Genomic DNA, 71,631 nt, shown 5'->3' on the forward strand with positions numbered 1-71,631 from the left:
GCCCCATACATCAAACAACTCAATTTCCAAGATTCCTTGTTGAGGCATAGCATAACTGTGGGGCAGGTTGCCTGATCTCTGGCAACTATCACAGTTAAGCACAAATGCTCGGGAATCTTTATAGAGAGTAGGCCAGTAGAAGCCACTCTGGAGGACTCTTGTGGCTGTTCGTTCACTTCCAAAATGTCCTCCATACTGTGATCCATGGCAATGCCAGAGGATCTTCTGCGCTTCTTCTTTAGGCACACATCTACGGATTACTCCGTCTGCACATCTCTTAAAGAGATATGGTTCATCCCAAAGATAGTATTTTGCATCTGTGATTAATTTCTTTGATTGCACCTTACTGTACTCTTTGGGTATGAATCTCACTGCCTTGTAGTTTGCAATGTCTGCAAACCATGGCACTTCCTGGACGGCTAGTAATTGCTCATCCGGAAAGGTTTCAGAAATTTCAGTGAGAGGGAGGGACGCCCCTCCCACTGGTTCTATTCGGGATAGGTGATCTGCTACTTGATTTTCTGTCCCTTTTCTGTCTCTTATTTCTATATCAAACTCTTGCAGAAGCAGCACCCATCTGATGAGTCTGGGTTTTGAATCCTGCTTTGTGAGTAAATATTTAAGAGCAGCATGATCAGTGTACACAATCACTTTTGATCCTACTAAGTAGGATCTGAATTTGTCAATGGCGTAAACCACTGCAAGTAGCTCTTTTTCTGTGGTTGTGTAATTCTTCTGTGCATCATTTAGCACACGGCTGGCATAGTAAATGACATGCAGAAGCTTGTCATGCCTTTGCCCCAACACTGCACCAATGGCATGGTCACTGGCATCACACATTAGTTCAAATGGTAATGTCCAGTCTGGTGCAGAGATGATTGGTGCTGTAACCAATTTAGCTTTCAGAGTTTCAAATACTTGCAGACACTCCTCATCAAAGATAAATGGCATGTCTGCAGCTAGCAGGTTGCTCAGAGGTTTGGCGATTTTTGAAAAATCCTTTATAAACCTCCTGTAGAACCCTGCATGTCCCAGAAAGCTTCTGATTGCCTTAACATTAGCAGGTGGTGGTAATTTTTCAATTACTTCTACCTTAGCTTGGTCCACCTCTATCCCCTTGTTCGAAATTTTGTGCCCAAGGACAATTCCTTCAGTCACCATAAAGTGACATTTTTCCCAGTTTAAAACCAGGTTAGTCTCTTGGCATCTTTTCAGAACAAGTGCTAAATGGTTAAGGCAGGAGCTGAATGAGTCTCCAAATACTGAAAAGTCATCCATGAAGACTTCCAGAAATTTTTCCACCATGTCAGAGAAAATTGAGAGCATGCACCTCTGAAAAGTTGCAGGTGCATTGCACAGGCCAAATGGCATCCTTCTGTATGCAAATACTCCAGATGGACATGTAAAGGCCGTTTTCTCCTGATCCTGGGGATCTACTGCAATTTGATTATAACCTGAATATCCATCCAGGAAGCAGTAGTATTCATGACCTGCTAATCTTTCTAACATCTGGTCTATGAATGGTAAAGGAAAATGATCCTTTCTGGTGGCTGTATTGAGTCTTCTGTAATCAATGCACATACGCCACCCTGTAACTGTCCTTGTAGGAACCAGTTCATTTTTTTCATTATGAACCACTGTCATGCCACCCTTCTTAGGGACAACTTGAACAGGGCTCACCCAGGGGCTGTCAGAAATAGGATAAATAATCCCAGCCTCTAGTAATTTAGTGACCTCTTTTTGCACCACTTCTTTCATAGCTGGGTTCAGCCGCCTTTGTGGTTGAACCACTGGCTTGGCGTCATCCTCCAACAAGATCTTGTGCATGCATCTGGCTGGGCTAATGCCCTTAAGATCACTAATGGACCATCCAAGAGCTGTCTTGTGCGTCCTTAGCACTTGAATTAGTGCTTCCTCTTCCTGTGGCTCTAAGGTAGAGCTTATAATTACAGGAAAGGTTTCACCTTCTCCCAGAAATGCATATTTCAAGGATGGTGGCAATGGTTTGAGCTCGGGTTTTGGAGGTTTCTCCTCTTCTTGAGGGATTTTCAGAGGTTCTATTATCTTCTCTGATTCCTCCAAATCAGGCTGAACATCTTTAAAGATGTCCTCTAGCTCTGATTCGAGACTCTCAGCCATATTGACCTCTCTTACTAGAGAATCAATAAGATCAACACTCATGCAGTCATTTGGGGTGTCTGGATGTTGCATGGCTTTAACAACATTCAACTTGAACTCCTCCTCATTGACTCTCAAGGTTACTTCCCCTTTTTGGACATCAATGAGGGTTCGGCCAGTTGCTAGGAAAGGTCTTCCTAGAATGAGAGTTGCACTCTTGTGCTCCTCCATTTCCAGCACCACAAAGTCAGTAGGAAAGGCAAATGGCCCAACCTTGACAATCATGTCTTCAATCACGCCTGATGGGTATTTAATGGAGCCATCAGCAAGTTGAAGACATATCCTGGTTGGTTTAATTTCTTCAGCTAAACCAAGCTTTCTGATAGTAGATGCAGGTATTAGGTTGATACTTGCCCCAAGATCACATAAAGCTTGCTTGGTACAAACACCTTCTAATGTGCATGGTATCATAAAGCTCCCAGGATCTTTAAGCTTCTCAGGTAAGCTTTTCAGAATGACTGCACTGCATTCTTCAGTGAGGTAAACTTTTTCAGTTTCCCTCCAATCCTTCTTATGACTTAAGATCTCTTTCATGAACTTAGCATAAGAGGGTATTTGCTCAAGTGCTTCTGCAAACGGAATCTTTATTTCAAGAGTCCTGAGATAGTCTGCAAAGCGGGCAAATTGCTTATCCTGTTCCGCTTGGCGGAGTTTTTGAGGATAAGGCATTTTGGCTTTGTATTCCTCAACCTTAGTTGCTGCAGGTTTATTACCTATAGAAGTGGGTTGGGAAGCCTTGTTATCAGCACTTGTATGTGACTGATTCCCTACTGGCATTTGAATGCCAGAGGTAGGAGCTGGAGTGGCGTTAGACGCCACTTCCTTGTTTGTTACTGGCGTTTGAACGCCAGAACCATGCTCCTTTTGGGCGTTCAACGCCAGATTCAAGCTTGTTTCTGGCGTTGAACGCCAGGAATCAGCATGGTCTGGGCGTTCAGCGCCAGCTTTATCCCTTTCTGGGCTCTGCTTGTCCTCAGAGGGATTTTGATTAGCTATTCGTTCATTTCCTTGCTTCTTGCTGCTTTGAAGTGAGGTATTTAATGTTTTCCCACTTCTTAACTGAACTGCTTGGCATTCTTCTGCTATTTGTTTTGACAGTTGTTTTTCTGTTTGCTTTAATTGCACTTCCATGTTCCTGTTTGCCATTCTTGTTTCCTGTAATATTTCCTTGAATTCGGCTAGCTGCTGAGTTAGAAAGTCTAATTGCTGATTAAATTCATTAGCCTGATCCACCGGACTGAGTTCTGCAGTTACTGTTTTAGCTTCTCCTTTCATGGAAGATTCACTGCTTAGATACAGATGCTGATTTCTGGCAACTGTATCAATAAGCTCTTGAGCTTCTTCAATTGTTTTTCTCATGTGTATAGATCCACCAGCTGAGTGGTCTAGAGAAATCTGAGCTTTTTCTGTAAGCCCATAGTAGAAGATGTCTAATTGCACCCATTCTGAAAACATTTCAGAGGGGCATTTTCTTAGCATCTCTCTGTATCTCTCCCAAGCATCATAAAGGGATTCATTATCTCCTTGTTTGAAGCCTTGGATGTTTAGCCTTAGCTGTGTCATCCGTTTGGGAGGGAAATAGTGATTCAGGAATTTTTCTGCCAGCTGTTTCCATGTTTTTATGCTGTTCTTAGGCTGGTTATTTAACCACCTTTTAGCTTGATCTTTTACAGCAAATGGAAACAGTAGTAATCTGTAGACATCCTGATCCACTTCCTTATCATGTACTGTATCAGCAATTTGCAGAAATTGTGCCAGAAATTCTGTAGGTTCTTCATGTGGAAGACCCGAATACTGGCAGTTTTGCTGCACCATGATAATGAGCTGAGGATTCAGCTCAAAGCTACTAACTCCAATGGAGGGTATACAAATACTACTCCCATATGAAGCAGTAGTGGGGTTAGCATATGACCCCAGAGTCCTCTTGGACTGTTCATTCCCACTTGCTTCCATACTAGATCACAAGGGATAATTTATATGTTGATAATTATTTATTTTATAGTTGTGGAATAAATAAAATAAATAAAAAAGAAGGAGTATATAAAAATATTTTGAAAATATTTTATGAAAAAAAAAATTTTTTTTTTTAAAATAAAATAAAAATGAAATAAATAAAAGAAAGCGAAAATATTTTGAAATTGAAAATTGAATTTTTATATAAAATTTTCGAAAACGTAGTTCAAAATTAGTTAGAAAATAATTTTTTTTTTGAATTTTGAATTTTATGATGAAAGAGAAAAAAACACACAAAGGACACAAGACTTAAAATTTTTAGAAAATCAAAGTAAATTTTCGAAAATTATATTAAAATTAACAAGAAAACACCAAACTTAAAGTTTGGCACAGATTAAACCAAGAAAAATTATTTTTGAAAAAGATTTTCAAAAGAACTGGTGCCCAATTGCCAAGAACATAAGCCAACACTATAACCAACTGAATTAAAAATGTAATGTATTTTAAAGATGTATTATTTTTATGGATAAACTAAATTTTTGAAAACTAATGTTTTGAAAAAGCACAAGAAAAACAAGAAAAGACACAGAACAAGAAAAACTCAAGATCAAACAAGAAAAATAAGCAAGAACAACTTGAAGATCAATGAAGAACAAAGAACACAAGTCGAAAATTTTAAAAGAAAATATGAGATATGCAATTGACACCAAACTTAGAACAAGACACTAAACTCACGAAAATTTAACAATTAATTAAGAAAAATAATATTTTTGAAAAGAAATTTTTTTGAAAATAAACTATCCTATCAAGATTTAATGACTCTATAACAATAAAAAAAATAAAAATAAAAATAAATTATTCCTAATCTAAGAAATAAAATAAGCCTTCAATTGTCCAAACTCAATAATCCCCGGCAACGGCGCCAAAAACTTGGTGGACGAAATTGTATCTCTTTATAGAATATGATAATAGAATATGGTCCAAGATCAACTTCGTTCAACTGACCAGCAAGTGTACTGGGTCGTCCAAGTAATACCTTACGTGAGTAAGGGTCGAATCCACAGAGATTATTGGTTTGAAGCAATCAATGTTATTTTATTAATCTTAGTCAGGATGTGAAAGAAAATTGTTTGGATTACTTGAACAATAGAGTTACTTGTTTATAAAGGATTATGGAATATATTGGAATAATAAAGAATACTAGCGTTACTTGTTATGCAGTAATGGAGAATATGTTGGAGTTTTGGAGATGCTTTGTCCTCTGACTTCAACTCTTCCTTGAAATCCTCTTCTCACACGCAGGTTCCTTCCATGGCAAGCTCTTTGTAGGGTGTCACCGTTGTCAGTGGCTACTTCCCATCCTCGCAGTGAAACTATGCTCACGCACTCTGTCACAGTACGGCTAATCACCGGTTGGTTCCCGCTCCTACTGGAATAGAATCCCTCTTTTGCGTCTGTCACTAACGCCCAGCAGGTTAAAGTTTGAAGCACGTCACAGTCATTCAATCCCGGAATCCTACTCAGAATACCACAGACAAGGTTTAGACTTTCCGGATTCTCATGAATGCTGCCATCAATCTGGCTTATACCACGAAGATTCTGTTGGGGAATCTAAGAGATATTCATTCAATCTGATGTAGAACGGAGGTGGTTGTCAGGCACACGTTCATGGGTTGAGGAAGGTGATGAGTGTCACGGATCATCACCTTCTCCACAGTTAGGCGCGAATAAACATCTTAGATAAGAACAAGCGTGTTTGAATGGAAAACAAAGGAATTGTATTAAATCATCGAGACGCTGCAGAGCTCCTCACCCCCAACAATGGAGTTTAGAGACTCATGCCGTCACAAAGTATGTAATTCAGATCTGAAAATGTCATGAGTTACATGATAAGTCTGTAAAAGTTGTTTAAATAGTAAACTAGTGACCTAGGTTTACAGAAAAATGAGTAAACTAAGATAATTGGTGCAGAAATCCACTTCTGGGGCCCACTTGGTGTGTGCTGGGGCTGAGACTAAAGCTTTCCACGTGTAAAGGCCTTTCTTGGCGTCAAACTCCAGGTTTTGACGTGTTTTGGGCGTTCAACTCCGGATCATGACGTTTTTCTGGCGTTTAACTCCAGACAGCAGCATGTACTTGGCGTTCAACGCCAAGTTACGTCGTCTATCCTTGCGCAAAGTATGGACTATTATATATTGCTGGAAAGCCCTGGATGTCTACTTTCCAACGCCGTTGAGAGCGCGTCAATTGGACTCCTGTAGCTCCAGAAAATCCATTTCGAGTGCAGGGAGGTCAGGATCCAACAGCATCAGCAGTCCTTTTTCAGCCTAAGTCAGATTTTTGCTCAACTCCCTCAATTTCAGCCAGAAAATACCTGAAATCACAGAAAAATACACACACTCATAGTAAAGTCCAGAAATATGATTTTTGCCTAAAAACTAATATTATTTAACTAAAAACTAATTAAAACATGCTAAAATCTACATGAAATTACCCCCAAAAAGCGTACAAAATATCCGCTCATCAAGCACCACATGTTTTCTCGGTTCTCATCCTGAGTCGATTCCTACTACTCAGTCACCTTTGTTTACTAACCCCAATGTTGATCTTTTTCCTAGTGATGATTCTACAGGTTCTATTTCAAGTGACCCTCCACAGCCTCCTGTTCCTCTGCCTTCTCCATCTCCCGATGATTCCAGACCGGACGATGATCCTGCTCCTACCGTCATGCCTCATCCTCCCGCTCGTTCTTCTAGGGTAAGGAATCCACCTCCTCATCTTCTTGATTACCATTGCTTTTCTACTATTCTTCATCAACATGAACCTAAGACATTCAGATAAGCCTCCTCAAACCCAAATTGGCAACAAGCAATGCAAGAAGAATTACAGGCACTTGAAAAAGCACACACTTGGGATCTGGTTGATCCTCCTTCTGATTAGGAAGTTGTGGACAGTAGATGGGTATACAAGATCAAGACTCGCTCTGATGGCTCTATTGACCGTTATAAGGCCCGCTTGGTTGCTCAAGGTTGTACGCAAGAGTATGGTATTGATTATGAAGAGAATTTTGCCCCTGTCGCTCGCCTTACGTCTGTTCGAGCTCTTCTTGCCATTGCCACGGTTAAAAAATGGTCTCTCAGTTAGATGGATGTGAAGAATGCATTTTTTAATGGGGATTTGAAAAAGACAGTCTATATGAAACCACCTCCGGGATATCCTTGTCCTTCTGATAAGGTTTGTCTCCTTCGCAAGGCACTTTATGGACTTAAGCAAGCTCCTCGTGAATGGTTTGACAAGTTCAGCACTACAATATGCAGTCTTGGTTTTACTTCTAGCCCTCATGAGAATGCGCTCTTCATTCGTAAAAGCAAACGTGGAGTTGTTCTTCTACTTTTGTATGTTGATGACATGATAATCACTGGGGATGATGTTGATGGTATCTCTGCTCTCAAGGCCTCACTTCACCGTATCTTTGAGATGAAAGATCTTGGTTCTCTCAGCTATTTTCTTGGTCTCGAGGTCATCTCCACCGATGATGGCATCTATCTCTCTCAGGCTAAGTATGCTTCAGATCTTCTTGCTCGTGCTGGGATTACCGATAGTCGCACTGAGTCTATTCCTCTTGAGCCTAATGTTCGATTTACCCCTATGGATGGCACTCTTTTGGATAATCCGACTCTCTATCGACAATTAGTTGGCGGTCTGGTCTACTTGACTGTCACCCGACCAGACATCGCCTATCCGGTTCATGTACTTAGCCAGTTCTTGTCCGCTCCTCGTACTACTCACTATGCGGCAGTTCTACGCATTCCTCACTACATCAAAGGCACTCTCTTTCATGGTCTTTATTTTTCTGCCCATTCCTCTTTGTCTCTTCAAGCTTACTCCGATGCTGATTGGGCTGGTGATCCCACTGATCGTCGTTCTACTACTGGTTACTGTTTGTTTCTTGGTGACGCTCTCATTTCTTAGCGTGCTAAGAAGCAAACGTTCACTGCTCGCTCAAGCACAGAAGCTGAGTACCGTGCCCTCGCTGACACCACTGCTGAAGTTGTCTCGGTTCGTTGGCTTCTCGAAGATTTGGGTGCTCCTCAGTCATCCCCTACTGATGTTTTTTGTGATAACCGCAGTGCTATTCAGATCGCCCATAATGATGTCTTTCATGAACGCACCAAACACATTGAGCTTGATTGTCACTTTGTTCGGCAACGTATCCTTATTGATGCTATTCGTCTCATTGCTGTTGGAACACTAGATCAGACTGCTGATATTTTCACGAAAGCTCATCACCCGACTCGTTTCCGGACTTTGTTATCCAAACTCAAGTTGGTATCCTTAGCTCCCACTTGAGTTTGAGGTGGGATGTTAGAGGATCATTAGCATCAATTAGGATCAATTAGTATCGTCTGTATTTATGTAGTATATCTGTATATTAATTATAGGATTCTATGCCTTTATTACTCTGATTCATTTAGCACCTATAAATACCTCTTGTATACTATACCTTGGGTCATAAGCTGAATAATACACAACACACTTTTCTCAGATATCTCTCTTGTTTCTAACAAAAACCATAATTGTCATTTTTTCTTCGCGTTTCTCCTCCTCCCGCTCGTCTTCCTTCTTCTTCTCTTTTTTCTTTGTGTTTCTCCTCCTTTTTCATCATCGTGTTTCTCCTTCTTCTTCTTTTGATTTTGCAGCATTATGCATTTTTTTATTCTTTATTTGTTTTTCCTAAAAAAAAAATATGAGAATATGAAATAAGAAGATAAAGAACAGCAAAAAATGAGGAGGAGGAGAAAGATGAATAATTCTAAATTATGCAAAACTTATCGGAATAAAAATACATCCAAATATTTTTGTTTTACACCTAAATATATTCGTTTTACACCCAAATTTGCTGCAAATACAGAAATGAGTTATGTTACGTTTACACTAAAATCAACCACCAAAGTCAGTCACCAGTATAAAATACATACTAAAATACAAATAATCTATTGAAAATAAATTAAAGCACACATATATTTATACACAAATACATTGGTGGCTAATTTTAGTGGCTGATTTTAGTGTACAGAAAATATTTTTCTGTAATGCTATATTTTTTTTCTTCTTTTTCTTTTCCTTATTTTTTCTTTATTTTGGTTAAATGAATGTAAGTTTATCCTCTTTTAAGTAATTTTGCAGCATTACGTGTTTCTTCTTCTTCTTCTTCTTTTTTATTTTTTTTTGTTTTTATTCTTGTTAAGAGAGTAAAACAAGAAAAAATTTGAGAAGGTAAAACAAAAGATAAAAGATGAATAAGAAAAAGAGAAGAAGAAGATGGTGATGATGATGAAAAAAAAAAGAAGCAGCGGAAGATGATGAGGAGGAAGAGGAAGAGTTCTTAATGATGTAGAATTTATCAGAATAAAAACACACCCAAATATCTTCATTTTACACCCAAATTTTCTGCAAATACAGAAATGAGTTATGCTCCGTGTACACTAAAATCAGCCACCAAAATTAACTACCAGTATAAAATATATACTGAAATATAAATATACATTAAAAATAAATTAAAGCACACATGTATTTATATACAAATACATTGGTGGCTGATTTTAGTGTACAAATAACATTTTTGTACATAAAAATATTTTCTCTAATGCTGCGTTTTTTCTTCTTCTTCTTTTTCTTATTTCTTTCTTTCTTTTAGTTAAATGAATGTAAGTTCATCCTCTTTCAAGTAATTTTGCAGCATTATATGTTTCTTCTTCTTCTTTGTTTGATTTTTTTGTTTTTATTCTTATTAAGAGAGTAAAATAAGAAGAAATTTGAGAAGGTAAAACAAAAATGAAAAGATAAATAAAGAAAAAAGAAAAAGAAGATAGTGATGATGATAAAAAAAAGAAGCAGAAGATGAGGAGGAAGCAGGAAGAGGAAGAAGTTTAAATTATGCAGAACTTATCAGAATAAAATTACACCTAAAATTCTTATAAATAAACCTAAATATCTTTATCTTACACCCAAATATCTTCGCGTTACACCCAAATTTGCTACAAATACAGAAAAATATTTCCTCTAATGTTACATTTTTTCTTCTGAATTGAACCACATCTCAACCACTTGATTGGATTCAAAACAATAAAAAAAATTTTGATTTCCCTACTTCAAATCTAGCTGAGGGATTTGTCTTCTCGGTCGGAGATATTTTCAATTTCCATTTTCCCTCTCTGCTACATGTAATCAATTGATTCTTAATTTCGTTTTTCTTTTTATTTGTACTCCGAACTCTTGTAGAAAAACCTACAGCCTTCGCATAATCCTTGTAGAATTTTGCAGTATCTTCAAGGGTGTTAAAAGTCATCTCAACCTTGGATACAAACTGCTCATCAACACCACAGATATGTTGCAAAATACATCCAAAATACACAATATTAAAACAAGCATATATAAACTATAGAATACAAATACAACTATAAAACCATCATAAAAAATATCAAAAATTAGAGTCATGAATCATCAATAAACAGAAACTAAAACAATAAGACAATTCACCCTCAGTGAGATGAAAAGTTATAAACTATAAATACACCCAAAATTTCCTGAAATACACCCAAATATTCTTGATTTATATCCCTGATATAAAATGCAAAAAATTCATCAGAACTAGTACATTAGATTCAATTTAAACAAGGAATAATAAACAGCAAATTTTACAGATAATGTTCCCACATTATTTAGCTACACAATCATAAACTACTAATTGGATTCAAATTCAGATTCAATTATTAACTGGAATTAAACCACACCTCAGAAATTTCATTTGATTTAAACTCAACATCTATTTCGCTCTGGTTCAGCTGATAATCTGAAGTTGAATCATCCATTATTTTCAAAACAATTTCAAAGCTTAATTTTAGAAACAATAGAAAACGAGAAAAACGAAGAAAGAGAACAGAGAGAAAAACTTACGTAAACGGAGAAGGAGAAGGGAGAGAGAAACGTATGAAAGAGATCGAAGAAAGAAGACAAGAAAACGTAGAAGGAATTTAAAAAAGGAAACAAAATCTTTTCGAAAAAGAAAGTTATATATTCGCGCGTTAATTGATTGAAAAATCTGTTAAGGAGGCGCGTGAAACATACGTGCCATAAGAGACGCGTCTTAGATATTAAGAATTTTTAAGACTTGTATGACTTATATATTGAAAAGGTTTGTATGTGGATTAATTCTAAAAAAATAATATGTTAATTTAAATTTGAAAAAAGATTAAATACAATATTTGTTGTGTTATTCAGAGTACAATCTTAAAGATTTTAATTTTTTTACTTTGAATACAAAATATAACAATATAAGCTAATATTTTTCATTTTTGTTTAATTTTTTATATTTCTTTCATCGATTTAAGAATTATTACCTATGGTACTTTTTTGTTATCCTTTTTTAGCAACAATATTGATATTCTTTTTAATTTATCTTTTTTATACTCATCTTTAATCGAATTCATTCTTTTCTTCTTAATAAAAACTGCATAAAAATTACAATTAAAATTGAATCAATAAATTTTAATACAAAATGCTAAAACAGAATAATTCATTATAGAAAGCAATTCAATTTAAAAATGTCAAATAAAAGATATATTAATAATACTAAAGAGATAAAAAAATTATTTAATATTTATTAATTATAATTATTATAATATTAATAAATATTAAATAAAAAATTATGATTATTTTTAACTATTTTTTTGTTATCAAATATTTTTGTAATTGAAATGGGAATATAGTATGAACAAATATAATTTACATGTCAGTGTAGTTTAATAATCATTAGAATTTTTATATATTGCTTGGTTAGATGTTCATAAACCATAATCTATGGGATTTATGGGGCAATTTACGTTTTTAAATTGTTTCAACCCCAAATTTACGCAAATGCATTGTTTCAAAAATGGTTACGCAATTACGTTGTTTCACTATATTATATAAACCGCTACTGGCAGTAGCGGTTTATAGATGCACAGAAACCGCTAGAGCCAGCAGCGGATTCTGCTCAAAAAATGCATCATAGAAACCGCGGCAGCCCATCGCGGTTTATGGTTTATAAAAATTGGTCATAAACCGCTGCTGCCAGCAGCGGTTTATGTGCGTGGGGATGTGTGCGTAAACCGCTAGAGACTATAGTGGTTTACGTTAAGTATGCATCACTATATAAACCGCTGAGCCATACACGTGTGTGGTCCATTGTACCTCCTAACTTCCCATGTGCTCTTCCTTTTTCGCATGACTATCCGGATCAACCACGTGCATCCGTTACCGAACTCCTTGCATCTCCCTTGGTATTTTAGACTGTCTGACTCCATAACCCTGTACTCAACTCCACGCCGAATGCTGTAATCTTTCACGCTCAGCACAGCTTCCTCCTTACTCTGGAACGATTGGCCAATCTGAAATTCAGTCAAACCTGTCCCATCATGCATACCTTGTCCATCGAATGTTGCCTCAACATTCTGGTGTCGACCGATGGCTTCCAAGTTCAAAGACGACAGGTGCGGAGGGTACTCTTGTGTTGCAGAACCAGAACCTCCATGGGCTGCACCTATTGGTATATCATCTTCACTGTCCCCACCAATATCGAGCGGCTCCTCATCGGAATCATCATCACAAAGCGTATTCTCAACTCGATCCGGTCCAACCTCAAACTCAACCTCAGCACGTTCTGCCTCGGGAGGTAGAACTACCGCTGCTACCACAGGCAGTGATGTCGATGCACCGCCCCGTGTGGTCGACTAAGGACCCGGTGCTGATGCCCCAGAGCTATCCACACGATCTTCCAACTTCGCAAACATCTCAGGTATCCTCACCTCCGGAAAACTACGCCTGCAGTGAAACAAGACCTGCAGGTCTACATCCGACCCAATCACAAAGGTCTCAAACCGCACGCCGGTTGACACAACAGTAATGAAAATCTTGTAAAACAACTTTTTAACCTGCTTCGTACCACAGGTACCGAGCTTCTGTAGTATGTTGAGCTTAATCTCTGCCAATGTACTTGAAGATCGAATAAAAATACTAACTGGTTCTCTATCTGTGAATTTCACACCGTGGCGTTTGCTCTTTTGAATTTTTCCAGAGCAATGGACCAGAGCCACAAAATTATCCTCCCCATCCATTTGTGAATAACACTCTACTATAACAATGCATTTGGCCCCTCCATGGTTTATATAGGGAACCAAATGACACAGAATACACGTAAACCGCTATGGCCACCAGCGGTTTACGCACGCATTTCAACAAACATAAACCGCTGCTGGCAGCAGCGGTTTATGAAGAACCAAAAATCAACAGAATCCGCTGCTGGCTCTAGCGGTTTCTGTGCATCTATAAACCGCTACTGCCAGTAGCGGTTTATATAATATAGTGAAACAACGTAATTGCGTAACCATTTTTGAAACAATGCATTTGCGTAAATTTGAGGTTGAAACAATTTAAAAACGTAAATTGCCCGGATTTATGTGATGATTAAAATTTCAATTTCAAAACACACACTATAGTCTTATTATCAATTAGTCTAAGTAATTTACCATTATTGGTTGAAGATACTAAGTTGTTTCTTGGAATTCTAAATATGAAGGAAGAATATAATTACATGAGTAATATAATTTTCTAAATCAATCTCCAAAAAGTTTAGTTAGACAAATTAATTGTTAATAACTTTTAATTATTAAATCAGCTTTTAATATTTTATTTTGTTAGATATATTAATTTCTACGTTAAATTTATGTAAAAAATTAGACAAATGAATTATTATTATTTAATAAAAAACATAATAGTTTTTAAGAATATTTTAATTTTCATATCAATTTTTTTATATAGACAAATAATTTAATGCGAGAATTTATCTATCTAACGAAATAAAAATTTTAAAAATTGATTTGATGATTAAAATTTATTGATGACTAAATTCAATTATAAATTATTTATGAACTGATATGGGATATTTACTCGTAGAAAATTAAAAAAAAAAGCATTATAGTTTATGGGGCAATTTACATAAATAAAATGAATGAAAGAAACTGTGACGTAAGTACAACATTCTGAAAAATCATACGCAAATGGAACAAACCTAATTATATGTAATTTGCGACAAATTAATACGGAATCTGGATACACGTAACTTTGTCGAGGATTACGTTGAGAAGCTAAAAACTCATAAACCGCTACACCCTGTAGCGGTTTATGAACAGATAGGCCCGAAACCTATTCTGCTACACCCTCTAGCGGATTATGAAGAGAGTGGAAGCTTTGAAGATGCCTATATATACCCAGCAAGTTGTGTAGAGTGTCATTTTCATTCATTCATAACTTGAGGAATGGAAAGTGAGGAGAGCTTTTTTATGTTAGTGCACTCTTCTAGAAAAATAAAAAAGAGTAAGAGGCACGGTATGCAGTTTACCGATAGAGAACCAATGAGTGTTTTCATCAGGTCATCAGATACACTGTTGGATCTGAAGACCGGTATATTGCAGAAGTTGGGCGTGTGTGGCACAAAGTGGGTGAAGAAGCTGTTCTACAAGATTCCTATTGCGATTGTGTCAACCGACGTGCAATATGAAACATTTGTGTTACGATCAGATGAAAATATGCAGGTGTTGTTTCATTGTCACCGAAGTTTTCCGGAAGTGAGGATACATGAATTGTTTGCGAAGTTGGAATGTGACATCGATAGTTATGGGGCATCTGTGCCAAATCCTTAGTCCACTACGATGGGGGTGCCTCTACCTCGATGCCCGTCGTTGCAGCTGATGTTTGTTGGAGTATATAACTGGTCCATTTGGGGTATTCACCTCAGCCCATCCATCTCCAGATGTTGGACGTAAGGGTGAACCGGATCGGGTTGAAAATGCGATGCTAGAGGATGATTTGGATGAAGAGCTTGCTGACATTGGAGGGGACAACGATGATGAAATTCCGACAAACCCAGCAACATGTCAACCACCGTCAAGTGCCAGCACACATGAGCAACCTGCACATTTTTATACCCTGAACCTGGAAGTCGTCGGCCAACCGTCGGAGTCAGTTCCAACCTTTTGGGGTCAAGGTTTGCGCGAGGAAAATTCTGTAGTTGAGTTTCAAGTTGGCTAATCTTTCCACAGTAAGGAGGAAGTTGTTCTTAGTGTAAAGGATTACAGCATTCGCCGCGGTGTTGAGTACAGAGTGATGGAGTCGGATCATCTTAAGTACCATGGGAGATGCAAGGAGTTCGGTAAGGGTTGCACGTGGATGATTCACATCAGCCTACGAGCGTGAAAAGGAATATGGGATGTTTGACGGTACAACAGACCACACACATGCTTGGCTACATCGATATCAAGCGACCACCGACATCTTGATTATCACGTGATCTGTGCGAAAACAATGTACGTGTTTAGGCCAACTTACAGGAAGACGTGGTTGGCAAAATAGAAGGCAATAGCACAGATATACAAGGACTGGGAAGAGTCCCATGCTGAGCTACCTCGTTGGATCCTTGGTGTGCAGTCTACTATGGAGGGAGACCGTTGCCTTGTTGAAGATGTCTCCAATTCGAGTCGGTGATGATGTTGACTCCTCAAGCGTGTACTTTCACCGTCTTTTCTAGACGTTTCCTCCTTGTGTTGAAGCTTCCCGACATTGCAAGCCATTGGTCAGCATAGACAGTACTCATCTGTATGGCAAGTATGGTGGGATTTTGCTCCTAGCCATTGGCCAAGATGGAAACTCCAACATCTTTCTTATTGCTTTCACTCTCGTGGAGGGGGAAAATGCCGAGTCGTGGTCTTTCTTCCTGACCAACCTGCGCCAACATGTGACTCCGCAACAGGGGATACTGGTCATCTCGGATAGGCACAACGGCATCAAGCCTGCACTAGAGAACCTTAATGGTGGGTGGTTACCCCCTCATGCGTATCGAGCATTTTGTATTCGGCATGTTGCAGCTAACTTCGCACTCAGTTTCAAGGGCATGGATGCAAAGCGTTTGCTTGTGAACGCTGCTTATGCAAAGATTGAGGCAGAGTTTCACTATTGGTTTGATATAATGTGGACTAAGAATTTGGTAATGTGTGATTAGGCGAACAGAATAGAATACGATAAGTGGACTCAGCACCAGGATGGTGGCAGACGATTCGGTCACATGACGACCAATATATCTGAGTGTGTTAATTCTGTTCTGAAGGGTACACGAAATCTTCCGGTTACTTCCCTGGTAAAGTCCACATATGGTCGGCTAACGGAGTTGTTTGTGATTCGTGGTCAGACGACAGAGGCTCAGTTGGCCAGCGGTGCCAAGTTTTGCCAGTCTTTTATGAGGGTGATGGAGCGCAACTTGAGAGACTCCAAGTGCTTCACTGTCACCCTATTCGATAGACACCAGTCTGAGTACACCGTTGCCGAGACGACACCAACCGGGACCTTTTCACTTGGGACGTGCCGAGTTTCTCTTCAGGATCATACATGTGACTGTGGATACTTTCAGGCTCTCCATTATCCATGTTGTTATGCGATTGCATGTTATGCCCAGTCATGGCTTGACTGGTCTATCTATGTCGACGAAGTCTAACCATGCAGAAGGTGTTCAGGGTGTACCAGATGGGTTTTGTGCCGCCAATACCAGAGGGACTTTAGCCACTTTATGATGGTCCGACCGTTATTCCGGATCCTAGCTTGAGATGTTGTCGTGATGGGCGATCGAGGTTCCAGCAAAATCCGGAACAACATGGATAAGGCCGACCCTAATCGACCGAAGCGATGCGGGCTCTGCAGACAGGCTGGGCACACGCGTAGATCTTGCCCCCAGAGAGGCTCCATCATTGTTGGTAGTTTGTAGGACTTGTAGTGTTTATGCTTTTAGTTTTTGAATTTTATTTTCTCATGTAGCGATTTACGTTTTTTGGGTGTTAGTGTTAGTGCCTTGGGTGTGTTAGTGTTAGTTCCGACCTATTTGTATGACTTATGTGATTTTTATTTCCTGTTAGTGTTAATGACTTGTGACTATTACATTTGTATGACTTATGTAGTAATTACTCTGTGTTAGTGTTAATGCCTGGTGGCTATTATATTTGTACGACTTATTGCTTATGACAAGTATATTTTTATAACTTCGTACATTTTGCATCACGGGTTGTTACTATTATACTGGTATTCATGAATATATTCCAAAGCTTCCACTCTCTTCATAAACCGCTAGAGGGTGTAGTGGAATAGGCTTCGGGCCCATCTGTTCATAAATCGCTACAGAGTGTAACGGTTTATTAGTTTTTAGCTTCTCAACGTAATCCGCGACAGGGTGTAGCAGATTACGTGTATCTAGATTCCGCGTTAGGGTTTTGTGAATTACATATAATTGGATTTGTTGCATTTCCGTCTGGTTTTTCAGAATGTTGTATTTGCGTAATAGTTTCTTTCATTCATTTTATTTATGTAAATTGCTCTAGTTTATGGAGCACATGATATTGTGATAATAATTAAAATTGGTAGGATGATCGCATTTAGAAATTACAGATAAGTTATAATTTTAAATAATAATCAAAATTTCATAGAATAATTAACATAAAAAAAGAGAAAATAATACTAATCCTAGTATTAATATTAATATTGGGCTACAGAGAAGGTTTTTTTGGAGTAAAGAAGATGGAAACAACGGTATACCACTAGTGAGATGGGATATGGTGCAAGCTCCGAAAAAGTTAGGTGGTTTAGGTGTGGGAGATGCTTTAATTAGAAACGCATCGCTTCTATTCAAGTGGTGATGGCACTTTTCGAAGGAAGATTGCCCGCTGTGAAAGAAGATTGTATGTTCTTGTAACCATTTGGACCAACTTTGATGTTGTCAAAACAGCCATTACCGTCAAGAGGTGGCCCTTGGAAAGACATTTGCCAGCTTAATGTTAAAGAGCAACAGGTAAGAGATATGATGATCAGTGGTCTATCTATAGAAGTGGAAAATGGCAGACGTATTCAATTTTGGGAGGACGATTGGTTACAAAGTGGCTCTTTGAAAGATAGTTTTTTGAGACTTTTCTCTGTGTCAAATCAACAAGGATCTGTCATAGGGGATTGTGGGTTCTGGGATGGGCTAGAGTGGGTATGGAACTTTCAATGGAGGAGAGATTTATTCCAATGGGAGCTAGAGCTGCTCAATCAACTTCATGAGCGGCTACGGCTGGCTAGACTATCATTCGATAGAGAGGATACATTTATATGAAAATTTGACAGAATAGGTATTTTTTCTACTAACTTTTTTGTGCAGGTGGTACAGAAAGAGACTATCTCGGAGGACATCACAAGCTACAGTTTCACCAGTACCATATGAAGAGGATTGGTTCCTCCAAGAGTTAAATTGTTTGCTTGGTTTGTCTTAGTAGGCAAAGTCAGCACGAAAGAGAGACTCAATAGACTAGGAATTATAAATTATGGTGATAATATGTGTGTTATGTGCAAACAAGAAATAGAATTTGTGCATCATCTGTTTCTTGGCTGTAAGTTTACATGACAGGTGTGGTGTGCTTCGCTGACGAGGGCTGATAGAGCTTGGGTTGTTTCAAGAACGGTCAAAGAGCTATTTTAGAGCTGGATTGAAGCGCTTGGTCGTAACTCGCTGAAAAATAAGTGGCTGATATGATTTTTTGCAGTAATCTGGAATATCTGGCTGGAACGGAATAGCAGAGTTTTCTGGAGCTGCGAGACAGGTGTTGATGAAATCAAGAATAACTCGTTTTTGAGCTACAAAGAATGGTGTGGTGTGGATCCGTTCGGTTGTTGATGGCAACGCCGGAGATGACAACGGATTGTATCCTGCATCTCACTAGATTTGTCAACGCTAATTGAGATACTTGTGCCGATACTCGTCGCTCCGTTTACAGTTATTGCTTCATGCTTGGAACTCTCTCATTAGCTGGAAGAGTAAGAAGTAAACCACAGTTTCCAAGTCCTCTGCAGAAGCTGAATATAGGTCTCTTGCTGTTGCCACTTGTGAAGCTAGTTGGTTATCTTTCTTAATGGATTTTATTGGTTTGTTGCTTCAAAAATCTATCACTCTATTTTGTGACAACCAGTCAGCCATTCACGTTGCCAATAATTCAATCTTTCATGAAAGAACCAAACACATTAAAGTGAACTGCCACATTGTTCATGAAAAGCATTTGTCTGGTCTCATTCATCTTATGTCAGTTCGTTCCACCAAAGCTCTACCACCGGATCCTTTTCTTGCTAATATTTCCAAGCTAGGATTGTTAGATTTACAATTTTAACTTGCAGGAGGGTATTACCTAAATTATTTCTTTATCAATAGGATAATTCTCCACATATAAGCGTTTTTTTATACAAGTCTTTACAAGTCATTTATATTAATGTGCTTCGAACCGTTACTGTACGTTTTTCACTACACGTTCTTCTTCTTCTTGCTGCACGTTCTTCTTCCTCTTCCTCTTTTTCTTCTTCTTTTCTTTCGTTTCTTGCCTTCTCTTTCTCCTTCTTCATTTACGTGCTTTTCTCTATTTTCTTTCTTCGTTATTCTCGATTTTCATTATTTTTTGACATCAAGCTTTGAAATCATTTTTGAAGAAGAAGAAGCAGTAGAAGATGAGGAGGAGAAAGAGAAAGAGTTCTGAATTATGCATAAGGTGTACTTCAACGAATTTTGGGTGTATTTCTTAAATCCTTTGGGTGTATTTTTGTAATCCTTTGGGTGAATTTCTGTAACCGTTTGGGTGTTTTTCTATAATTGTTTGGGTGTACTTCTGTAATAGTTTTTCTGAAGTTCCATTATCTTCAAAACAATTTCAAAGCTTGATTTCAAAAACCATGAAAATCGAAAAAAAAAACGAAGCAAGAATACTGGTGATAAACGCAGGTAAAACAACGAATGAAAAGGCAAAGAGAGAACGCACGAAGAAGATCGAACAAATTTGGCAAGAAACTTGTTTTCATGGAGGAAGAAGAAGAAGAGTCATTCATAATGCATGGTGAGTAGCGCGTTTTGAAAACAGGAAGTGGTTGAATAACTTGCGTATTGTTGGGCTTATGTCAACTTGTAAGACTTGTAAGTCAAAAAGGCTTGTATGTGTAGCAAGCCTCTTATCAATAATAGGTTTACTATTGTAATTATTTTTTTAGTGAGAGTACATAAAGAGTACATAGTATATAAAAGGTAATAACTCAACAAATATTTTTTAAGAAAATTTTTCATTCTCATCAACAATGAGAAGAACTTATTTTTCTCTCTCTCTTAGTCCCTTCTGATTCATCAAACCATCAACATCACAGCTTAAACAACTTAGGGTATGAAAATTTTTTTTCAGTATTTGTGACTTGAGAAAGAACTACACTCCATTTAAGGAATGCAAAAAGAAAACATTCAACATTTTAGAAAATAATTTCTAGACAAAATAAGAAGAAAAGTAAAAGTAATTGACGAATTTTGCTCGATAAAAGCTACAAAAACATAGAATTTAGTTGAAGAATTCTATTTAAGTAACCTTTAAATATATTGTCCTCATTGCTCCCCTAATTTGGGCATAAACCTCTTTGCTCTAAATTTGCTAATACATCTTACTACAAACCCACTTAATCGCAAGTTAAACAACACTAATTCAGAAACAGAATATTATTGTAGTCAAAAGCTTTTAAAACCATTATATTGTATCAAAAGGTATGGTTTCCTAAAGAACGGTAGATAATAAATTGCATAATTTCTCATGATTTGTTTCATACACCAAGTCTTAAATTTAAAATAACGTGACAAAGGCGGAGGCAGTAAATAACTTTTTCAACATGATGGTATGGTAGATTTTAATGGCCATAATTAAAGTTTTTCCTTTATTAAATGATCCTCGTTTGAGTGTCACCAACTACTATGTATACGCAGCCTACTAACTCTCAATAATATTTTCTATAGCTGCAGTTCAAACGGAGAAATGGTTGATTTTACTCTCTCCCACTGAAAAAGCCAAGGCACAAATCAAGTTAGATCCACCCCTCCCATACTCAACGGCTAAAAGACTTAAGAGTTGTACAAAAGAAACTATAAATCATATCACAAACTTAAACTCTATGTTTTATTAGAATTGATATATTATTCTTAGTCATTGTCTTTAATTATTTATTAATGAATCTAAACAAAATAGAAGCCTGAATGTTTGAACTCGTGTATTCAATTCTTGTAGATGAAAGGAATGATAGAGAAATTGAAATCAGTATTATTACTTTTAGATAAATTTCATTAACAAATAAAAAATTAGTAAAATACAGAAACCAGTATTATTACATACTAAATACACATGCGCTAAATGCTTATTGCAGTAACTTTCACATCATGAAGTAATTCTCATTGCAAAAGTACCAAGACACTTTTATACTCATTTATTGAATAGATCAACCAAAACATGAATAAATAAAGGGATCACAATTCAGAGACTTTAGCTAAGGATTTAATAGGAGTTTAAAAGACATATCACATATGAAATAGCCAACTACATAGCAAGGCTCCGAACTTTGTAACAAACAACATAGTACCAAATAAATTTTACAAAAAAATCCCTTGTAATTAATAATCCTAAACCCGCTTCATTGTTTTAAATAAATCCCTAGCAATCGATTTATTGAAGATCAAATTTAGGGACAGAAATACCTTAATGAAGTCAATTACCTTAGCGTTGCTATGAAAGCACTGCCTACAATTCAAAAACAAGGACAATTGGTAAGGCAAAGCAACATCTCTCACTTTTTCATCAACACAGTTCTTGTAAAATGCAAAAGTGTTTATAACTTAATCCAATTATGTAAAACATAGAAAAGATAGAGAGAATGGTTACTAGTGACCATAAACTCTTAATTGTATATTTACATGTAAAAGTATATATAAATTATGTTTGAATCGATAAAAAATAGAAAAATAAAATAGAATATAACAGGATGAATTACACGAAACAGGATGCAATGATACAATTATTTGTATGAAAAAATAATATTTATAATTACATTTTATTATATTTCCTTCCATAATTAGAGGTAAGAAAAGTGAAGGATAAGAAATAGCTGTGTTGGATAAGAAATGGTTAAGGGCCCAGAGGATACACCTGGATATTGGGTTGTCACAGGCGCAAAGTTGTGTGTGGATAATGGCAGAATCTCAATCAAAGCCAAGTATTCTTTGTTGACAGTTATACCAGAAGAAGCTATAGAGTAAGTAGCATTCGGGATTATAATATAGGATTACAATGTATGATTTAATATTATAGTCTGCTGTAAATACGTAACTTATATTGTATGATTCATTCAAAAATGAGTGTCATCTGATGCAAAGTGAGCTAGATTTGTTTTGGCATAACTGCCATCAATAATAAAAAAAGTATCTGAATTTCGAAACACACAAAATCGTGTCGTTTTTTCCTTTTCGCTGATCCTGATATCTAACTCTACAAGTGGGCAACAGAGACTTATGTTTGCATCTTGGTATATCAGCAAATGCAACATGACACATTTGGCGAGTTCTGTAGAAGCATATAATGATTGATATGGGGTGCGGATATGGTACTCAACAAAAATAAGTTGAATGAGCGTCACATGTTAAAGGAGGACTCTTGTATTTAGTCAAGGTTGAAAATCTGTTAAAGTAAGTTTGGATTTGTGTAAAATTTTACTGCTGCTTTGACAGAAAAATGGGTCCAAATAACACACGTAACCGTTTTAACGGTAAAAACCGAACCAAGAGAAACTGAGAAAATCTCTCCATGAGAAAGGTAATTGCTTTTAATTACAACTCAGGTAAATATAAAATAATAAAAGAAACTGGGAAATTTTTCTACATGCAATCTGCTAGCACGCAGGCCTTTTTTTTTAAACAAATTAAGAAAGTAAAATATGTTTTAGAGGGAAATGCGGGAATCGATGGAGTAATTAAGAAGAAAAAGCAAGAGAAGAATTTCAAATCCCTCAACTGATAAAAGAAAGAAATTATTATTATTCACATGCACTACATACTTGATTACATCTCATATCACAATAATCTTGCTTTCTTACTTACCGCTACTACATGATTTATATTTCTCAGGGACATGAACGTGACATAGGCATTACGCAATTACAATTCACAACAAAACGCAAACACAGGTTTGAAAACGAGAGGAGCAAAAACAAGGAAAAAAGTATCTTGTTTAACCAGTGATCTGAATGGGCTTAACATCAGGTTTCTTAACTTCTGCCTTGGGAACAGTGACAGTGAGAACACCATTCTCCATGGATGCCTTCACCTGATCCATCTTGGCGTTCTCAGGGAGCCTAAACCTCCGCATGAACTTGCCGCTGCTGCGCTCCACACGGTGCCAGGTGTCGTTCTTGTCCTCCTTCTCAACGTTCCTCTCTCCGCTGATCTGAAGGACACTGTTATCTTCGATCTCAACCTTCACTTCCTCCTTCTTGAGACCAGGAAGATCAGCCTTGAAGACATGAGCTTCGGGAGTCTCCTTCCAGTCCACACGAGTGTTGACGAACGCAGAATTGTCGGAAGAAGTAAGAGAGCTCGGGAATTGGAAGTCTTTGAAGGGGTCCCAAACGTCGAGGGAGAAAGGATCGAAGACGTTGCTCCTTCGCCCACCGAAGAAACTTGGAATCAGCGACATTCTCTTCTTTTCTTTTTGTGTGATCGAGTAGAAAATGATGTGTGTGTGATTGATTAGGAAATACTTTGTTGTCTTGCTAGCGTGATGCAGAGGAATGAAGATACATGAGGTATTTAAACGCTGTGGAGGAGGAGTCAGGTATTTTCCAGAAAAGTCTATCCAGTATCTACTAATTATTCCTTCACAAGATGTTGAAACCTCCAAAACCTTCCAGATTCTTCAGGTTCCACGTAGAACCCTCTGGCTTACCTCTATTTTCTTTTTTGGGTCTTGCTGGCTTACCTCTATTTCCCTCTTGGTCATGGCTGGCTTACCTCTTAATCTCTTATGACTAATAGAGTATGTTTTGAAGCCCAAATTGTTTTTTGGGCCTACGATAGGAAGACGAATCTTTAAATGTTACATTTAGGGCCTGACCAAAGGCTGAAAGGAAAAAAGAAATAAGTGTTCAAGACAAACAAAGAAACAAAAAGCTTGATAAATACCGACTCTGAAAAAACAAAAAGAAAATCAAAGAAATTTTATTTATGACTCAATTTTGTGAACAAACATGAGCTTTCTCCTACTTCCACATAGTTAGTTTTTAAATTAAATAGTTGCACAATTGTGCAAATTATTAGTCATCACACGTATTGAATAATCAATAATCATATACTTTACAAATACTTTTAGATAATTTTAGTTATATTTTTATTATCTTTCATATCAAAAATCATATAACTATCAATCAATCAAGTACATCATGGTGAATTATATTAATATTAATACTAGAATTAGTATTATTTTCTCTTTTTGTATGTTAATTATTCTACGAAATTGTAATTTATTATCTAAAATTATAGCTTATTCTGTAATTTCTAAAGGGGCTAATTTTTATCGATATGGAACCTACAGGGGAGCTTTTCACAGATATGGAAGTATGGGGGAATACACGCATATGTGGGATAGCTTTCTGACACTGTGAGGGTGGAGAAATCGCACCGTGCGATTTGTATGAGAAGGAGAAATGAAAATTTATGCTACATGAAATCGCACCGTGCGATTTGTATGATTAGGAGAAATGAGATTTTCTGCTACTGAAATCGCACCCTCCGTTTAAAGTTGGGTGTGTTACAACGGTGCAACAAATCGCATGGTGCGAGTTGTAGGGGTTGGATATTGGTACGAACTCGCACCCTCCGTTTTGAGTGGGGATGAAGTTTATTCCAGGAAATTGAATAGGAAATCGCATGGTGCGATTTGAGTTGTAAATATTTAGCTGTGTCATGTTAACCTAGTCGATGGGTGCGAGTTCCTTAAAATGGTCCATATAAAAGCACGCAGTAAGGAAGTAGGTCACTCGCGTCTTCTTCTTCCCCAACTTGAACGGCTGCATACTCTTCTGTTTCTTCTTTCTCGTTTCCTTATTATTATTTGGTGATTCAAAGTTGAACTCTACTTGCCAAATCTATCTTCTTTTCTTTTTATATGTTTGAGAGAGATGAGTGACCGAGTATTATTAAAGGTGTATTATTTTGGTCAGATTTTACTACAAACTTCGGAAGGAGTAAAATTTATATGTGAAAAACCCTTAGATGTTGTTATTCCCTTTATCATCTCATTTGAAGAGCTGAAAGGGGTGATTTCTGAAGCCATTGATTCTGAGAGAGCAAGAAAGATATCATGTATTCTATACAGATATCCCATACAGGTATTTGGTGGATTCGTCCAGTTTCAAAGCAGATATGTGACGGACGAAGCGAGCATGCAAGAGATGTTTTCAATGTATATTGAAAACCGGGCTCAGATCTCCTTCATCGAGTTGTATATTGAGTTTGAACAATCTGAGGCCGACCGAAATATTCTACGAGAAGATTATAATACTGACAGTGAAGAAGAGTTCGAAAGTAACTACCAGTTTGTTGGTCCAGATGGAGATGGAGGTGAAGATCAAGGTGAAGGAGCTACGGCGCCAGATGTAACAGAGGTGGCAAATGCACTCGCAAACGATGAGCCGTTTGAGGAGCCATCATTCATGCGGGTTTTGGATTTGGAAGCCATGCATGTTCCGGAGTTTCCGGGATATATGACTGCAGGTAGGTAAAATTTACATGAGTTTGTAAATATCATTCGCAGTTAACGGTTAAAATCCAGTGAACCGGACCGGTTAGGTTCCGGTTCATGTCGTGCGACGGTCGAACCGGCCTTTATGGTCTAATTTTTACATGACTTGCTGGTGTTTTTGTTTTAATTAGAGTGACATAATAAGGTGTTGTCAGATTTGTAATATATGTCTCTTTATTTGATTTTTCCTATGCTGGTTGTCAAATGCAGAGATTCCTATTGTCGCAGATGGTGAGTTTGCCGTTGGTATGGAGTTCGGTTCGAGGGAAGCTGTTATTAAGGCGATAAAAGAGTATACCATACGACGAAGTGTAGACTACCGGGTGTATGAGTCTGAGCCGTTGACATTTTATGCCAAGTGTACGCAGTACGGATCAGGGTGTGATTGGCTTATCAGGGTTAGCATGATCAGCAGGAAGTACTGTTGGGTTATAAGGAGGTATAATGGTAGTCACACATGTACCCGAGCCACGATTTCACAGGACCATTCGAAGCTGGATTCTCTCACAATTGCAGAAGCGATAAAGCCATTGGTTGAGGCGGACCCGTCCTTAAAGATAAAGTCGGTTATAGCAGAAGTGCAATCGAAGTTTAACTACACCATTAGTTATCGGAAAGCATGGCTGGCTAAGCAAAGGGCAGTAGAAAAAATATTTGGAGGTTGGGAAGCATCGTATGAAGCGTTGCCTATATGGTTTGAGGCCATGTGTCATAGGGAGCCGTCAGCTGTTGTCCATTTTGAGACTATGCCTGCTTATCAAGGGGATGAATTGGTGGGTGATATTCGAGTACTGCATCGAGTATTCTGGAGTTATTACCCCTGTATTAGGGCATTCAGACATTGTAAACCAGTTGTCCAGGTGGATGGGACTCACTTGTATGGAAAGTATAAGGGTTGTCTGCTAGTGGCAGTTTCACAAGATGGGAACAACAATATTGTCCCAATTGCGTTTGCTGTTGTGGAGGGAGAGACTTCTGATGCATGGCACTTTTTCCTAAGTAACCTTCGTCAACATGTTGTCACTCGGGATGGTATTGGTCTAATATCCGACCGACACGAATCCATCAATGCAGTTGTGGAGCGCAGTAATGGAGCTTGGTCACCTCCTAGAGCTTTTCATATGTTTTGCATTGATGATTGGATTTTTTGACGGTTTAGAATTTCACAAATGAATTCTCGTTGCAAGTATAGTCTCTAAACCAATCGCTAATCCTTTCATACAAAAATTTGTTTGTCACAAGTACAAACCCCTAAAATCTATAAACCGAAGTATTTAAACCTCGGGTCGTTCTCCCTAGGAATTACAATAAAGTGTCTTGTTATTGGTTGTGAGTTGTTTTGGGGTTTTGATATGAAGCATGAAAGTAAATGGCAATGAAAATAAACTAACAACTATAAAAGGCTCTTGGCAAGGTATGAAAATTAGAAGTCCTATCCTAGTTATCCTTCTCAATTATGATGAGAATTGTTCATTGCTACCACTTAGTTAACCCTTACTAAATAAAGGAAAGTCAAGTGGATGAATTGACTTGAGCCACAAGTCCTAGCCAACTCCCAAGGAAAGACTAGCTTTAGTGCACTCCAAACCAATTAGCAATCTCTCCAATTACCAATCAACAAAGGAATTAGATAACTCAAGTGTCACTAATTACTCTACCTAGGCCAAGAGGAACAAAATCTATACTATATCTAGAAGAGGCATTTCAACAAACACATAATAGGCAATAAAAGTAAACAACATAAATTGCAAGAATTAAAGAGAGATCTAACTACAAAGGCAAGAGATCAACAATAGAAAAGCAAAGAAGAACAATTATTATGAATTACCTCTTATTGAATTGAAAGAAAATGGAAGGAACAATAGTAGATCTACAACAAAGTATAAGAACAACATAAAGGAAATTACAACAAAGGAGTAGAAGAATGATGAATGTAACAACAAAGAATTGAGAAGTAGAAGTAGAAGAGGAGATGAATTAAAACCTAGATCTAAGAACTAAACCTAATCCTAATCCTAATTCTAGAGAGAAGTGAGAGCTTCTCTCTCTAGAAACTACTTCTAACTACTAAACTATGCTAATGGTAACTAACATGTAAAGTATGAAAAGTATCTTGATTCCCCTTCAATCCCTGGCTTAAATAGCATCAGAAATGAGTTGGATTGGGCCCACAAAGCTTCTAAAATCGCTGGCCACATGTTGCATTAAGTGAACCAGATGGCAGCAACGGCGCGTGCGCGTACTTTGCGCGTGCGCGCCACCATACGTGTAGCAACTATGGCAAATCTTATATCATTTCGAAGCCCCGGATGTTAGCTTTCTAACCCAACTGGAACCGCATCATTTGGACCTCTGTAGCTCAAGTTATGATCGTTTAAGTGCGAAGAGGTCGGCTTGACAGTTTTCCGGTTCTTTCATTTCTTCATGAGTTCTCCAACTTTTCATGCTTCTTTCTTCATTCCCTTGATCCAATCTTTGCCTTCTAAATCTGAAATCACTTAGCAAACATATCAAGGCATCTAATGGAATCAAGGAGAATTAGATTTAGCTATTTTAAGTCCCAAAAAGCATGTTTTCACTCTTAAGCACAATTAAAGGAGAATATACAAAACCATGCTATTTCATTGAATAAATGTGGGTAAAAGGTGATAAAATCCCCTAAATTCAATACAAGATAAACCGTCAAATTGGGGTTTGTCAACCTCCCCACACTTAAACCAAGCATGTCCTCATGCTTAAACCAAGAGAAAGCAAAGGGATCAACATTTATTCAATGAAAACTAACTAAATGCAATCTACCTATATGCAACTATCTACATGAATGCAATTGCTTGGTCAAAATAAATTAATTCCCAAGAAGCATATATAAGCACAAGGGCAAAAGGTATTAACAACCATGCCAAACCACAATTGAATTGAGCTATTAAATACTTTTACAAACTTGCATGAAAGGAGATGATCATTGGTGGAAACATGTAATTGAGCATCAAACCCTCACCGGATGTATTTGCACTCTATTCGCTCAAGTGTTTAGGGTTGATTCACTCAATTCTCTCCTAATCATGCTTTCTAAGATTTGTTTTTCTTCTAACAATCGACATATATTTCATGCATGCATACAAGTATCATGAGGTCTTTTCTTTAGGTTGTAATGGGGCTAGGGTCAAGGTAGGATGCATATTTGGTCAAGTGGACTTTGAAATTTGAATCTTTGATAAGCTTAAACTTCCCACATAACCTATGACATCCTATACACTTGAGTTCTAACCTAACTACCCACTTTTCACTTTTTCACATACTCATGTATTCCTTTTTAATTTCACAACACCTATGCATTGATTTTATTGGACTATACTTTGATTTGGGGCATTTTGTCCCCTTTATTACTTTTCTTTTCTCTCTTTTTTTTCCTTTTTTTTCTTTCTTTTTTTTTCTATTTTTTTTCTTTTCCTTTTCCATATTATTTTTCTTTTCTTTTTCTTTTGTTTTTCTCATTTTTTTCTTTCTATATACAAGAGCATCAATGCATAAGGTTTTACATTTGATCAATACATGAGCATATACCCGATTCCCAATATTTCCAATAATAATACAAAACTACCCTTTTATTCACCCAATGTCCCAAGATTTCCACACTTGAATGGTGCTCACACACACTAGCCTAAGCTAATCAAAGATCCAAATAAGGACTTTTATTGTTTTTTTTCGCTTTAAGGCTTGTAATGTGCTAAATTAAGAACAAAGTGGGTTAATCGTAGGCTCAAATTGGCTAACAAAGGAATATAAAAGGTAAGGCTATTTGGGTAAGTGAGTTAAATGAAATGATGGCCTCAATCATATAAATGCATGAATACACAAAATAATGGACATAAAGAATCAAACAATTCAAAGATTACAATCATAGAAAGAGGATAATGCACACAAGAAGGAAAATAAGTGGTTATAAGATGTAACCACACCATTAGGCTCAAATCTCACTTGCTTGTGTTCTTAGCTCAAAAATATGATCCACAATATATATATATTTCAAGCAAGTTCTATGAAAAGTTTTGACTCAAATCAATTAAGGTGCCCTATAGGTAGAAATCTTGAAAATTTTCATTATTTTGACTAAGCTTATTGTGTATACATATACAAAAATTAAGAGAATGCAAGTAAAAATCCTAAAATCCTAGAATGAAATGCAAAAGTGTTGGGATTAGAAACTTGTCACCCGAAATCGTCGAACGGTCGGACGACCTCCCCACACTTAAAAGTTTGCACCGTCCTCGGTGCACTCAAAGATGAGCAAGGGGGTACGACGACTCTCCGGATTGCTACGTGTTCTTAGTCTTGCTTCCGTTATTGCTTGTGGTGTATTCATCATGAAAAACAAAAATATAACACCATAAGGTAGGGTAATACAAAAGCAAGGAAGCATAATTGTTGGAATGAGGTAAATCACTAGAATTGAGTGAGTGAATTAGTGTGACATTAATGACAAATAAGTGTGTGAATTCTAAATTGCGCGGTTTAGAACACACATTAGCATAAAAGTTATGTCACAAAAGAAGCATGCACTTTACTCATTCTACTATGCTTGAGATGCTTTAAGTGAACTTGTAAGGTAAAACAAGCATTAAAGAAGCATGAAAGCATTCAAGTCAAACATATGGACGCATATAATCATGAAATACAATGCATTGAGGTACATGCACAACATCATCCATCAAGAGGTTGCCTAATCACAAAATAAGGCTCAAATCACATGGTGGCCAAATCATGTAATTCAAGAAAAGTTACAAGCTCGAAGGCAATTCTCATCACTTGGTATTTTTCAAAAGATAAGCATGAAAAACTCAAGACCAAGTAGCAAAATATAACCTCAATTATAGGATCCAACAAAGATTATCTAAAAACATTAATGCTAAATTAGCATTTAGGCAATAAGGGGGAAGCAATGCATAGTAAACAAAGTCAATAATCCAACACTTATGATGAAAAGAGAGAAAATAAAATGAAAACTAAACTAAAACTAACTAACAAACTAACCGACTAACTAATCAACTAACTAAAATAAATGGTTATCCATGGTGTTTGGAAGTGTTGGATGAGGGGTAGGAGGAGGGAAAAAGAAAGGAGGAGGAAAGAAATAGAAAGAGGAGAAGAAAAGAAATGTGGTGAAGGAAGGAAATCCACGCGCACGCGCGCATGCCGCGCGCGCGCGGCTGGTTTATTTCGAGAGTGGCGCGTACGCGTCATGTGCGCATACGCGTGAATTGGTTTGTGCCTCAGGCCCAATTTCCGCATGGTGCAGGCCTAACTCTCGGGTCAAGGTATGGACGGTGGAACTTCTCAATCCACGCGTACGCGTGTATGGCGCGCACGCGTGGATGGTCCAAAATGCTTGATGCACGCGTACGCACGCAGTGCGCGTACGCGTGGATGGTGCTCTGTTTTTCAAAAATTTTGCTATGTTTTTGCACCAATCTAAGCATTCTAAACCTCCAAACAGCTACCAAGATACCATAAAACCTTATTTAACATACTAAAATACCAATTTAAACTCATCAAATCAATCAAAACAAGAATTTAAACTAATTCTACCAATATGTACAAAAGAGAAAATGAAAAGAAGTTACCATGGTGGGGTGTCTCCCACCTAGCACTTTTGTTTATTGTCCTTAAGTTGGACTTATGGGGAGCTCCTCTCAAGGTGGTTTGTGCTTGTACTCATCTTGGAACTTCCACCAATGCTTGGACTTCCAATAAGCTCCATCATTCAAGATTAATATCTCCAAGCTTTGATGGAGTTCTTCACAAACCATGGGCTCCCAATGTTGATCCTCATGTGTTCCCGGATCCCATATTTTGTCTTCACACCCATCTCCAAGTTGATTATCATTAATCCATGTGGGTGGTGAGCAAGGTGAATTCTCAACAAAGTGACCAAACATCCTTCTAGGCCCATGTATTCTAGTTATACACCAACCTTTACAATTAAGCTTTGAGCATGCAACCATAATGAACCTAGAATGATATTTCAAACCACTAACCATTTCCTTTTTACTCTTAAAGCCACAAATATGTCTTAGTTGACCATCCGTCTCAAGCAAACCATATTCAAGGGGAATAATAAAGCTTGAGCATAAGGAATTTACCCACTTGAATGAGAGAGTGGATGGTGGTGGCTTGGGGAGAGGTATTTCCAATGTGCTAGTAAACTCCACTCCCTTGTTTGCTTCTTTGTCAATCTCCACCTCTTCATAAACTTCTTCATTTTCAATCCTTTGTTCATCATATTCATCTAGCTCTTCTCCATCACTCAAGTCATAAATGGGAGGTTGAGAGAAATCTACCTCCATATCACTTTCAAATTCATTGGGAGAAGGTTCTTCAAATTCAAAGGATTCTTCACCAAGAAGATTGGATGCATGATCTTCATCACCAAGGAAACTCAATTTTTGCTTCATTCCTTCCAAGTCTTCATTCAAAAATTGTTTTGGAGATTGTGCACTTTCCTCCTCAACATCAAATTCAATCTTCTTGGAGGGGTTTTCTTCAATTCTAAGTTCCCAAGGGGGTTCCGCATCTCCTAAGTCTTCAACCACTTCTTCCTCTTCATCAATGACCATAGGTTCCTCCAATTGTTCTAACACAAAGTAGCATTCCTCATTCTCCACCGGAGTTTCCAATCTCTCCTTCATGCTATGCTTTTCAATTGATTCTCCACATGTAGCCATGGGAGTTCCTTGAGTACTCAAATATTGGGAGACTAAATTACTTACTACCTTGGTCAAAGTAGCCATAAATTCTAGTGTCTCCCTTTGCATTTCTCCTTGCCCTTGAAGTATAAGGCTAAGGATTTCATCCATTGAAGATTGGAGAGGATAAGAGGGTTCATTGTCTTGGAGAAAGGGTTCATTATAGGAAGGTGGTTCTTCTTGGTAAGGTGGTGGTGTATATTGAGGTGGTTCTTGGGAGTAGTAATCTTGGAATTGTGGTTCCATGTATGGCTCATATGGTTCAAAAGGTGGTTGGGATGGTGGATATGAATCATGGTCATATGGAGGTGTTTGGTGAAAATAGGCTTGAGAGTGTGGTTGAGGTTCATGTTGAGGATATGACTCATAGGCATGTGGTGGTGGTTCTTGAAAGTCACAAGGAGATTCACCATAGCCATTGGATTGGTATGCATCATAGAATGGCTCTTCTTCGTAGTGCATTGGTGGGGGTTGTTGCCATGAGGATTGATCATAAGCATATGGTTCCTCCCACCTTTGGTTATCCCATTCTTGATACACATTCTCATTATAGTTCTCATCACCTACAACATAGTTGCAATTACACTCATAGCCAAAGTGAGAATTCATAGTAGCAAGAGAAAATAAAAAACAAAGACTAATAAGAAATAATGAAACAAAATACTAAGACTAGCAAAAACTAACAAGCAATCCAAAAATCAAGCTATTCACAATATTTACATATATACAATAACCAATAACACAACACCATTGCAATTCCCCGGCAACGGCGCCATTTTGATGATTGGATTTTTTGACGGTTTAGAATTTCACAAATGAATTCTCGTTGCAAGTATAGTCTCTAAACCAATCGCTAATCCTTTCATACAAAAATTTGTTTGTCACAAGTACAAACCCCTAAAATCTATAAACCGAAGTATTTAAACCTCGGGTCGTTCTCCCTAGGAATTACAATAAAGTGTCTTGTTATTGGTTGTGAGTTGTTTTGGGGTTTTGATATGAAGCATGAAAGTAAATGGCAATGAAAATAAACTAACAACTATAAAAGGCTCTTGGCAAGGTATGAAAATTAGAAGTCCTATCCTAGTTATCCTTCTCAATTATGATGAGAATTGTTCATTGCTACCACTTAGTTAACCCTTACTAAATAAAGGAAAGTCAAGTGGATGAATTGACTTGAGCCACAAGTCCTAGCCAACTCCCAAGGAAAGACTAGCTTTAGTGCACTCCAAACCAATTAGCAATCTCTCCAATTACCAATCAACAAAGGAATTAGATAACTCAAGTGTCACTAATTACTCTACCTAGGCCAAGAGGAACAAAATCTATACTATATCTAGAAGAGGCATTTCAACAAACACATAATAGGCAATAAAAGTAAACAACATAAATTGCAAGAATTAAAGAGAGATCTAACTACAAAGGCAAGAGATCAACAATAGAAAAGCAAAGAAGAACAATTATTATGAATTACCTCTTATTGAATTGAAAGAAAATGGAAGGAACAATAGTAGATCTACAACAAAGTATAAGAACAACATAAAGGAAATTACAACAAAGGAGTAGAAGAATGATGAATGTAACAACAAAGAATTGAGAAGTAGAAGTAGAAGAGGAGATGAATTAAAACCTAGATCTAAGAACTAAACCTAATCCTAATCCTAATTCTAGAGAGAAGTGAGAGCTTCTCTCTCTAGAAACTACTTCTAACTACTAAACTATGCTAATGGTAACTAACATGTAAAGTATGAAAAGTATCTTGATTCCCCTTCAATCCCTGGCTTAAATAGCATCAGAAATGAGTTGGATTGGGCCCACAAAGCTTCTAAAATCGCTGGCCACATGTTGCATTAAGTGAACCAGATGGCAGCAACGGCGCGTGCGCGTACTTTGCGCGTGCGCGCCACCATACGTGTAGCAACTATGGCAAATCTTATATCATTTCGAAGCCCCGGATGTTAGCTTTCTAACCCAACTGGAACCGCATCATTTGGACCTCTGTAGCTCAAGTTATGATCGTTTAAGTGCGAAGAGGTCGGCTTGACAGTTTTCCGGTTCTTTCATTTCTTCATGAGTTCTCCAACTTTTCATGCTTCTTTCTTCATTCCCTTGATCCAATCTTTGCCTTCTAAATCTGAAATCACTTAGCAAACATATCAAGGCATCTAATGGAATCAAGGAGAATTAGATTTAGCTATTTTAAGTCCCAAAAAGCATGTTTTCACTCTTAAGCACAATTAAAGGAGAATATACAAAACCATGCTATTTCATTGAATAAATGTGGGTAAAAGGTGATAAAATCCCCTAAATTCAATACAAGATAAACCGTCAAATTGGGGTTTGTCATGCATCAGGCATATTGAGTCAAACTTTCTGCGGAAATTCAAGGCACCGTACCTCCAAAAATTGGTCGTCAACATTGGTAACCATTTACTAAATTTAGTTATGTTATTAATAGATTCCACCATCACGCGATTTCTTTCGACAGCTAATTTTTTTTTTTTTGCTTTCCTCCAGGATATTCAAGGACGGTGCGGGAGTACGAACTGCGATACCAGCGATTGCGGGAACGGGGCGAAGCGTATACAGACTGGTTAAACCGAATTCCTCGCGAGCAGTATGCATTGGCATTTGACGGTGGATACCGATGGGGGCACATGACGACGAATCTTGTGGAATGCATCAATTCAGTGTTGAAGGGTGCACGCAATCTGCCTATAACTGCTCTTGTGAAGGCAACATTCTACAGGCTAAACGAGTTGTTCACCCGAAAAAGAGCAGAGGCAGAAGCGCGGATTAGTGCGGGGCATGTGTTCTCAGATGTCGTGAATTCGAAGTTGCATGCAAACCAGCTTGCATCGGGGAACATTCAGGTCAGTTGCTTTGACCGCCTGAATGAGGTCTTTGAGGTGCGTGAGATGCCAAGTGGAATGGAATTTGCAGTCGATCTACGAGGACTTCGATGTGACTGCGGTGAGTTCCAGGTGGATCGGATCCCTTGCAGACATGTGTTCGCTTGTTGTGCTAACCAACGACTGGATTGGAAACTATATGTCCATGATGTGTATAAGATGGACCAAATTCGGCGGGTGTACCGAGCAAGGTTTAGGCCACTAGGTAATCCTACAACATGGCCAGCTTACAATGGACCTCGGTTCGTACCGAATCCGTACCTTAGGCGCGTCACGAAAGGTCGCCCCAAGATGACTCGCTTCTTAAATGAGATGGACACGCGAATGTTACGTCGTCCTAGGCGATGTAGGCTATGTGGAGCTGAGGGACATACTCGTAGCAGATGCCGTCAGTCATCTGGTGCAAATGCCGGCGAAAATGCTCAGTAGATTCACAGTCTCAGATGATATGATATGCGTAGCATTATATAGCATGGCATAAGTTGACAATGTGATTTAAATTGACCTGATAAATCTAACATTGTATAATATCACTCGGAAACTCGTATTTATGTAACATTGCATGACGTTTTTATTTTGCTTTTATGTTAAATTAGTAACTATTTTTAACTTATAATAATTTGGTAAGTAATTACTATGTATTATATTAATATCTACTACAAGTATTTATTAATATGTATTATTTATTAATATCTACTACTTAACAACACCAAATATTATATATGCTCGAAAAATAAAGTTGCTATTTTTATTCATCTCTTCAATGGAGAACCATCAACCATGTGTTAAAGTATTAATGGAATCTAATTGAATAAGTAGAAAACCTAGTTGGAATCTCAGTAGCAGTTTGGATCAGAAAATGTGTATGTTCTATTTCACTTAAAGCTTTTAAAGATTGTTATGTTTATTTCTTATATGTATTTTTTAATTACTATATCCACGTATGTGTTGTGCATTCCATGAACTGACTTTAAACAAAAATTCCACTTAACTAATAAAAAATAAAAAATCTGATAAAAAAATTATTGAAGAAGGTAAGCTCGTCAACAAAACAAAATTATTATTAGCAAGATTAATTATGGTAGCATTATTATTATTTAATTTACTTACTGAATTCAATAACTATATATACATATTCTTTCTAGATAGAGCCTATATAATAAATTATATTTTCCATATAAAAAACAATTGACTCCAGTAGTTCTATTTAACACCTGTAGCATGTAAATACATGAAATATATTTCATAATAAATTCATGGATACTCTAAAGGTACAATAGATATCTTAGCATCCTCCAAGTCAGTAGTACCTAATGTCCAAAACATACAAATCTGGCTAAACAAAATCGAAATGCTTAAAACTTAAATAAATAAATTAGTACCTAATGTCCAAAACATATAAATTATTCTAAACATAGTCGACATGCTTAAAACTTAAATAAATACATTAGTACCTAATGTCCAAAACATACAAATTATTCTAAACAAAGTCGACAGGCTTAAAACTTAAATAAATACATTAGTACCTAATGTCCAAAACATACAATACACCACAACTACTTTCTAATTGATCACTTTACATCGTTCACCAATTTCTTGCATTTCTTGGCCGCCTTTTTGAAAGCAGATGGAGTGTATCGATTAGCGCTACGACGTGGGGGATCAATCCTAAGGTTGTAACCTTTGGCTTGGTCATCCGGAGTGCGGGCCTGACCTGTTCACAATAATATATAAACAATTAAATATAGTACAGTAGGTTCTCAAGTCAACAAACATACCACATATTATCCAAGAATACACAAACAGATATACCATTTATGACCACACAATAAATAACTACTCTATCATGTAAAGCAAAATACAAAATATGAATACCATCATTACGGGACTCTTCGTCCTCATCGAACTCCTCTATTTCATCGTCCGAATCATCATCTTCGGCATCCGGGTTGTCCACTATATACGCATCGGTCTCCTGCTGGAGTGTGTTATCATTTTCCTCAATGAGTCCCATGGAAACAACGTACGGATTTTGGCTATTAAAAACTCCGCGTCCACCGTCACTCCTACTAGAGTCAACAGATACAAATCCTCCAGATGCAACCGATGAAGTATGGCCTGGATACCTCGCATCCAACGAATGCCTCCCTGGCATTAACTCATTTTGATGGCCAAATTGAGACTGTCCTCCTTCTCCAGCCATAAGCCCAAGCAACTGGCTAAAAGAACCGCCTTCGCCTGGATCAAACTGTGACATACCCCAATGTTGTTGATGATGCGTAAATGATGGGTTGAAGTGTGACTGCGGTACATACTGGCCTGAGAACTGAGGTTGTTCTTGTGGAAGCGGATTCGTAGGTGGTACCTCAGGCGAATGTGGCTCCTGTTCATCATTGTCATCATCCATATCCTGACTACCCTCATCCATATCATGATTACCACCATCCAAATCCTGATTACCTTCATCATCCTCTTCACCCACAAGATTTGACAAACACAAGCGGTTCCCATATTCTCCTCGGTACCAATGCATATAAGTTTCCAACTGAGGCTGTGAAGGAATGGGAAGCTCGGAAAGAACGTGATGATACCTGTTGGTCCAATGCATCACCCACCTGTAATGAGTAGGTGCCGTGGCCCAGTTAAAATTCTTAGGACCAGTGAGGACTTCTCCATGCGCCTTATCTAGATTCCGCACCTCCTCAGGCACTCCCTGAACGAGTCCGAATTGTCGCCTATACCTATCGGTAGCATGCCACTCAATACATTCAAATGATACCAAAGGCACTGTAGCGCTCCACACAACCGAGTGCATATAGATTTCAGCAGGAATTATGTTAGGATCCACGCGATCCACAGCATACGCAACCCAGACAAACTGAAAAAAAATAAAGGAAATTCATGACTACGCCTGACATAACAGTCACATTAACAATGGTTCATAAGATTTACACAGGCCCTAAATAGGAAAGTAATACTACTTTAATAAATACTCACCTCGCCTTCCTGAAGTTCATCAAAGGCCTTCCTAAAGTCAGCTAGCTTCATATATCTATATCGTCGGTCACCCCGCTCCCAGTTCCGCCACCTTATACGATACATTTAATGTTGATAATTGAGTTATAAATATAAAGAAAGTGGTACATTTAAAAATTATATTACCTGTTTGCTAGCGGGAAACTGCGGAGCTCCCTAGGAACCGGCGATAGATATGGGAGCCGCATCCAAGCCCAACCGAGAAGAAGTGTTAGTGGGCCATCTATGCCTTTACAGTCAACTCGAGATGCCCGGCATAATGCCCTATAGAGGTGTGCTAGGCATGCAGATCCCCAACTGTATTGTATAATACTACCAAATTCACGTAGCAATGGAAGAAACTTCCAGTGCACACCTGCTGCGCCTGATTTATCCCCAAACAAGATCGTCCCGATAAGCAACATAATGTGGCATTTGACATACCTCTGTATACCAACTTCATCAGTCAAGGGTAAATTTTCTTTAAGGTCCCGAAGCCAACTCAATTTAATGCAACTGCCTCTACACTCCGACTTACGCGGTGCAACTCCGAATTGATGCAAACACTCAGCCTCCAACGCTTCGAAACTACTCAATGTCATCCCTGTAACTGGAAGTCCGTCCGTTGGAAGACCAAGTATTAGAGCAACGTCTTCAAGAGTGACGGCACATTCACCAATGGGAAGGTGAAACGTATGTGTGTCGGGGTGCCACCTCTCGATTAAAGCATTCACCAATGCCTTTTGACATTGGACTACCCCAATCTGTGATGCATGGTAAAAGCCAGTAAGTCGTAGCTGCTCCTCTACCCTATCATTGTACCGATCCGGAGGAACAGGATGCTCACATGTCAACATTCTTAACTTCTGCAAAGTTCATAACAAAGTATTACTCAACTTCTTAACACTTACTAGCTTACTACTAAAATAAAAATATTTTATACCACAACAACTATTGATAATAATGATAACTAATACATAAATACCTAATCAAATCTCTCCACAGTAACACATTTATCTTGAATAATATGTAATAATACCCACTAACCACCTACTACTGCATATACCATTAGTTAACTAAAGATATTTCACTGAATTATAAAAAACATTTATAACAATCACTCTATGCCTAAATTCTTTTTGGAACATCATTCATACTAACTAATTAATAGTTTCCCAAACTAAGACTAACTCACAACAACAAGAACATTTACCTTCATTCATTACAATATACCTACTTAATAATTTAAATAGAATTATAAAAATTAAATTAAACCTATTTTCAATATTACAATTATAACCGTTGGGGCTCCAATTTTTTTTTAATTTCCTTATATTTATATTTAAACATAAACATAACTATAAAAATTAAATTAAACCTATTCTCAATATTAGTTACAATTATAACCGTTGGGGGTCCAATTTTTTTAATTTCCTTATATTTATATTTAAACATAAACATAACTATAATAATACAAAACATTCAAAATTCACATTCTAAAATTTCCGTGCTCTCTATAAAAAACGTCCCAAACTTACTAAATAATAACAATAATTTCACTAACAATAATACTTATATTCTAAAAATTAATTCCAAAAATTCTAAAAATCTTAAAAAATACATATAAATCCTAAAAAATAGTAATAATCATTCTATCCTATGGATATTTCTAATTTGCACTTCTAATAACAACAATCATAACAAATAAATATTTTACATTAATACTTTTAAATAAAAAAATTTAAAAACCTTAAAAAAAACTTACATAATCAGAGTGACTGAGATAATGCATGATATGAAGCTCAGGTCGATCAACATCTCTAGTTTTATTTTTTTTGGGCATTCTTTCATGTATTGAAACATGCAGAAATGAGAGGAGGAAGATGAACAGCAATGGGGGCTTCAGGTTTGAAAACGAAAGCTGGGAGAGTGATGTCTCGGAGGGTGAGAGAAGTTAATGCATGTGTGAGGGAGCTGTTATAAGGGCACCGAATTGGGGTGGCTCCTGCTACGCAACACGTGTCTTCGGTGGTGGCAATCGCACGGTGAGATTTGCTGGACGGAACTCGCACGGTGAGATTTGCTTAGTGGAACTCGCACGGTGCGAGTTGGGTGATCACTGACACCACACTCTCGTCATTCCCCTCCCTCCCCCATAACGGCGTCTGTTAGAAGTTCCGGTACCATATTGAAATTAAAAAGCGTTTCTAAACGCGGTCATCATACCAATTTTAATTATTATCTCAATATCATGTGCTCCATAAACTATAGTGCCTTTTTTTAAATTTTCTACGAGTAAATATCCCATATCAGTTCCTCAATAATTTATAATTGGATTTAGTCATTAATAAATTTTAATTACGAAATCAAATTTTAAACTTTTATTTCTTTAATTATTATAATAATTAATAAATATTAAATAAAAAATTTTGATTGATACTATTTTTTTGTTATCAAATATTTTTGTAATTGAAATAAAAATGATAGTATGAACAAATATAATTTCCATGTCAGTGTAGTTCAATAATCATTAGTTTTTATATATTACTTTGTAAGATGTTCATAGACCATAATCTATGGGATTTATGTGATGATTAAAATTTTAATTTTAAAAACACAGTATAGTCTTATTGTCAATTAATCTAAGTAATTTACCCTTATTGTTTAAAGATACTAATTTGTCTCTTTGAATTCAAAATATGAAGAAAGAATATTGTTACAATGGGTAACTGGAGATTAATGGGCTGGACTGGTAAGGTAGGTCTAATCGTCTGCTGGAGGAGGTCTCCGACTTGATTTGCGTTAGGGAGCCGCCGTCCGACTTGTATGTATGAAAAAATGGGGTGTGATACTTGCAAGGACACTCCGATGCTTAAGTCAGCAAAAGGCTTTACAGGTTTATAGAGTATTGGAACTTAGAGATACCTGATGGGTGTCAGTGTATTTATAGTGGTGAACTAATAACCACCATTGGAATAGTTCCACCTTTTAAGGAGGATAACCGTCCCTGGGAAGTTGAGATATGGCTTCTGGAAGTGGGCCGAGAGATTTTAGGGGCAGTTACTTATTTGAATAAGTGTTATCTGCCAGTTATCTTTCAGGCCCCACTTCTCGGAAGCGAAGTAGGCATAGAGTCCGACCTCTTTGAAGGAGGTCGATTGTCAGCGAAGGCAATTCTTTGGATTGGGCCTTCTTAGCTTATTTGGACTTGGACCTTAATGTTTATGCCAGGGTATGAACAGTTTCCCTACTCGAGTCCGATCTCTTTCATTTACGAGTTGGGCTCGAGTATTTGAACTTGGACTTGTAGCCGACGTGATTTAAATTTCTCAACAGTTGCGTCTAATCAAACATCGCGTCTGTTAGAGGTTGCGTATTTATGCGTGAGGAGCAGTTTCATTGGTAACGGCGTGTTTCTTTAATGATTGCGTCGATTTACCTTTCTGCCCCTGCTGTGTTTATAAATACTTTTTCCTCTTTTTCTTTGTTTCCTTTCTGAAAACTTTTGTTTACACTCTCTGTTCGAAAGAAAACTCTTCCTTCTTCGAGTGCTTTAGTTGTCGTCGCGCCTTCTTCTTTTCACGAACAAAGGTCAGTTCTTTTCCTTCTCCTCTTTTATTATTGAATGCTCTATTTTGCATTTTTAGAGGAGCTTTTATGTGCTTGTAATGAGTCTGACTATAGGGCTAGTGACTCTGTTTTATTGAGGGGCTTGCTTTAGATTTTTAGAGGTTCTGTGTGTGATCCTTTTCCATTTTTCTTTGTAGGTCTTTGTCGCCTTTCACCTATTTTTTACCAAAAAAGATGTCTTCTCATGTTTCTGAATGGGTAGATGTTACTGTTCTTGGGGAGGAACCCTTAGTGGATACCAACTATCTCTCCGAACTTCGCGTTCATCATAGGTTTTGTGGCTCTGATGACGATGAGCCCAAGTATGAGTTGATTGCCCTGAGTCCTGAAGATTGGGTTTGTTTTGGGAAGGTTGCCAATGCTGACCCTCACTTCTTTTTTATGTATGAGAGTCTCTTTACCCGTCTAGGGGTTTTTTCTGCCTTTTACTGACTTTGAGATAGAGGTTCTAAACCACTGCCGAGTTGCTCCCACCCAACTTCATTCCAAATCTTGGGGTTTCATGAAAATTTATCAACTTGTTAGCCGTGAATTGGATTTTCCGACCTCTTTAAAGATCTTTTTCTATCTCTTTCATATGACTAAGTCCTTTAGTGGGCAAAATAATAAGCAACAGTGGATCTCTTTCCGGGCCATTCAAGGTCAGAAAGTTTTTTTTCTATCTTTGACGAGTCTTTTCATGATTTTAAAAACTTTTTTTTCAAAATTCAAGCCGTAGAGGGTCACCACCCTTTTTTTCTGAACGAAAATTCTTCTCCTCGCTTTCTTCTTTACTGGCTGGAGGCTTCTCCTGTGGAGAAATATGGCCTGAATGACTTGGACGAGGTTGCGAGGCTGTTGTGGGGTTCTTTCGAGAAGTTTGGGGAAGAGCCCTTTACTTGGATACAAAAAAGTTTCTTCAGGGATCTTCAAGTTTTGTGCGGACCCAATTAGGTGGCTTTATTGTTGATTTTGATAATTTCCGACTTGTAATCTTCTTATTTGTTATTTCCGACTTGTAGTTTTTCGATTTGTAGACTTAATTTTAGTTTCCTTCCTTTTAGAGATGGTGAAGAAAGGTTCCAGCTCCTCCTACCAGAAGGTCCAGGATGCCAAGAGGAGGTCTCGGGCTCGAGTCGATGCTGCCAGGGCCGCTGGTACTCTTCCTCCTCCTCCTCCTCCTCATGATTTGGGGACCTCTTCTCGTCCTATTTTGGTATCCTCCTCTTCTACTTCTTCTCTTCCTCCTCCCATTCCTCTGGCCCGATCTTCCCATGAACCCACCTAAAAGAAGCGCAAGACTTCTGGCTCTTCTTCTAAAGGTTCTAATTTTGATGGTCCTAAATTCGTTCCGAATCACATCTTTCCCCATACTAAAATTGATATGGACGATGTTTTCGTTCGAAACCATCTTAATATTATGGTTCAGGGGAGTGTTAGGGCTGCTGGTGTGTGCACAAAACTTCTTGATATCTTGGAAAAGACTCCCCTTAGCTCTCTGGGTTCTACCTAAAAGGTTGAGGAGTTGGAGGGGAAGATCTTCTTTTATCAAGAGGAAGAGAAGAGGCTGAAGGAAGAGGTCGCCGATCTGAGGGAGGAGAGGGACCGTCTCCAGGAGAGGGTGAAGAGGTTAATGGGCAAGTGTGTCATGGCGAAGGGCCTAAAGGAGAAGGCGGAGCATAATTATGTCAGGCTCTTTAGGGATAATCTTGACCTGAAGAAGGAGCTGGCAAGAGGTCGGGAGGCTTATCAGGATTTAGAGGACTCCGTGGCTGAGAGCTCGGAGGAGGCCTGGAGGATCTTTAAGGAGTAGGTCGGAGTTATCGCTCCTGGCCTGGACCTTTCTCCTCTCGATCCTGATAAAATAGTTGTTGATGGGCTATTGTCTCTCCTCCCCGACCTGAGACTGACTCCGACCTGAAGACTCATGGGAAGAGAATAGTAGAATCTCCTCCTCGTGAGGAGCGGCCAGATGGAGACCTACCGAGTTCTTCAGGCGTGCCTGCTTCTGCTGCTGAAGAGACTGCTCCGTCCTCCCCTGCCGCTGATCCGACTTCTATCCCTGACGCTGATCCGACCTCTGGTGGCCCTTAATTTTTCTTCTTCTGATTGACTTGAGCTATTTTGTGGCCTGGTTTGTGGGCCCCTTCTTTGAACAATTTCATTTGTTTTTTGTGGTTTGTTTATAACTCTTCCTGGCCTTTTATGGCCGTTAACAAAAAATGCGTTTAATTTCTACCCCTTTTTTGGATAAGGGGTTTAAGATTGATTTGGCGTGTTCATGCTTTCTGCAAATTTTCATTAGGTTTTTCTTAAAACAAAACCCCCTTTTGATCTTTTCATCTTTGAAAAAGCCTTCTTATCTGGGCAGGCTATGTCTTGTCTAAGTTGTTTTTGGATTTTTCAAAGACTTGAGTCAGCTTGTGCCTTCGCTTTTGATGGCTTTCTTTTTTCTCTTTTTGGTATTCCTTATGGATTCGAATTTTTTTATTCGAATCATTACTAACTTAGGTTATTTTCGCGATGCATTTCAATTCTTCTCGGTTTTTCCAACTTGTTAGTCAATATATTTCCGAGTTATTATGATATGTTTTTATGACGTCTTTACACCGACTTGTACCTCGTCGTTTTATCCTGACAACCACTTAGGTCGGTCATTGGATTTTCACGTTTTGTTGAGCTTAAGTTCGGTGTGTTTCATAGAAAAATGGTGATAACTTAATGAAATTTACAAAGAGATGTAGGAAAAGACCTTTATTTATTAGGCAAAAGGTACTTTTTGCTACTAAGGGGTTAAAAATTGTTGCCCTTTAGTCTCCACTTTGATGCCTCGTTAAAACCCCCTTCAGGAAAACCTTTTTTTAGGAAAAAACCAAGAAGTCGGGAAAAAGAGTACATCAGGGAGTGGAGTTCGCTTTTAACTATAGTACCTTTTCATGTTACAAGCATGCCACGACCTAGGTAGTTCGGTGCCGTTTAAGTTGGTCACCTTGTAGTAGCCTTTTCCTAAGACCTCACTAATTTTGTATGACCCTTTCCAGTTAGCAGCAAGCTTTTCCTCCTCCGACTTGTTAACTCCAATGTCATTTCTGATCAAGACCAAGTCGTCTAGAGTGAAGCTTCTTTGAATGACTTTCTTGTTGTATCTATTCGTCATCCTTTGCTTTAGCGCTGCTTCTCTTATCTGGGCTTGCTCTCGGACTTCGAGAAGCAGCTGGAGTTCTTCTTTGTGCCCCTGTACGTTTCTAACTTCATCGTAGAAGCTCACCCTTGGACTTTGCTTGTTGATTTCAACTGGTATCATGGCTTCTATGCCATAAGCAAGTCGGAAAGGTGTTTCTCCTGTGGCAAACTGAGGTATGGTCCAATAAGTCCATAATACTTGAGGGAGTTCTTCAGCCCATGCTCCATTTGCCTCTTGCAACCTTTTCTTCAACCCAGCCAGTATGACTCTGTTGGCTGCCTCGGCTTACCCATTTGCTTGTGGGTGCTCTACTGAGGTGAACTGATGCTTGATCTTCATACTGGCTACCAGGTTTCTGAAGGTGGAGTCTGTGAACTGAGTTCCATTATCAGTGGTAATAGAGTGGGGTACCACATACCTAGTGATAATGTTCTTGTAAAGGAACTTCCGACTTCTCTAGGCTATGATGGTGGCTAGTGGTTCTGCTTCTATCCACTTTGTGAAGTAGTCTACTCCCACTATTAGATATTTTACTTGTCCATGCGCTTGGGAAAAGGATCCTAATAGGTCCAATCCCCATTTTGCAAAAGACCATGGAGAAGTTATGCTAATGAGCTCCTCGGGGGGAGCGACGTGGAAGTTTGCATGCATTTGGCATGGCTGACACTTCTTTACGAATTCATTGGCATCTTTTTGCAAGGTCGGCCAGTAGAACCCGACTCGTGTCACTTTCCTAGCTAAGGACCTTGCTCCGAGATGGTTCCCACAAATACCATTATGAACCTCTTCTAAGAATTTTGTTGTCCTTAAAGTCGGAATGCATTTTAACAATGGTGTAGATATCCCTCGTTTATAAAGGATATTTTTTACCAAAGTGTAGTTTTGTGCTTCCCTCCGAATCTTCTTGGCCTCTTTTTCCTCTTCGGGTAGGATGTCGAATTTCAGATATTCGATTAGTGGGTTCATCCACCCGAGGTCCAATCTGGAAACTTCAAGGACGTCTTGTCTACCCTCTATTTTTGCGATAGAGGGTTCTTGCAGAGTTTCTTGGATCAAGCTTCTATTATTTTCCCCTGGCTTGGTACTAGCTAGCTTGGAGAGGGCGTCTGCTCTGCTGTTAAGATCCCGAGTTATGTGTTTGTCCTCGGTTTCAGCAAATCGCCTAAGGTACTCAAAGGTTTTGTCTAAGCACCTTTTCATGTTGGGGTCTTTGGCCTGGTACTCTCCATTAATTTGTGAGGTTACCATTTGGGAGTCGCTGAACACAACTACTTTCGTTGCGCCGACTTCCTCTGCCAGCTTTAACCCTGCAATCAAGGCTTCATATTCTGCCTGATTGTTAGAAGTCGGGAATTCAAATTTGAGGGAGACTTCTACTTGAGTTTCCTCCTGGTTGACTAGTTTTACGCCTGCACCGCTTCTGATTTTGTTGGAGGATCCATCCACGTATAGTTCCCATGTCGTGGAGGCTTCCTCTTGATCACCTGCATATTCTTCCACGAAGTCGGTGAGGCATTGGGCCTTGATCGCCGTCCAAGTTTCGTACTTGAGGTCGAATTCGGATAGCTTTATGGCCCATTGAACCATTCTTCCCGCAATATCCATTTTTTGAAGGATTTGCTTCATGGGCTGGTTCATTCGAACTCTTATTGTGTGAGCTTGAAAATATGGCCGTAGCCTTCGAGAGGCTACTATTAAGGCATATACAAACTTCTCAAGTTTTTGATACCTTAATTCAGGGCCTTGTAGAACTTTGTTGGTGAAGTATATAGGATGCTTCCCGACCTCATCTTCCTGTATTAGGGCTGATGCTACAGCTTTGTCGGCTACGGACAAATACAGCACGAGTTCTTTCCCAACTTTAGGTCGGGTCAGAATGGGAGGTTGGCTTAAAAACCTTTTGAACTCCTGGAATGCTTCTTCGCACTCAGGAGTCCATTCGAACTGGCATCATTTTCTTAGTAGGGAGAAGAGTGGTAGGGATCTTAATGCTGATCCTGCCAAAAATCTGGAGAGGGTGGCAAGTCGGCCATTCAGCTGCTAGACCTCCCTTAAGCAAGTCGGGCTTTTCATTTCTAGGACTACTTTACACTTGTCAGGATTGGCTTCAATCCCCTTTTGTGTTAACATAAATCCCAAAAATTTTCTAGCCTCTACCGGGAAGGTGCAATTTGCGGGATTCAATCTCATCCCATGCATCCTAATGGTGGCAAAAACTTGCGAGAGGTCAGCCAAGAGGTCGGTCTCATCCTTGATTTTTACTAGCATGTCGTCTACATAGACTTCCATTATTAGATTCCCAAGGTGAGGAACAAACACTTTGTTTATCAGCCTTTGATATGTGGCCCCAGCATTTTTCAGCCCAAGAGGTATGACCACATAGCAATAGTTTGCCCTATGTGTGATGAATGATGTTTTTTCTTGATCCGGCTTGTACATCGGTATTTGGTTGTATTCCAAGTATGCATCCATGAACGACAAGTATTGATACCCAGAGTACTAAGGTATCAATGTTTGGTAGTGGATATAGGTCTTTGGGACACGCCTTATTCAGGTCAGTATAATCGACGCACATCCTCCACTTGCCGTTTTGCTTTTTGACTAGCACCACATTTGCGAGCCATGCCGGATACTTGACCTCTTTGATGAAACCGGCTTTTAGGAGGGTTCGCACTTGCTCTTCCACCACTTTGGCTCATTCAGGTTTGAGCTTCTATCTTCTTTGCTGAACAGGTCACGATCCAGGGTATACTAATAGAGTGATAGTTTATGTGACATGAGTTTGGGATCTATTCCTAGCATGTCGGAGGCTTTCCAGGCGAAGAGGTCGGAATTCTATTGTAGGAGCCTTATAAGCTTCTGTTTCAAATCTTCTTTCAGACTGGCTCCTATGTTGGTATTTTTTCCTTCCTCTTTTCTGACCTGTACCTCTTCAATTTTTCCCCCGGCTGTAGTCACAATTCTTCCTTAGCTCGGACTCCTCATAGCTCGATGGTGTGCACCTCCTTGCCCTTTCCTCTCAAGTTTAGGCTTTCATTGTAGCATTTTTTTGCCAGTTTTTTATCTCCCTTGATGGTTATTATTCCCTCTAGTGTTGGAAATTTCATGCAAAGGTGTGGGGTGGATACCACTGCTCCGAGGTGATTTAAGGTTGTCCAGCCTATTAGAGCATTATATGCAGAATCTACGTCGACGACTATGAAGTCGATGCTCAGAGTTTTGGACTTTACCCCTTTCCCGAAAGTTGTGTGTATGGGTATGAATTCTAGTGACTTTATTGGTGTATCACCTAGCCCATATAAAGTATCGGGATAAGCTCTTAGCTCCTTTTCGTCCAACCCCAGCTTATCAAATGCCGGTTTGAACAGGATGTCGGCTAAGCTTCTCTGATCCACCAGGGTTCTGTGAAGATGGACATTGGCAAGGATCATGGTTATCACCACTGGGTTGTCATGTCCAGGAATGACACCTTGCCCATCTTCTTTACTGAAAGAGATGGTTGGGAGGTCGGGTGCTTCGCTTTTGACCTGGTAGACTTCCTTCAAATGCCTCTTGCGAGATGACTTTGTGAGTCCGCCTCCCTCGAATCCTCCCGAGATCATATGTATATGTCTTTCCGGGGTTTGTAGTGGTGGGTCTCTTCGGTCCTCGTCATCTCGCTTCCTCTTACCATGATGGTCCGACCTTTCCATAAGATATCTATCCAGCCGACCTTCTCTGGCCAGCTTTTCTATCACATTTTTGAGGTTGTAATAATCATTTGTGGACTGACCATATAGTTTATGATACTCACAGTAGTTGCCATGACTCCCCCCCCTTTTTATTTTTGATGGGCCTAAGGGGAGGTAGTCTTTCAGTATGGTAAATTTTCTTGTAGACATCAACTAGGGAAACTCGTAGAGGGGTATAGGAGTGATATCTCCTAGGCCTTTCAGGGCTGACTTTTTCTTTTTTCTTGGGCTCTCTCTCTTTCTCTTTTGATGAGTGAAAGTGCCCAGGTCGCCAGCTTGGCTCTCGAAGCCTGGTGTTTTTCTTCATGTTGATGTACTTCTCAGCCCTTTCCTGTACATCACTCAAAGAGGTCGGGTGCCTTTTTGAGATGGACTGGGAGAAGGGGCCTTCTCGGAGTCCATTTACCAGGCCCATAATCACTGCCTCTGTGGGCAGGTCTTGAATATCCAAACATGCTTTGTTGAACCTTTCCATGTAGTCCTTCAAAGGTTCTCCGACCTCCTGTTTTACTCCCAGGAGGCTCGGTGCGTGCTTCACTTTATCCTTCTGGATGGAGAATTGCATAAGAAACTTACGCGAGAGGTCGTCGAAGCTAGTGACCGACTTTGGAGGGAGACTATCGAACCACTTCATCGCTACTTTCGTCAAGGTTGTCACAAAAGCCTTGCAGCGAGTAGCATCAGAGGCGTCGGCTAGGTACATCCGACTTTTGAAATTGCTTAAATGATACTTTGGATCTGTAATTCCGTCTTAGAGATCCATATCAGGGCTTTTAAAGTTCCTTGAAACTTTTGCCCTCATTATGTCCTTGCTGAACGGATCTTCTCCTCCTAGAGAAGAGTCTTCTCGGTCGTTGCGAGAACTTTGACTTTTGAGAGCGGATTCCTTTCCGCCTTTCGCTGTCACTCTAATTCTTGTTCCAACTGCTCTAGTCGTCCCTGGTGACCATGGAACAATCCCATGAAATCAGTTGCATGGGATTGTCCTTCTTTTTTTGATTCATGCCCCTCAGAGGATTTTTCCTTTGGGTCCTTCACCCCTGAGGTTCTTTCTTTGTGCTAGTTAGTCACCCCTTGGTGAGTGACTATTACTCTATCGTTATTACCAACGTCCTGATTCTCTTACTCAGAGTTGGACGCTGTGTTTCCATCCTTGTTGAAATCATCTGCCATTACTGCTTGATCTCTCGAGTCCCCGGTAATGGTGCCAATGTTATGATGGGCAACTGGAGATTAATGGGATGAACTGGTAAGGTAGGTCCAATCGTCTGCTGGAGGAGGTCTCCGACTTGATTCGCGTCAGGGAGCCGCCGTCCGACTTGTATGTATGAAAGAATGGGGGGTAGTACCTGCAAGGACACTCTGGTGCCTAAGTCAGCAAAGGGCTTTACAGGTTTATAGAGCATTGGAACTTAGAGATACTTGAGGGTTGTCAGTGTATTTATAGTGATGAACCAATAATTACCGTTAGAGCATTTTCACCTTTTAAGGAGGATAATCGCCCCTTTATTTTAGAAAAGTTAAGATATGACTTCTAGAAGTGGGCCGAGAGATTTTAGGGACAGTTACTTATTTGAATAAGTGTTATCTGTCAGTTATCTTTCAGGCCCGACTTCTCAGAAGCGAAGTACGCGTAGAGTCCGACCTCTTTGAAGGAGGTCGATTGTCAGCGAAGGCCAATTCTTTGTATTGGGCCTTCTTAGCTTATTTGGACTTGAATCTTAATGTTTAGGTTAGGGTATGAATAAATTTAATTACATGAGTAATATAATTTTTTAAATCAATCTCCAAAAAGTTTAGTTAGACAAATTAATTGTTAATAACTTGTACTTATCAAATTAGTTTTTAATATTTTATTTCGTTAGATAGATAAATTCTCACATCAAATTATGTCTATATAAAAAATATATAAATTAAAAAATTCTTAAAAATTATTGTGTCTTTTATTAAATAATAATAATTAATTTATCTAATTTTTTACCTAAATTTAACGCAAAAATTAATATATCTAACGAAATAAAATATTAAAAACTAATTTGATAAGTAAAAGTTATTAACAACTAAATTGTCTAACTAAAAACTTTTTGGAGATTGATTTAAAAAATTATATTACTCATGTAATTATATTCTTCATTCATATTTAGAATTCGAAGAAACAAATTAGTATCTTCAAACCATAAGACTATAGTGTGCGTTTTGAAATTGAAATTTTAATCGTCACATAAATTTCATAGATTATGGTCTATAAACAACTTACAAAGTAATATATAAAAACTAATGATTATTAAACTACACTGACATGTAATTACATTTGTTCATACTATCATTTCTATTTCAATCACGAAAATATTTGATAACAAAAAAATAGTAACGATCAAAATTTTTTATTTAATATTTATTAATTATTATAATAATTATAATTAATAAATACCAAATAAAATTTTTTTATCTCTTTAGTATTATTAGTGTTTTGGCAAGGATATTCCTTTCGAGTTATATATCGGCCTCGCGTCACAGCCTCACGTTAATCCTAAGACGCTTTGTAGCCTGAATCGAACTAGAAGTATCCTCGTGAATTCGAAAATGTGGTATCTGTAAAAAGGATTCCGACGCCCAAATCAATAAAAAAGATCTCTTAAAAATAATAGCGAGTATATGTGGAGTATTGTTTTATGGTGTGTTGTTGTGGGGATGAATTTCTTCTTGTTATATTGTCGGTACTGTGCTTGATTTATAGCTCGGTTAGTATTGAAATAGTCGTTGATTTTATTCGAGATCTTTGCGACTGATCTCGTGGCAAGATTACAAGGAGTGTTCCGTTAAGATAGAGCCGTTTTTATAATAAATTTTGTCGAAATATAACTTGGTTTTATCCGTATAAAGTGTGGTACAATAGTACAACTAGTATATCTTTTTATTTGACATTTTTTAAATTGGGCCATGGATTCCTTACTCCCACTTTTATGTGGGAGTACCATTAACCTATCTAAAATTATTTACAAATTGAACCCCGTTTTCTTATTTTTTAAAAAAACTAATAATTAAAATTTTGCCTCTCTAGTTTTGTTTTTCACACTTTTTCCCTTTTCTTGTAACTATAGTTTCAGAGATGAGAGATATCTCTGCTAGGGTTTTTTTCAATAATGCTCATGTTCTTCTCCCATCTCTGCAGCTACCACTGTCGCTATTGCTGTCTTCACTCAGCACTGCCACCACCACTTCTACTGCCGCCACACCACACTTTCCGGTCCTCTGCGTTGTTGCGTTTTGTCTCTGCTCCTGCGAACTACTCAGGTTTCATTTTACTTTATTTGTTTTAATGCTTTTTCTATGGCAATTCTTGTGAATTTGGAGGTTTTTCTGTTGTCTTCGCACCACAGTTCTTATTTTATTTTATCCCTCTGCCCTGCTTTTTTGCTTTTTCAAAAAGAAATTGCGATAAGTCACTGAAGCAATTTTAATTATGTGAGACATGAGTCCGAGAGATACATCATGCAGAATTGGTCTTTCTTTATCAATTAGAAGTTAAATCTTGTTGTCTATATGATTGTTAGACTTGATTGATTAATTTTTATTTTGTAATATGTTTGCATAAGCTTGTTCAGCTTCATACCGATACTTTCTCACTTGCTTCTATTTTTATTGGGTTAGAGCAAATTCTCTGCCGTCTACAAATGAGTTCTCAGAGATGGTTCTTCTGTGGTCATCAGAAGTATTAATGTGACATGCTGCATACCTGAGGAAATTGAATTCTTGAAGGGATTGAGCCTGCTAACCTCACTGAGACATGAAAACATTATAAAGATGAGAGGTTTTTGTTACTCAAGTAGTAGAGGTGAATGTTACCTTGTCTATGATTTTGTAACCGGTGAATGTCTATGATTTTGTTATCTTGATATGGAAGATGGAAGTGAAAATGTGCTTGAGTCTTCTAATAGGGTTTCCATCATCAAGGGCAATGCAAAAGGGTAGTTCTTTTTCGACACCCAATATTTTCTAAGAAACTCATTGTAGATCAGAAAATTTGCCTCTTTCTTACAACAATGTATTTTTCAACTATTTAGTATTTAGCATCGGTTACATGAATTAAGATGACTATTATGAACCTATAGTAAAGATTAAGCTATAATCATTATGCAGAATGAACATAAGTATCTATCTGGTTGATATTGAGTATTTGCTAATCCTTTTTAACCAGGTCTTGGATATCTGCACAGCAATGAAGCAAGCAAACCTACAATGGTTCACCAAAATATTTTAGTTGAAAAAGTTCTTCTTGACAATCAGTTTAACCCATTGATCATGGATGCTGGGTTCCCCAAGCTTCTAGCAGACGACATTGTTTACTCGGCACCAAAAGTTGGTGTTGCCATGGGATACCTAGCTCCTGAATACATTACCACTGGACGCATCACCGAGAAGAGCGACGTTTATGCATTCGGTGTCATTGTTCTTTAAGTCCTGTCTGGGAAGACAACAGTAGGGGGTTCAATCAGAATGGCAGTTGAGTTTTTGAGATTTGATGATTTTGTGGACACAAATCTAAAGGAAAAATATTCGAAACTAGAAGCAGCAATTCTTTCAAAGATTGCAGTGATGTGCATTCATGAGCTTTCTGAGCAAAGGCCAAATATGGTAGAGGTGATTCAGGAACTAAGCAAGTATTCTTCTCATTCTTCATGATCTAGAACTTTCAGTGGGTATCATAAATTCCTAACACATTTGATTCATTCATGACCATGGTTTTCTTTAGTATATTCACTGAATTATCCATTGCTAAATTGTTGTGAACTTCAACGGAATCATGCTGCTTCATTTCTGCACACAACTGAAATTGTTGAAGGATGTTCCTTTATTGGAAATCAAATAGCTTCCAGATAATGAATTAAATTGTTAATAATCTCGGTGGAAGCAATTTAACTGTTTCCAAAATAAGAGCATGAATATACCAACGTCAGATAGGGGCAAGAATCTGCACTATAAGCACACGAAGTAATCATAGTGGTATAAGCCGCAAGTTCTTCGTTGACAATTTTCATCAAACGTCTTATATGCATCATCCATTCTCCCATATTTTGTATCATAGAAGATTCCTACAGAAAGTAACCGCTAATTATAATAGTTTAGTAGTATGAAATTGTGCAAGTAAATGGTTTAGTAGTTTACAATTTTAAATAGTGTAGTGGTTTACAACAGTTCAGTTTGCTGCAATTTTTTTTTTCCTTATGCTCTTTTGCCAAGGGAACAACCACCTCCTCTGAACCAAGGATTCTTAAAGAAGAACTTAACTTCAGTTTTAGAGTATTCTAGCTCTAAGCTTGTAATAATAATAATAATAATAATAATAATAATAATAATAATAATAATAATAATAATAATAATAATAATAATAATAAAGAGCTCATTATACAGTTTGTCTTTATAATTGTGAAATATATATTATACATTTTGTTTTTTTATTTTAATAAAAAAGAGCTCATTATAAAAAAAAATGAGATAAATAATTGATGATTTTGAAGTTAAATTATAATTATGAGTAAGTTCTTTCTATGATAACAAAAAAGTGATTCATAATGACTTAACGAGAGAAATAAAAAATGCATAATAAAAAAATATCTATTTTATTAAATTTAAAAAGAAGATATGAATAATTGTTCCCAATCTCACCAAAGATGTTATTAATGTATCATAAGCTACTATGCTTGTATCTTATTCAAATTTCTCTTCTCATGCTGCTGTAATTTATTTTACTAAGCATTAACAAATGTGTTAGTGTAATTAAATCAACATATCATGTAATACAACCTATTTATACACTTAAAAATACCTATTGCCGTATGAACTTCCCAACCCTCAAAACTTACTATTTTCTCTATATCACGTTTTGCATATCTGAAAGTCATATTACTGAATTATTTTTCATTAGTTTATACACTAATTTATCCTTCCTCTACATGTTACAATTTTATATTACTAATTTCCTTTAATTTGTCAGTTATATGAAAAAAATAATATAAATTATTAGTGACCTATATATTATTGTAATCAATTATTGCTGGTATAATAGATACAATATAACTTAATCCAAAGAATGAGCAATAAAAAGCTCAAACATATCCTAAATTTATAAGATATAATTGATCTATCTTAAGTTATATAATACAATATAACTTAATACAAATAATCATATAAAATTACAAAGTACAATATCAATCATAAAATAAAGTCACACAATTATTACACCAAGATATTACTCCAATTTTTCAAAACTAATTGCACCCTTCCCTGCTACTTCAATGCCTAGAGCATTTCGACCACTTTCAATTTTAGGCAACCAACATAGTAAAAGTCATTCTGTGCCAGTCAGCTTCAAATTCATAAAGCAATTATGAATAAACTTATTTTTCTAGACCGTTTTACTTGAAATACTCTAGAGCTTTATATTTAGAATACAATTATCTATTGTTGGTTCAATAATAACTTTTGCTTTCATCTTGCACTTATAAAGATACAAAACTTCTTTCCCAAACAAAATAACAAATAAAGGGAATAAGATGAATGCTAATGCGGTGAAGTAATATTTAGTTCATTTACCAGATAAATGGATTCAAAATGAGAAAGCACTAATGGATAAATAAAATTTGTTATATAATTCAGATTGTGAGACTATCCTTATTACACCAGTGAATCACCTTTTCTGCTTCCATACTTCAAAACCAGAAAATCCTAAAAATCACAGCATGTCACAAATTAAGCACAAAAAGAAAATAATGATGGAATAAATCAGAGGTTACCTGTAAATGCCGAGGCAATGATCACTCTATGAAATCTTCTAATGCTTCAAACCAAATTTGACAAAAGATAGTGGTACCAAAGAAGTCAAAAATGTATTCAATAACATTTGGTCTCCCTCACAATCTGTTCAGCATATATAAACAGAAGAAAAATGTCACTTAAACAATATATAAAACACAAGCTCATAATTCTGTTTTTCAAAACAATCTAGAGATGATTGTTTACAATGACAAAAACATGGGGTAATTGAACACCAATTCCAAACAAAGACACAAAAATTTGCTACTGTTAGTTTCTTAATGGTTTAAGTTGTTATATGTTAAAATATTTGGGGAGGTTGGGGAACCTGAGCAGTCTGTGGTGGGACAAATAAAATTAGGCTGTTGAGATTGCTGGTGTGGTGTAAGAACACCATATCCTCTTCCATATCTAGGATCAAATTGCTGTTGATAGTTTTCAAAATATTGAACACCAGAAATTCCATGCGGTGCTTGAGCATATATCGACTCCTAAAGAATAAAAAGAGTAGCAATTTTCAAGTAAGTCAAGAATCTACTTTGAACAAAATATAAAATGTCAAACAACATAGTTAATTAAAGTCACTACCTGATAGTAAGTTCTATTATAACTAGAGTTATCAACACCATAAAAGGATCCACTGTGTCATTGAGAATTATCAAAAGCAGTAGTTTTGATGTCTTTCTCTGCAGTAATGATTGGGAGAAAGATAAGAACACTGAGGTGTGTAGAAAATTTCAAATATTGCACAAAAAATGAAAATGCTAGATGATTGAAGAACAAAAGGAGAATTAAGGAAATTTTGGTAAGTTTTTTATCAGAAACTTTGTAAACCGTTGCACTTCACAATTAGCATGACTATAATTAAACCAAAAAGTTAATGTTCAGAAATTTAAACTATATACGTCACAACTTTATGCTAATAGATTTAATATTGTGACTCCTAGTGCTTCTTAAGTATCAAGATTATCAATTCTACCAAGATGAGGAAGATATTAAGAGAAGGGAAGACTTAGAAAGTGGTGAGAGAGGCATAAATCAATGCATGGTCTCACCCATAGCAAGGGAATCATTCAGGTATCTATTTCACTCTACACTGTATTTTATGTATAAAATTTAAGATTGATGACCGACGAACACAAATATGGATTATTGTTGTGCACATTCTAGATATATGGATACATCTAATCTAACCATGTTACATGTCATCAAATTTACAGCTTTCTTTTGGTTGTGGTACGTATTCTATGTGAAAAGCTATAGCCAAAGTTAGTGCAAACTATCATGATTCTCACAAATGCAATATATGATCACCGACATATAAGGACAGGAAACTTTTAATTGAAAACTGGTTTACTATACAATTCTTTTGAAATCAAAACAACATTCAAGTAAAACTATTAAACTCATAAATAAATTTATTGCCAATCAAAATTACACATTTGCACACTTCTCAAAAAGCATACTCTGCCAAATAACTAAAGATTATTGTTGGATCCTGCTAGAGCAAGAACTTTCAAATTCACTTAAATAACAAACAGTGAATTAGGAATGCAGAGGATAAACAGTGCCTATTCTCCTTGCTCACAACTGATGAAGCCTGTTTTCTTCCTTACTAAAACTGAATACTGAATACAACTCTGCTACATTAGGATGACAGGAAGTACATTTGATAGTATATAACTAAAAGTAGATGCTATGAAAAAAATCCAAAATTAATTAAGATAGTTCTTTGTTAGAAGAGAATAAGATTTTCAATTCTCATGGACATGTTCCATCAATTAATTCTTTATGCAAACACATTACAAAATAAAAATTAATCAATCAAGTCTAACAATCATATAGACAACAAGATTTATCTTCTAATTGATAAAGAAAGACCAATTCTGCATGATGTATCTCTCGGACTCATGTCTCACATAATTAAAATTGCTTCAGTGACTTATCGCAATTTCTTTTTGAAAAAGCAAAAAAGCAGGGCAGAGGGATAAAATAAAATAAGAACTATGGTGCGAAGACAACAGAAAAACCTCCAAATTCACAAGAATTACCATAGAAAAAGCATTAAAACAAATAAAGTAAAATGAAACCTGAGTAGTTCGCAGGAGCAGAGACAAAACGCAACAACGCAGAGGACCGGAAAGTGTGGTGTGGCGGCAGTAGAAGTGGTGGTGGCAGTGCTGAGTGAAGACAGCAATAGCGACAGTGGTAGCTACAGAGATGGGAGAAGAACATGAGCATTATTGAAAAAACCCTAGCAGAGATATCTCTCATCTCTGAAACTATAATTACAAGAAAAGGGAAAAAGTGTGAAAAGCAAAACTAGAGAGGCAAAATTTTAATTATTAGTTTTTTTAAAAAATAAGAAAATGGGATTCAATTTGTAAATAATTTTAGATAGGTTAATGGTACTCCCACATAAAAGTGGGAGTAAGGAATCCATGCCCTTTAAATTGAATTACTTTCTATTATGGATTATTCGTTTTTAGTATTTGGTATTGAAATTTATTGATTCAATTTTAATTGTTTTATGCAGTTTTTATTAAAAAGAAAAAAAATGAATTCTATTAAAGATGAGTATAAAAAAGATAAAAAAAATATCAATATTGTTACTTAAAAAAAGAATAACAAAAAGTACCATAGGTAATAATTCTTAAATTGATAAAAAAATATAAAAAAGAAAAAAAGAAAAAAAATATTAGCTTATATTGTTATATTTTGTGTTCAAAGTAAAAAAATTTAAAATCTCTAAAATTGTACTGTAAGTAGTACAACAAATATTGTATTTGTTCCTACCCTGGCCCAATAATAAAGGCCCAGGTCCAAATAAGAGGCCTAGTCCAGAGGATTGAGCCTTACTAAAACACCAACCTTCACACTTAGAAGTCGGTGTCAAACCCGACTTACTCCCAAGAAGTCGGGACGGAGAATAGTTGGCAGATAAGCACTCATTCAAATGAGTAACTGTCCCTAAAATCTCTCTAACTACTTTAATCAAGCCATATCTTAACCTCCCTAAGATAATGGGACGGTTAACACCCTAAAAATATGGCACTACTCCAACGGTGGTTATTGGCTCACCACTACAAATACACTGACACCCCTCAGGTATCTCTAAGCCCAATACTCTCTAGACCTGCTCGCACCATTGCTAACTTAGGCATCGGAGTGTCTTTGCAGGTACCACCCCCCATTCACTCACGAGCACAAGTCGGAAGGAGGCTCCAACGTGCAAACCAGCTCGGAAGCCACCATACGCGGACGATTGGGCCAACCAAAGCCATCCATCTTATTAATCTCCGGTTACCCATCGTAACATTGGCGCCGTTGCCGGGGACCTGAGAGATCATCCAACGATGGCAGATAGATCCCACGAAGAAGGCCATGTGGAGACAGATTCTGAACAAGAGAATCTGGACACAGGCAACAACGATGCGGACCTCACCCTCCACCAAGAAATCGATAATCAACACAGGGAAGGCACTTCCGGAATAAAGAATCCGAAGGTGAACTCCTCAGAAGGGCGCGAATCAGAAAAAGAAGGACCACCCCATGTAACTGAACTCATGGGATTAGTCCACAGCCGCTTGGAACAATTAGAGCAGGAGCGAGAACGACAAAAGGAAACTGAAAAGAGCCTAAAAGAGGAGATGGAACGACGAAAAGAGTTAGAAAGAAAGCTCTTACAGTTGGAATCCTCCCTCAAAAGTCGCAACTCCCGCGATGAACACGAAGAACCACCTTTAGGTGGGGAGGATCCCTTTAGCGAGGACATCATGAGGGCTAAAGTTCCGAGAAACTTCAAAAGCCCTGACATGGACCTCTATGACGGGACCACGGATCCGAAGCATCACCTGAGCAACTTCAAAAGTCGGATGTACCTAGCTGACGCTTTCGACGCTACACGATGCAAGGCCTTCCCGACCACTTTATTAAAAGCAGTGATGAAGTGGTTCGATAGCCTCCCCCCGAGGTCGGTTACTAGTTTTGAAGACCTCTCGAGGAAGTTTTTGATGAGGTTCTTAATCCAGAAAGACAAAGTGAAACATGCACCGAGCCTCTTGGGAATAAAGCAGGAGGTCGGAGAATCTTTACGAACCTATATGGAAAGGTTCAACAAAGCATGTTTGGAGATTCAAGACCTACCCACCGAAGCAGTAATAATGGGGTTAGTCAATGGACTTAGGGAAGGTCCTTTCTCGCAGTCCATATCCAAAAGACACCCCACCTCCTTGAGTGATGTACAGGAAAGAGCTGAAAAGTACATCAACATGGAGGAAAATGCCAAATTAAGAGACCTGAGTTGGCGACCCGGACCCCCTCCCTCAACAAAAGAGAGGGAAAGGGAAACCAAGAAAAAAGAAAAACTCGGTCTCGAAAGGCCGAGAAAATATCACTCTTATACTCCTCTGAAAGTCTCTATAGTGGACGTATACAGAGAGATTTGCAACACTGAGAGATTGCCACCCCCTAGACCCATTAAAAATAAAAAGGAGGAAGCCGCAACGATTACTGCGAGTACCATAAGATATATGGTCACTCCACAAACGACTGTTACGACCTTAAAAATGTGATAGAAAAGCTGGCTAGAGAAGGTCGGCTTGATAGATATCTCATAGAAAGGTCGGACGGTCACGGAAAGAGAAAGCGAGACGACACGGATAGAAGAGACCCACCACCGCAGACACCAGAGAGACATATTCACATGATCTCAGGAGGGTTCGCGGGAGGAGGACTCACCAAATCCTCTCGCAAAAGACATCTCAAAAGAGTCTATCAGGTCGGGGAAGAGCCATCCGACCTCCCTACCATTTCATTCACAAAAGAAGATGGGCGAGGAATAATCCCTGGACATGATGATTGGTGCACGAAATTGCAATCACACTTTTGCAATCCCGCACAACTAACCAGCAAGTGCACTGGGTCGTCCAAGTAATACCTTGCGTGAGCAAGGGTCGATCCCACGGAGATTGTCGGCTTGAAGCAAGCTATGGTTATCTTGTAAATCTTAGTCAGGATATCAGAAATTATCAGGATTGATTGTAAAAAGCAAAAGAACATGAAATGGTTACTTGTATTGCAGTAATGGAGAATAGGTTGGGGTTTGGAGATGCTCCATCTTCTGAATCTCTGCTTTCCTAATGTCTCCTTCTTCAAGCACGCAAGGCTCCTTCCATGGCAAGCTGTATGTAGGGTTTCACCGTTGTCAATGGCTACCTCCCATCCTCTCAGTGAAAGCGATTGCATATGCTCTGTCACAGCATAGCGGAATTCAGCTGTCGGTTCTCGGTCAGGCCGGAATAATATCCATCGATACTTTTGCGTCTGTCACTAACGCCCCGCCTGCTAGGAGTTTGAAGCACGTCACAGTCATTCAGTCATTGAATCCCACTCAGAATACCACAGACAAGGTTTAGACCTTCCGGATTCTCTTGAATGCCGCCATCAGTTCTAGCTTATACCACGAAGATTCCGATTAAAGAATCCAAGAGATAACTACTCAATCTAAGGTAGAACGGAGGTGGTTGTCAGGCACACGTTCATGGTTGAGAATGATGATGATTGTCACGGATCATCACATTCATCCGGATTAAGAACAAGTATTATCTTAGAATGGAAGCAAGCATGATTGAATAAGAAACAGTAGTAATTGCATTAATCCATCAAGACACAGCAGAGCTCCTCACCCCCAACCATGGGGTTTAGAGACTCATGCTGTGGAAGGTACACAAAGAAACGTGTAAAGTGTCATGAGAGATACAAGAACAATGTCAAAAGGTCCTATTAATAGTAAACTAGTATCCTAAGGTTTACAGAATTGAGTAAATGACAGAAAAATCTACTTCCGGGCCCACTTGGTGTGTGCTTGGGCTGAGCAATGAAGCATTTTCGTGTAGAGACCTTTTCTGGAGCTAAACGCCAGCTTTCATGCCAGTTTGGGCATTTAACTCCAAGTTTTATGCCAATTCCGGCGTTTAACGCTGGAATTTCTGAGGCCGAATTGCTACGCCAGTTTGGGCCATCAAATCTTGGGCAAAGTATGGACTATCATATATTGCTGGAAAGCCCAGGATGTCTACTTTTCAATGCCGTTGAGAGCGCGCCAATTGGGCTTCTGTAGCTCCAGAAAATCCACTTCGAATGCAGGGAGGTCAGAATCCAACAGCATCTGCAGTCCTTTTTGGTCTCTGGATCAGATTTTTGCTCAGGACCCTCAATTTCAGCCAGAAAATACCTGAAATCACAGAAAAACACACAAACTCATAGTAAAGTCCAGAAAAGTGAATTTTAATTAAAAGCTAATAAAAATATACTAAAAACTAACTAAATCATACTAAAAACATACTAAAAACAATGCCAAAAAGCGTATAAATTATCCGCTCATCACAACACCAAACTTAAATTGTTGCTTGTCCCCAAGCAACTGAAAATCAAAATAGGATAAAAAGAAGAGAATATACTATAGACTCCAAAATATCAAAGAAACATAGTTCCAATTAGATGAGCGGGACTAGTAGCTTTTTGCCTCCGAACAGTTTTGGCATCTCACTCTATCCTTTGAAGTTCAGAATGATTGGCATCTATGAGAACTCAGAACTCAGATAGTGTTATTGATTCTCCTAGTTAAGTATAATGATTCTTGAACATAGCTAGTGTATGAGTCTTGGCTGTGGCCCAAAGCACTCTGTCTTCCAGTATTACCACCGGATACATACATGCCACAGACACATAATTGGGTGAACCTATTTAGATTGTGACTCAGCTTTGCTAGAGTCCCCAATTAGAGGTGTCCAGGGTTCTTAAGCACACTCTTTTTGCTTTGGTTCACAACTTTATTTCTTTCTTTTTCTTTCTTTTTCTTCTCTTTTTTTTTTTGAAATTTTTTTTTTTCGAAATTTTTTTTTCACTGCTTTTTCTTGCTTCAAGAATCAATTTGATGATTTTTCAGATCCTCAATAACAGTTCTCTTTCTCCTCATTCTTTCAAGAGCCAACAATTTTAACATTCTTAAAACAACAAATTCAAAAGACATATGCACTGTTCAAGCATTCATTCAGAAAACAAAAAGTATTGTCACCACATCAAACTAATTCAACTAGTTTTAGAGATAAATTTCGAAATCCTGTACTTCTTATTCTTTTGTGATTAAAGCATTTTTCATTTAAGAGAGGTGATGGATTCATAGGACATTCATAGCTTTTAAGGCATAAACTTTAAATTTTATTAATTAAGAACAAGACTCAAATATAGATATAAGATGAGACTAGAAATAGAAAAACAAGAACAAAAACGAAAAATAGGCTCCTAATGATAGAGGTTTTCACAGAGTTAGGACTCAACAACCTTGATTTTGAGAAGTGGATGCTCCCTCAGCTTGAGAGGAAAGCTTTTGGCGTTTCATCTCTTGGAGTTCACGCCCCTGCTTCTCTTGTTCCTTCAGTAATTTGCAGAGCATGCAGTTCTGATTCTGCTGTTCTTCCTTCAGTTGCTCCATAGTTTCTTGCAACTTGGTGATAGATGCTTCTAGGCTGGCCCAGTAGCCAATTTCAGGGAATTCAGGGAGGAACTCCTGCGCCCTCCTTTTGATAGAGTTGTCTTGCACTTGTCCTTCCATTGACTTCTTGGTGATTGGATGTTCAATGGGTATGAATTCATCTACTCCCATCTTCACCCCAGCCTCTTTACAGAGCAAGGAGATTAAGCTTGGGTAAGCCAGTTTGGCTTCAGTGGAATTTTTATTTGCAATTGTGTAGATCTCACAAGCAATCACATGATGAACCTCCACTTCTTTTCCAAGCATAATGCAATGAATCATCACAGCCCTCTTGATGGTGACCTCAGAACGGTTGCTAGTGGGTAGAATGGAACGCCCAATAAAGTCTAGCCACCCTCTTGCAATTGGTTTGAGATCTCCCCTCTTGAGTTGGTTTGGGACACCCTTTGAATTTGTTATCCACTTAGTCCCAGGGAGGCATATGTCCTCTAGAACTTGATCCAACCCTTTATCTACTCTCACCATCCTCCTATTAAAGGAGTCAGGATCATCTTGCAGTTGAGGTAGTTTGAAGATTTCTCGTATTTTGTCCAGATGGAAGTACATAACTTTCCCTCTGACCATAGTTCTGTAGGTATGGTAAGCGGTTCCAGTCATTCTCTGCTTATCTGTCAGCCACAGATTTGAGTAGAATTCCTAAACCATGTTCCTTCCAACCTTTGTCTCAGGATTGGTTAGAACTTCCCATCCTCTGTTTCGAATTTGCTCTTGGATCCCCGGATATTCATCTTCTTTCAGATCAAATTTAACTTCCGGGATCACTGACCTCAGACCCATTATTTTGTGATAATGGTATTCATGTTCTTTAGTTAAGAACTTCTCTTGATTCCAAAGATTCTTTGGATTAGTCTCTTTCTTTCCTCTTAAATTGGTTTGTTTTCCCTTAGGAGCCATGATCTTGATGAATCTTGGCTTAGTGATCACGGAAAAGCACACCAAACTTAGAGGTTTGCTTGTCCTCAAGCAAAAGAGAAGAGAGAAGAGAGGGGGAGGAAGAAGAAATTCGAATGGTGTGATGTAATGAGGGAACCAAACGTGAATTTATAAGGTGGGGAGGGGAGTTTTTTCGAAAAATTGAAAGGAGATTTGAGAAGATATGGAAAGAAATTGAGAAAAAGATGATTTCTTTTAAACAAAATTTGGAATTGATTTGAGAGATTTGAAGAGTGATTTTGGATATTTGAAATTTTGAAAGTGAATGATGGGAGATTGAAATGTGTTTTTGTAGAAAAATATGGGTGAGAAAAGGAAAGTTTGAAAAAATCTGATTTGAAAACAAAATTGTGGTCCCCCCAACTTTCTGGCGTTAAACGCCCAGAATGGCACCCATTCTGGCATTTAACGCCCACTTGGTGCCCCTTTTGGGCGTTTAACGCCCAGCCAGGTGCCCTGGCTGGCGTTAAACGCCAGAAATCCTTTATCACTGGGCATTTTTCCAAAACGCCCAGGATGCTGCACACCTGGCGTTAAACGCCCAGAATGGTGCCCATTCTGGCGTTTAACGCCCAAAATGGTACCATTACTGGCGTTAAACGCCCAGAATGGTGCCCATTCTGGCGTTTAACGCCCAAAATGCCCCTTACTGGCATTTTTTCGCCAGTAAGCTCATTTTCTCTGCTTTTTGAGCTGAATCCTTCTGTAACTCTGTGAATTCCTTCATTTTTGATACTTGCCTCTGTAAGAACAATTCATACTACCTCCTAATGACTGGGTTGCCTCCCAGCAAGCGCTTCTTTACTGTCTTTAGCTGGACCTTCACTGAGAATCACTCAAGTCTCAGTTTTGAGCATTCCTGCTCAAAATTTCCTTCAAGATAATGCTTGATTCTCTGTCCATTAACAATGAACTTTTTGTCAGAATCAATATCCTGAAGCTCAACATACCCATATGGTGAGACTCCTGTAATCACATACGGACCCCTCCACCGGGATTTGAGTTTTCCTGGAAACAATTTGAGCCTAGAGTTAAAGAGTAGAACCTTTTGTCCTGGCTCAAAGACTCTGGTTGACAACTTCTTGTCATGCCATTTCTTTGCCTTTTCCTTATAAATTTTTGCATTTTCAAAGGCATTGAGTCTGAACTCCTCTAGCTCATTTAACTGGAGCAATCTTTTTTCACCACTAACTGTGCATCCATGTTTAGAATCTGGTTGCCCAGTAGGCTTTATGTTCCAGTTCCACAGGCAAATGACAGGCCTTCCCATACACCAGTTGGTATGGAGAGGTTCCTATAGGAGTCTTGAATGCTGTTCTGTATGCCCACAGAGCATCATCCAAGCTCTTTGCCCAATCCTTTCTCCGGGCTATCACAGTCCATTCTAGGATTCTTTTTAGCTCTCTGTTAGAGACTTCAGCTTGCCCATTTGTCTGTGGATGATACGGAGTCACCACTTTATGGCAGATTCCATATCTAACCATAGCAGAGTATAGCTGTTTATTGCAGAAATGAGTGCCCCCATCACTGATTAGTACTCTGGGAACACCAAACCTGCTGAAGATGTTTTTCTGGAGGAATTTCAGTACAGTCTTGGTATCATTAGTGGGTGTAGCAATTGCTTCTACCCACTTAGATACGTAATCCACTGCCACCAGAATGTAAGTGTTTGAGTATGATGCTGGGAATGGCCCCATGAAGTCAATTCCCCATACATCAAACAATTCAATCTCTAATATCCCTTGTTGAGGCATGGCATATCCGTGAGGCAGGTTACCAGCTCTTTGGCAACTGTCACAGTTACGCACAAACTCTCGGGAATCTTTATAGAGGGTAGGCCAGTAGAAGCCACATTAGAGGACTTTAGTGGCTGTTCGCTCACTTCCAAAATGCCCTCCATACTGTGATCCATGGCAGTGCCATAGGATCCTTTGTGCTTCTTCTCTGGGTACACATCTGCGGATCACTCCGTCAGCACATCTCTTAAAGAGATATGGTTCATCCCAGAGGTAGTACTTGGCATCTGAAATTAGTTTCTTTCTCTGCACGTAGCTGTACTCTTTGGGAATGAACCTTACAGCTTTAAAATTTGCAATATCTGCAAACCATGGAGCTTCCTGAATGGCAAAGAGTTGCTCATCTGGGAAAGTCTCAGAAATCTCAGTAGAAGGGAGGGACGCCCCTACTACTGGTTCTATTCGGGACAGATGATCAGCCACTTGGTTCTCTGTCCCTTTTCTGTCTCTTATTTCTATATCAAACTCTTGCAGAAGCAACACCCATCTTATAAGCCTGGGTTTTGAATCCTGCTTTGTGAGTAAGTATTAAGAGCAGCATGGTCAGTGTACACAACCACTTTGGATCCCACTAGATAGGATCTAAACTTGTCATGGCATAGACCACTGCAAGTAACTCTTTTTCTGTGGTTGTGTAGTTCTTCTGTGCGTCATTCAGAACACGGCTGGCATAGTAAATGACGTGCAGAAGCTTGTTATGCCTCTGTCCCAACACTGCACCAATGGCATGGTCACTGGCATCACACATTAGTTCAAATGGCAATGTCCAATCTGGTGCAGAGATAACTGGTGCTGTGACCAACTTAGCTTTCAGGGTCTCAAATGCCTGCAGACACTGTGTGTCAAACACAAATGGTGTGTCAGCAGCTAGCAGGTTACTTAAAGGTTTTGCAATTTTCGAAAAATCCTTTATGAACCTTCTGTAGAATCCTGCATGCCCCAGAAAGCTTCTGATTGCCTTAACATTGGCAGGTGGTGGTAATTTCTCAATTACCTCTACCTTTGCCTTATCCACCTCTATCCCCCTGCTTGAAATTTTGTGCCCAAGGACAATTCCTTCAGTCACCATAAAGTGACATTTCTCCCAGTTTAAAACCAGGTTAGTCTCTTGGCACCTTTTCAGGACAAGTGATAGGTGATTAAGACAGGAGCTAAATGAGTCTCCATATACTGAAAAGTCATCCATGAAGACTTCCAGAAATTTCTCTACCATATCTGAGAAGATAGAGAGCATGCACCTCTGAAAGGTTGCAGGTGCATTGCACAGACCAAAAGGCATTCTTCTGTAGGCAAACACGCCAGAAGGGCAAGTGAATGCTGTCTTCTCTTGGTCCTGAGGATCCACTGCAATTTGGTTGTAGCCTGAATAGCCATCCAAGAAACAGTAGTAATCATGACCAGCTAGTCTTTCTAGCATTTGGTCTATGAATGGTAAAGAAAAATGATCCTTTCTGGTGGCTGTGTTGAGCCTTCTGTAATCAATACACATGCGCCACCCTGTGACTGTCCTTGTAGAACCAGTTCGTTTTTCTCATTATGAACCATGCATCTAGCTGGGCTAATGCCCTTAAGATCACTTATGGACCACCCAAGAGCTGTCTTGTGTGTCCTTAGCACTTGAATCAGTGCCTTCCTCTTCCTGTGAATTTAAAGCGAGCTTATAATCACTGGAAAAGTGTCACCCTCTCCCAGAAATGCATATTTCAGGGATGGTGGTAGTGGTTTGAGTTCATGCTTAGGAGGCTTACCCTCTTCCTGAGGAATTTTCGAAAATTCCCTTGCCTCCTGATTCTTCTTGATCAGGTTGAGCATCTTTGAAGATGTCTTCAAGCTCTGATCTAGGCTTTCAGCCATATTGATCTCTTCTACCAGAGAGTCAATAATGTCAGCGCCCATGCAGTATCTGGTGTGTCTGGATGCTGCATAGTTTTACAGCATTCAACTTGAACTCATCCTCATTGACTCTGAGGGTACTTCCCCTCTTTGTACATCAATGAGAGTTCGTCCAGTTGCTAGGAAAGGTCTTCCTAGAATGAGAGTTGCATCTTGTGCTCCTCCATTTCCAGCACCACAAAGTCAGTTGGAAAAGCAAATGGCCCAACCTTGACAATCATGTCCTCTATTATGCTTGATGGGGTTTAATGGAGCCATCAGCAAGTTGGAGGCATATTCTGGTTGGTTTGACTTCTCCAGCCAACCAAGCTTTCTGATAGTGGATGCAGGTATAGATTGATGCTTGCTCCAAGATCACAGGGCTGTCTTGGTGCAAGCACCCTAATGTGCATGGTATCATAAAGCTTCCAGGATCTTGAAGCTTTTCTGGTAAGCTTTCAGAATGACTGCACTGCATTCTTCAGTGAGAAACACTTTTTCAGTTTCTCTCCAATCCTTCTTATGACTTAAGATTTCTTTCATGAACTTAGCATAAGAAGGTATTTGCTCAAGCGCCTCTGCAAACGGAATCTTTATTTCAAGAGTCCTTAGATAGTCTGCAAAGTGGGCAAATTGCTTATCCTGTTCCGCTTTGTGGAGTTTCTGAGGATAAGGCATCTTGGCTTGATATTCTTCAACCTTAGATGCTGCAGGTTTATTCCTTACAGAAGTGGTTGAAGAAGCCTTTTTAGAGGGATTACTGTCAGCACTCTCAGGTGTCTGATCCTCCCTTGGCGTTTGAACGCCAGGAAAGGGTGAAGTTTGGGCGTTAAACGCCAACTTCTCTTCCTTTTCTGGCGTTTGAACGCCAGAACTGGGCAAGGAATGGGCGTTTAACGCCAACTTCCCTTCCCTTTCTGGCGTTTGAACGCCAATAGCATTCCTCTCTGGGCTCTGACTGTCCTCAGAGGGATTTTGAACAGTGGTTTGGTTATCCTCTGTCAATTGTTCCCTGTTTGGCTTTTTGCTCTTTTGAACAGAGGTATTCAGTGTCTTCCCACTCCTCAGTTGAACTGCTTGACATTCCTCTGTTATCTGTTTAGATATTTGCTATTTTGCTTGATTCAACTGCATTTCTATGCTCTTGTTAGCAACCTTAGTATCATGGAGCATTTCTTTAAATTCTGCTAACTGTTCTGTCATCAGGAGCAATTGTTGATTAAGCTCATTCATCTGTTCCTGAGGATTAGGATCAGTGACTAATGCCATGATTTCCTCCTTTGGCACGAACTCATTGCTAGAATATAAGTATTGGTTTCTAGCAACAGTGTCTATAAGCTCTTGAGCTTCTTCAATTGTCTTCCTCATGTGTATGGATCCACCAGCTGAGTGGTCCAAAGACATCTGAGCTTTTTCTGTAAGCCCATAGTAGAAGATGTCTAACTGTACCCACTCTGAAAACATTTCAGAGGGGCATTTTCTAAGCATACCTCTGTACCTCTCCCAGGCATTATAAAGGGATTCATTATCCTCTTGTTTAAAGCCTTGGATGTCCAGCCTTAGCTGTGTCATCCTCTTTGGAGGGTAAAAATGATTCAGGAATTTGTCTGACAACTGTTTCCATGTCTTTATGCTTGCTGTAGGTTGGTATTCAACCACCTTTTAGCTTGATCCTTTACAGCAAATGGAAACAGTAATAGTCTGTAGACATCCTGATCTACCTCTTTATCATGTACTGTGTCAGCAATTTGTAAGAACTGTGCCAGAAACTCAGTAGGTTCTTCCTGTGGAAGACCGAAATACTGGCAATTTTGCTGCACTATGAATTGAGTTGAGGATTTAGCTCAAAGCTGCTTGCTTTGATGGGAGGTGTACAGATGCTACTCCCATATGCAGCTGTAATGGGGTTAGCATATGACCCCAGAGTCCTTTTGGACTGATCAATCCCACTTATGTCCATAATGGACAAGAGGGAAATGATAATGATTGCAAAGAGATAAATTTTGTTTTTTTTTTTTGAATTAAACGAAAAATTAAAATAAAATAAAAGGAAATTAAAGGAAAATTCGAAAATCAAAAGAGAATAAGATCAAGGTAAATTAAGAACTGAATCAATTAGTTAATTAAAAAGATTTTGAAAACAGCAATTAAAAAGATATGATTGAACAATTTTTTTTGAAAAAGATTTGATTTTTGAAAAGAGGAAAGAGAAAAAAAAAACACCAAACTTAAAATTTTTAGAAAATCAAACACTAATTTTCGAAAATTTTAAAGGAAAAACACAAAGAGGACACCAAACTTAGAATTTTTATGAATCAAAAAGGGACTAAGAACATGCAAAAACGAAAATTAAGAGAAAAACAAAAACACAAAAAGACACCAAACTTAAAATATGAAACTAGACTCAACTAAAAGATTCTAAACCAACAAAAATAAACAGTCCTAATCTAAGCAACAAGATAAGCCGTCAGTTGTCCAAACTCGAACAATCCCCGGCAACGGCGCCAAAAACTTGGTGCACGAAATTGCAATCACACTTTTGCAATCCCGCACAACTAACCAGCAAGTGCACTGGGTCGTCCAAGTAATACCTTGCGTGAGCAAGGGTCGATCCCACGGAGATTGTCGGCTTGAAGCAAGCTATGGTTATCTTGTAAATCTTAGTCAGGATATCAGAAATTATCAGGATTGATTGTAAAAAGCAAAAGAACATGAAATGGTTACTTGTATTGCAGTAATGGAGAATAGGTTGGGGTTTGGAGATGCTCCATCTTCTGAATCTCTGCTTTCCAAGGGTCGATCCCACGGAGATTGTCGGCTTGAAGCAAGCTATGGTTATCTTGTAAATCTTAGTCAGGATATCAGAAATTATCAGGATTGATTGTAAAAAGCAAAGAACATGAAATGGTTACTTGTATTGCAGTAATGGAGAATAGGTTGGGGTTTGGAGATGCTCCATCTTCTGAATCTCTGCTTTCCTAATGTCTCCTTCTTCAAGCACGCAAGGCTCCTTCCATGGCAGCTGTATGTAGGGTTTCACTGTTGTCAATGGCTACCTCCCATCCTCTCAGTGAAAGCGATTGCATATGCTCTGTCACAGCATAGCGGAATTCAGCTGTCGGTTCTCGGTCAGGCCGGAATATCCCATCGATACTTTTGCGTCTGTCACTAACGCCCCCGCCTGCTAGGAGTTGAAGCACGTCACAGTCATTCAGTCATTGAATCCCACTCAGAATACCACAGACAAGGTTTAGACCTTCCGGATTCTCTTGAATGCCGCCATCAGTTCTAGCTTATACACGAAGATTCCGATTAAAGAATCCAAGAGATAACTCATCTAAGTAGAACGGAGGTGGTTGTCAGGCACACGTTCATGGTTGAGAATGATGATGATTGTCACGGATCATCACATTCATCCGAATTAAGAACAAGTATTATCTTAGAATGGAAGCAAGCATGATTGAATAAGAAACAGTAGTAATTGCATTAATCCATCAAGACACAGCAGAGCTCCTCACCCCCAACCATGGGGTTTAGAGACTCATGCTGTGAAGGTACACAAGAAACGTGTAAAGTGTCATGAGAGATACAAGA

The 71,631-nt window shown here is 38.3% G+C and overlaps 6 protein-coding genes across 6 annotated transcripts; 2 read left to right on the plus strand and 4 right to left on the minus strand.

Moving 5' to 3' along the window:
* Positions 1-12,320: 12,320 nt before the first annotated feature.
* On the minus strand, positions 12,321-13,286 carry LOC130966996 (uncharacterized). The gene is made up of 2 exons (XM_057891819.1): positions 12,911-13,286; positions 12,321-12,856 (listed from the first exon to the last, which is right to left on the minus strand). The coding sequence occupies exons 1-2, from the start codon at positions 13,284-13,286 to the stop codon at positions 12,321-12,323; spliced, it is 912 nt and encodes a 303-aa protein (XP_057747802.1).
* A 9,804-nt stretch (positions 13,287-23,090) lies between these two features.
* On the minus strand, positions 23,091-23,968 carry LOC130970417 (17.3 kDa class I heat shock protein). Its single transcript, XM_057896500.1, has one exon. The coding sequence runs from the start codon at positions 23,769-23,771 to the stop codon at positions 23,307-23,309; it is 465 nt and encodes a 154-aa protein (XP_057752483.1). The 5' UTR covers positions 23,772-23,968; the 3' UTR covers positions 23,091-23,306.
* Positions 23,969-24,903: 935 nt separating this feature from the next.
* On the plus strand, positions 24,904-35,958 carry LOC130966997 (uncharacterized). The gene is made up of 4 exons (XM_057891821.1): positions 24,904-25,003; positions 25,379-25,846; positions 26,085-26,960; positions 35,135-35,958. Exons 1-4 carry the CDS (start codon positions 24,904-24,906, stop codon positions 35,956-35,958), a joined length of 2,268 nt encoding a protein of 755 aa, XP_057747804.1.
* A 9,835-nt stretch (positions 35,959-45,793) lies between these two features.
* Positions 45,794-46,942, minus strand: LOC130966998 (uncharacterized). The gene has a single exon (XM_057891822.1). The coding sequence runs from the start codon at positions 46,940-46,942 to the stop codon at positions 45,794-45,796; it is 1,149 nt and encodes a 382-aa protein (XP_057747805.1).
* A 2,677-nt stretch (positions 46,943-49,619) lies between these two features.
* Positions 49,620-53,526, plus strand: LOC130966999 (proline-rich receptor-like protein kinase PERK3). The gene is made up of 3 exons (XM_057891823.1): positions 49,620-49,765; positions 52,241-52,362; positions 53,267-53,526. Exons 1-3 carry the CDS (start codon positions 49,620-49,622, stop codon positions 53,524-53,526), a joined length of 528 nt encoding a protein of 175 aa, XP_057747806.1.
* Positions 53,527-55,959: 2,433 nt separating this feature from the next.
* Positions 55,960-59,698, minus strand: LOC130967000 (uncharacterized). Its single transcript, XM_057891824.1, has 5 exons — positions 59,569-59,698; positions 57,972-58,093; positions 56,470-56,567; positions 56,210-56,372; positions 55,960-55,986 (listed from the first exon to the last, which is right to left on the minus strand). The coding sequence occupies exons 1-5, from the start codon at positions 59,696-59,698 to the stop codon at positions 55,960-55,962; spliced, it is 540 nt and encodes a 179-aa protein (XP_057747807.1).
* Between the last annotated feature and the right edge of the window lie 11,933 nt (positions 59,699-71,631).

The sequence above is a fragment of the Arachis stenosperma genome, chromosome 3, assembly GCF_014773155.1.
Source record: "Arachis stenosperma cultivar V10309 chromosome 3, arast.V10309.gnm1.PFL2, whole genome shotgun sequence".
NCBI lineage: Eukaryota > Viridiplantae > Streptophyta > Magnoliopsida > Fabales > Fabaceae > Arachis > Arachis stenosperma.

What these genes read in the sequence shown, in the direction of transcription:
- LOC130966996 (XM_057891819.1), bottom strand. Translation starts at nt 13,286, where the DNA reads ATGGATGGGGAGGATAATTTTGTGGCTCTGGTCCATTGCTCTGGAAAA. An exon ending in CTCTGGGGCATCAGCACCGG is followed by an intron (nt 12,857 to 12,910) that starts GTCCTTAGTCGA and finishes CTGTGGTAGCAG; the next exon opens with CGGTAGTTCTACCTCCCGAG.
- LOC130970417 (XM_057896500.1), bottom strand. Translation starts at nt 23,771, where the DNA reads ATGTCGCTGATTCCAAGTTTCTTCGGTGGGCGAAGGAGCAACGTCTTC.
- LOC130966997 (XM_057891821.1), top strand. Translation starts at nt 24,904, where the DNA reads ATGGTGCGAGTTGTAGGGGTTGGATATTGGTACGAACTCGCACCCTCC. An exon ending in TCCGGGATATATGACTGCAG is followed by an intron (nt 25,847 to 26,084) that starts GTAGGTAAAATT and finishes TGTCAAATGCAG; the next exon opens with AGATTCCTATTGTCGCAGAT. An exon ending in CAATGCAGTTGTGGAGCGCA is followed by an intron (nt 26,961 to 35,134) that starts GTAATGGAGCTT and finishes GCTTTCCTCCAG; the next exon opens with GATATTCAAGGACGGTGCGG.
- LOC130966998 (XM_057891822.1), bottom strand. Translation starts at nt 46,942, where the DNA reads ATGGATATTGCGGGAAGAATGGTTCAATGGGCCATAAAGCTATCCGAA.
- LOC130966999 (XM_057891823.1), top strand. Translation starts at nt 49,620, where the DNA reads ATGGAGAATTGCATAAGAAACTTACGCGAGAGGTCGTCGAAGCTAGTG. An exon ending in GCATCAGAGGCGTCGGCTAG is followed by an intron (nt 49,766 to 52,240) that starts GTACATCCGACT and finishes CCATCTCTGCAG; the next exon opens with CTACCACTGTCGCTATTGCT. An exon ending in TGCTCCTGCGAACTACTCAG is followed by an intron (nt 52,363 to 53,266) that starts GTTTCATTTTAC and finishes CTTTTTAACCAG; the next exon opens with GTCTTGGATATCTGCACAGC.
- LOC130967000 (XM_057891824.1), bottom strand. Translation starts at nt 59,698, where the DNA reads ATGTCAGGGCTTTTGAAGTTTCTCGGAACTTTAGCCCTCATGATGTCC. An exon ending in TTTGAGGGAGGATTCCAACT is followed by an intron (nt 58,094 to 59,568) that starts GTAAGAGCTTTC and finishes CCATCTCTGTAG; the next exon opens with CTACCACTGTCGCTATTGCT. An exon ending in TGCTCCTGCGAACTACTCAG is followed by an intron (nt 56,568 to 57,971) that starts GTTTCATTTTAC and finishes TCATTACTGCAG; the next exon opens with AGAAAGACATCAAAACTACT.